Below are 72089 nucleotides of genomic sequence, written 5' to 3'. Positions count from 1 at the left end.
TTATTTTAAAAATTAATCGTATTCTTGAAGGAAAGATTTAATAGAGTGGCTAAAATTTATTATTTTTCTGATGGAGCAAACCAATATAAAAATAAAGATTTTCATTAATCTCTACAATTATGAAAATGATTTTGGGATAAAGGCTGAGTGACATTTTTTGAAACCGCACAAGTCCTGCGACTTGGGGGCCGTTACTAAACGGTTAGCAACTCGAGCAAGCTTGCAATGTCCATATGAACATCACATATTGACAACAATAGATTTATTTAACCATGCAAGAAATAATATCTATGGGGTAAAATATATTTGTGAGCAATCATGAATATATGAACATAGAAAGTCATCTTGAGAGCAGATTTTTGAGAGCAAAGAGAATTTCTGGAACACAAAGTTCCAAGCTTTCCCATAGACGAAAACAAAAGTCATGATTTATTTAAATTCCTTGGATGATTATAATATATGATATATTTTAATTATAAATTTTTGATTGTATTATATGTAATGCAATTTGAGGCAAATATAGTTATAAATATGTTTAGAATTATTTTGTCAAGTAACTTCGAGACAAAATTTAACTAAAGTGTTAAGCAAAGCTCATTATTCCAGCCACTTCTCAAAAATTTTGATAAAGATAAAAAAAGTAAGGACCTGTCATTTAGACATAATTTTTAAATTAACATTATTTCATAACTATTCATTAAATTAAAATATGATGATATTAATGTTAAATTTGTTCAATTTTAGCCATATAAAGAGTGATAACTCCTAAACCCATGTTCATCCCAGTCTAGGATTTTGAACAAATATAAATACAGTAAAAAAAATTTTAAAAACGAAAATACCTTTTTTTTATGGCCATTTTCGGTTTTACACATCCGGTTTACGTTATTAATAAAATGTCCATCATATTTATTTTTATGTAATTTTAAAGAACTTTTATTAAGCTACAAAATAAAATTTAAATTATTTTTTTAACATGATTATTTCTCGAGATATTTGAAAAAAATGAGGTGCATTTTGTAAAAAATGTATCATTTTTCCGCGCTATAAACGGTCATATCTTAGCGGGTAAACAGTGTTGGAAGGTAAAATTTCATTCTTTTCTTAGTTATAGCATATACTACCAGTATACAAAATTTAAGAAAAATTGAAAGGGGTCGGGTTGAAACCTTGGTTGATTTGATATGGAATTCACCATATATATTAATAGTTGATAATAAATTATTCTGATACATTTTCATTTTCATTTCATTTGGCGACGATTGATTTTTCAAGTCATTTTTGACGACGACGAATTATTTAAAATAAAAAGATTAAAATTATAACATACCTCTGAAGAAGATTGAAGAAAATACTCAATTTCATATTCCACAATTTGTCAAATAAAAAGTTAATATTCAGGATTACCTATATAATTTAGAACTCATTTTCAAAGTAAAAAATATTTTCGATGAAAATAAAAAAAAAGATTTTTTATTGGCCTATATAGGCACAGAAAATCTAGTTAAAATAAAAAATTATTATTTTCCAAATGATTTGATTAATATAAATTATTTAACTTTACTCGAGAATTTACAAAAAATTTTTAAGGATGTCTCAAGTATTTTTCTTCATAGGAAAAAATTTTATACATTAAAAAGAAATAACGAAAGTATAATTGACTTTTCAATTAAATTAAAAAGCATTTGCGCTTTATGTAATTTTAAATCGCCGGTTGATGAACTCTTAAGAGAAATTTTCATCTTAGGAGTAGGGTTACCTGAGATGGACAAAGAACTTCGGTCAAAATATGCCGAAGGAAATATTACTTTTGAAGATACTGTGCGTCTAGCTATCGCGCTGTCTTCATTGGAGAAGGAAACCCTGACAGAAGTTAATAAAATAATTAAACATAAGCCTATGAAAGGTTACAAAAATACTTATTTTAGGAATAATTATAACAACGTAAACAAATTCAATATAATAATAATAATTATAATGCTAACAAATTCAACCATAATTTTTACAAACCAAGTTTTAAACCTAATTTCAGTCAAAAAAAGTAATATGCTTTAGGTGCGGAAAAGCAAACCACACAGAGAAAGAGTGTAGAATGCTATACAAATTATTTTACCACGGGCACCTCTCGCCTGTCTTTTGCTAATAAAGCTACAATCGATGCGATGATTTGCTAATAAAGCTACAATCGATGCGATGATTAATGGGCTGCAGCTTCTGGCACGGCGTGTAGTGTGGTGATAGACGAGGTTACCTGGAGTCAACATTATCACCTGCTTATAAACTAGTAGGATATAACCATATCAAAATCGAAGTATTGGGTAAATGTTTAGTGGAAATCGAAGTAAAAAATATTTCAAAATTTTTACCTATTTGGGTAGTTAAGGGTGAGAATTCTCTCATTTTTGGAATGCCCTTTCTTAAAGAATTTGATATAAAACTTCCTGAAGAAGTTCGTATTAATATAAATATGAAAGATTCCAGTTTAAATACAATTGTTTCAAAATTTCCGCAAGTTTAAAAAAAAAATTAGGACAAATAAAATTATAGGAAGCCGTCATAAAGATACAACCAAATATAGTGCCAATTGCGTTTCCATCTAGAAGAATTCCATTTCCGTTGCGTCGAACCGTTGAAGCTGAGTTGGACAGACTTTTAAATGAAGGCGTTATCGAGAAGGTAGATCCAACAAAGACTCCAATTACTTGGGCTACGCCAACGATTAATATTTTAAAGAAATCCGGTGCCGTGCGGATATGCGGAGATTTTCGTTAAACAATCAAAAAATATTTAGCGATAGATAACGATTTACTACCAACTTTCGTCGACCTGACAAATAGGATCGCGGGTGGTAAAATATTTTCGACGATAGATTTAAGATATGCATTTTTACAATTCGGAGTTAGTCCAGAATGTAGAGACCTTTTAGTAATTTCGACTCATGTCGATATTACCGATATAAAAGAATTCCTTTTGGGTTGACTAGCTCTCCGATAATATTTCAACGTTTTATGCAAAACCTATTAAAGGGAATTCCTATAGTGTATTATTAGACGATGTAATTATTGCAGGCGAGAATAATTTTGATCATATGGTTAATCTAAAAGAAGTATTAAGAAGATTTGATAAGGCTGGACTGACAACGACGACTGATAAAATTAAAATTGGAGAAAAGTCAGTTACTTATTTAGGTCATGTTATTGATGAATTTGGAATTCACCCGACCGAAGATAAGATTAATGTAAAGAAGATGAAATATTTAATATAGTAAAAAAAATATTAGCAAAAGAAGATACAATAATTCCTTATTTAGCCGATATTCCTGTGGTGATTTCTTGTGACGCTTCCGAAGATGGTCTAGGAGGTGTTATTGAATACCGATTTCTTACTGGCCAGGAGAAACCGATTGCTTACGCATCGAGGATACTTTCGGCAGCTGAAAAGAATTACGCCACTATTGATCGGGAGGCTTCGGCGATCATGTTCGCCATCGAGAAGTTTCATCAGTATATTTATGGAAGACATTGGTTACTGATCATAAACCTTTAAAATATATCTTAGGTGATAAAAGAGACCTAAATAAAATAACAAATAACCGTTTAATACGGTGGGCTACGAAGCATTTAAATTACGACTATGAGATAATTCATAGGCCGCGTAATCAAAACACGATGCTCCGACGCTCTATCCCGTTTGGGGGTAAAGAGAGAAAAATGAATGAAGTTTAAAAAAAAATTGAAAATGAAATTAGAGAAGTAAGGATCAATTTAATTGAAGATTTATTTTTCACTCGAAGTAAAGTTATAAGTGAAACTATCAATGATATAAATCTAAAAGAGATCATTAAATTAATAAATAATCATTGGCATATTGATAATAAGAATAATTATTCGGAAAGTTTAAAAAAATTCATCTTAATTAAAGATAATATTCGAAGAAGGGCTATTATTTTATAATGATAGAATCATCATTCCTGATAACCTAAAAAAAAGAGGTTTTGAATGTTATCCATCAAGGACATCCGGGGATAGTGGGGATAAAATCCTTATGAAGATACTATGTCTTCTGGACAAATCTTGATCGAGATGTGGAAGAATTCGTCAAAAACTGCAAGAGTTGTCAGGAAGGAAGACCAGGAGCCAGAAAAGTACCATTATACAATTGGAATATTCCTACCCGACCTTGGGAAAGAATACACATTATTTGACAGGCCCCGTGTCTGGAAAGTACTGGTTAATTTGCGTAGACGCTTTCACCAAATAGGTTGAAGTTGCAATTTTAACACATATTAATTCGACGAGTGTAATAAATAATCTGCATAATTATTTCGCTAGATTTGGTTTACCTCGTTACATTGTCTCAGATAACGGTACTCAGTTTACTGGATCTGAATTCAAAACGTTTCTTTTTAAAAATAATATAAAACATTTTAGATCGGCCTTTTATAGCCCCAAGTCGAATGGTTTGGCTGAGCGCTATATACGTACGATAAAGACGCGTTTATGCTGGAAGGAGAAGTGGGACTCCGGACCAGTTAAATTTAGCGAATGTTTTAATTACACACTGAAATACTCCAAACGCAACTACCGGTAAATCCCCTGCCGAAATGATGTTTGGAAGGCCGCTCAGGACGACGTTAGATCAATGGAAATTATCTACGAGAGAAAGGACTGAAAACGCGTTATGGAAACAAAAAAATTATAATGACAGGAACGTTGAGCCCCGTGAATTTAAAGAAAAGCAAAAGGTTTGGGTAAAAAACGAAAGGACTGCGGGATGGCATGAAGGAACAGTGGTTCAACAGAAAAGTGCGATATTGTATGATGTTGAGCCTGAGGGTATTGTAAAAAACAAGCATGCCGACCAACTGAGGGAAGCTCACATACAAGCTAAAGAAACACCCATGACAATGACTGAGGATTTGGACATTGCAGAACATAATAGAAATACAACTCTAGAAAAAAGAGTTTCGAAACCCCCATTACGTTATTATGATGAATTCAATTTATAGTGGGGAGAACTGTAATGTATTTAAATAAATTGATTTTTTTTATATTGGATTAAAGCGACAATTTATTTACAATTTATAAAAATTGTAAAATATTTATATACATTAATAGTTAATAATAAATTATTCTGATACATTTTCATTTCACAAACCATGTTAAAATTTTTCTACCGTTAATTTTTCTAATAATAGGAAAACCTTGTGCAAAGATAAACAAATAATATTCTGTACCGATTAATAATTCAAAAACTACCCAATTATTCTCTTATATAAGGTAATTCTAATATATACTGTAATTTTTTTCCTATGACTATAAATAACATTTTTTATAAAATAATCATATTCTTAAATAAAATTCTTTATAAATTAAATCTCTATAAAATAATATTCTTTATAAAATAATTCTATAAAATACATTCATTATAAAATAATTCTCTATAAAATAATTCCCTATATAATACATTCTTTATAAAATAATTCTATAAAATACATTCATTATAAAATAATTCTCTATAAAATACATTCTCTATAAAATCATTCTCTGTAAAATCATTCTCTATAAAATCATTCTCTGTAAAATCATTCTCTATAAAATCATTCTCTGTAAAATCATTCTCTATAAAATCATTCTCTGTAAAATCATTCTCTGTAAAATTATTCTCTATAAAATTATTCTCTATAAACGACATTCTCTATAATTGTCATCTCTATAAGTGCATTCTCTTATATAAAACTTTCTCTATAAAATTTTCTCTATAAACGACATTCTCTATAATTGTTTTCTCTATAAGTGCATTCTCTATTTTTGTTTTCTCTATAAAAGTTTCTCTGTAAAATACATTCTCTGTAATGGTTTCTCTGTAATGATGTGGAGCCATTATATTTTACTCTTTTTTATTTCATTTATGATATTATTACATTTTATATAATATTTTATTTCATTTTCCTTTAATAATCTAAGGTTACATTATATTATTTTCTATATAAAATTTTAGCTTTATACAATATTATTTTAGGATATAGCTTGGATAAGAGATCCATAAAATATTATAACAATAGAGATCAAGTGATATAAAAAAGTTTGCAATATAACATTATGTGAATGAAAAAAGTAAGAATTAAAGTTAAGAAAAAATATTTTTAATTAAATTTATATTTGAATCCTGCCACTGTATCAGCCGGATGAAGCGTCTACAGATGCAAGAAAAGCATTGTTTTCCTTAAAAAATCTTAAATAGAATTGATCTAATCTTTATGTTATGTTATGTTAAAAAAATATATCTACGTTAAAATAAGATTAATACTATTTTTTATTAAGTTATTATTTTAACCTAAAAAAATTAATATTAATTTTACTGTCTTAAAAAATTATTGTTATTTTTACTAGGTTAAAAAAATGAATATTATTTTTACTTAGTGCTGTTAGTGAACGAAGTTTGTTTTTTTTGAAAAAAAATGATGAACGGCGTTCCTTTTATTTTTGACAAACTTTGAACGTGACCGCGTTCCTTTTTTTCCACGAACGCGTTCGAAATTAATGTTCGTTCAATTTTAAAAACACTTTTTATTATTTTATTTGAAAAATTTAATATTAATACAATTTTTTAAGAAAAAAGTCTTGTATATTATTTAATCAGCTTTTTTTCCTTTTTAACATTTCAATTTTATTAACAAGCCATTATTTTATTAATTTAATAGATTAACATAAACATGGATATTATTATTTCATCATCTGATTCTGAAAATTCAAAATCAGATAATTAAACATCACCATAGACCTAATATGATAAAACATCCTATATTGGAGGACATAATTCAATACTTACCAAATATAAAATGTGCCTAAAAAGTCTTATATCAGTTTCAAAATCTTCAGCTCCAATTTAAAACGACATTTGATTGTAATATTAATTATTTTATTTTATACAATATAACTAAGTAGCCAGTTAACAATTTATTTTAGATTGTTTTTATATATTATATACATAGAGGTTGATATCATTTAGAATTTATTTTTAATGTCATTTTTTAAAATTAAGATCTAAATACTATTATTTTAATTGTTGAACACAATTTAAATTATAAATTTTTATATTGTAGAAATAATTAACTTTTATATGATATATAAAAGTTATAAAAATGATTTCTTTATTTTATATTTTTATTTATAATATTAAAATGCTATAAATGACAAATGTAATATTTTTATAAAAATATTTAATATAAAGCGAGGAAGTAGAGGATGGATTGGAGGATGATAACTTATCTCAATTTATTGAAGCAAAGGACAAAGCAATAAATGTTTTTAATAAATTCCTCTCGTTAATTAAAAGAGTTGTTTATTAAGTATAATACCGCAATCCCCTCATCTACCCCTGTAGAGCGCGTTTTAAGTATAGCTAATACCGTATTAATTGCCAAGCGTTCATGTCTATCGGATAAAATTTTTAAAAACAATTGTTATTAATAATGAATAAGAATGTTTTTTTATAATAAACATATCTTTTTATTCACTTATATTGTATTTATAATTGTATTATAAAATAATACTAAATTATTTTTTAATATGGCTAATATATTGTGTTAAATAATATTATTTTTATTACGTAAAAAAATATACTTACAGGAACAATTTAAAATTGCTTATTTTTTTAAAATAAATGTAGAAAAAAAATCCGATATATTTTTGTTGTAATTTTTTTTATTACGTTAATAAAAAAAAAATTTTGCAGAGCCAAATATAAAATTGCTTATGTTTTTTACAATGAATTAAGCGTTGGGGAAAATAGAAATGCTTACTTTTTTATTAAATAAAAGAGAAAGAAAATATTTCCTTATATTTTCTTTTTTTTTTAAAGCAATAATTAATTTAAAATGTTTAATGTTGCAATTGTGTTGATAAAAATTTAATAAATATATCATTTAGCTAAAGAAAGTTTGATGTGGAGGAGAGAATGATTTGAAAAGGAAAACTAAAATCAATTTAACAAAACTTAAAAAAAATAATAAAAACTTGCATTCATAATTTTTTTAGCGATAATGAAAAATATAAGTAGCTCACTGGTTGTGGTGAATTCTTAATTCTCTGATTAAACTATTAACAAATATTTATTTTTGTATGGTTTGACAAAAAAAAAGTTTTTCAAATGCTTACCTAATAGGAAATTCATGCAGACCGATTCTAGTTTGACCCATTGTGGGGGGGGGGGCATAAAAATATTGGAAGGGCAATTAAGAGATTTTTCAATGCCATAGAACAAATATTCAAATTATTTTAATACAAAATTTAAATAAACAATTTTATCTAAAAAATAATAAAAATATATAATAATCAAATATATTTATATAATTATATGGAAGATAAGAATTAATCTAAAGCTGGAAGAATAAGTTGATTTAATGATTTTACAAATATAAAATTGTATTGACATAGTTTAATTGTGCTTGTATAATATTTGTTGGGGATTCAATATTCAATTATAAAATATAAGTAATTTAGAAAATATTTATAACTAATTACAATTGATATTATGATCAATGATTGAGCATAAAACTAACAAAAATTAAGCATTAACAATATAATTTTAGTTGAGATTTCAAATACTTTGAAAACATTTCCAAAATTAATAGTTTCGGTTATGAATTTTCCATGTCCTAATAAAATCAAGTTACCCTTTCTTATTAAGGGCGTCAAAAATTAAGCATTAACAATATAATTTTAGTTGAGATTTCAAATACTTTGAAAACATTTCCAAAATTAATAGTTTCGGTTATGTATTTTCCATGTCCTAATAAAATCAAGTTACCCTTTCTTATTAAGGGCGTCACTAGCCTTAATAATATCAGGGGCTCAAATATCCTTTTTCTAACATTATCCAAAATTATCTTACTCTTTCTTAGCTAACATTATCTTAAATTACCACTTTTAGTGAATATTCTTAAATTAGCTTTTTTATTAGTGGTATAAAACATTTTGTGGATTCTTCCAATTTTTCAGGGGGTTCAACTCAACTTTTATATCACTCCTCGAACTTTTATCTAATTTAATATTTCTCATTAATGGTGATAAATTTGACTCACAACTCCGTGAGGATGATCTAAATTGATACAAAATATTTAAATATTTGAAAATGCATTTTTGTATATGTAGAGAAATTTGACAAAATCCGATGTAACACAATCTTTATAATTTTACAAACTTTTAACTAGAGATGTAAATTTCCCGGGAAATTAGTTCAGGGGAAATTTCCCCGGGAAAATTGGGGAAAAAAGGGAAAGGAAAATTGAGGAAAAAAGGGAAAAAAGGAAAATTGGGGAAAAAAGGGAAAAAAAGGAAAATTGGGGGGGGGGGGGGGAAGGGAAAATTTGGGGAAATAACGGAAAATAGAAATAACCATAAAATACACTTTTAGCCTTTTTATTTTTTTATTAAATAACTTTATTAAATTTGGAGAACTAAGGGAAAATAAAATAACTAAACAATAAAGTCAAAAATATAATGTAAACATTTCATTTTTTTAAATAACTTTATTAATTACAATAAGCATACATTATAAATTACATTTAAAATTCACGGGATGCTAATGAAATAGCATCATCATATTTATGGGATGTAATTGAAATATCATCATTATAATTTGATATTGATAAATCGAAATCTGAACTCTTTTGATGATATCCCAAACATGATGTATTTGTGTGATCCTTTAAATGTATGTTATGCCTGATTGATATTAATTTCTCGACTCTTTCATTTTTTATTCTATTTCTCGTTTTTGAATGAATTTTTCCAAATGCTGACCAGATTCTTTCTGACTAGTCACTTAAACCCTTTCCACCATATGAGTGGTATAGTATGGATTGAGCTCTCCCATATGCCAGCTCTTATAGAAACCTTGTTTTGAAGGATATTCTGCTAAATTACTCATAATTTTTCCAATATCGCAATTAATTTGGCCTGAAATAATATTTATTAAATTTAAAGCTACTGTTAACACGCCATAATATCTAGGATTCTGAAGATTTGTTACATAATGATATTAATATGAATCTTAACATTTTTCAAATCATTTTCATTAAAGTTGATGAATTGAGTTTATCTTTTAATCACAAAATATTTATAGTACATTAGATAATACCGCTGTATCCGATTCTACAATTATAATTTTGTTATAAATAAATTCCAAAAAAGTCAGTATCCTTCTCTGTCCAATATAATACGCCTTCTTGTTTATATATAAATAAACTTGAAGTGGCAATTTCTTGCAAAACTTCCTTATTTTTCACTAAACTTTGCAACATTATAACAAAACTTCTCCATCTTGTCGGACTTGGATTTTTTAAGGAAGATTTATATCCTTTCAATAATTGTCTTTCTTTAAAAGTAACCAATAAAATACGATTAAATTTTTTTATACTTAATTATTTGTTTAGTTTTTTTGATGATCTTTTTAATAAAATATATTTGGCCTAAGGCTGCATTCAAAGTGGTGACGGATCCGTTTTTTACATCCATTCCGTTAAAGGTCAATCTCATTAAAAATGTTATATATGTTCAAAGTGCGTCCGTTCCGATATCTTCCGTCTTAAAAACAAATCCGGCAAATTTTGAAGTCATTACATCTTGACTTTTTTATCCGGCAAATTTTATAGAGCGTTATAACGTTACTATAATTTTTTAAAAATGAAAATCAATATATATATATATATCATTTTTAATGAGATTGACTTTTGACGGAACGGATGTAAAAAACGGATCCGTCTCCACTTTGAATGCAGCCTAAATCTTTAATGACCAGATTCAAGCCATGTTGGGCACATTAAAAGCATTCAATATAAATATATTTTCAGGCCTTTTTCATATTCATTGCAGCATCATTTACTAGTGAGATAAATTTTTTAATACCAATTTCTTCAATTACCATGATCAGCTCAGATGCGATATAATCACCAATGTTAGCACTAGATCCTGTATAAATGGATTTAAAGAAAATGGGTTCTGGAGTCATAATTATGAAATTTAAATTATAAATTAAAAATCATAATTTTTGAATTAAAATATTATATTTTATAAAATATAAATCATAATTTTTGCAATAAAATATTATATTTATATTAAGGGAAAATTTAGGATCCCTGAGAAATTTTCCCGGAATTTTCTCGTTATTTCCAGGGAAATTTCCCTACCTTTACATCTCTAGCTACTTTTAACAAATAAATTTTTAACAATCTCAATTCAATTACTAATCCCATTTTGGTAATATTGTTTGCCAATAAAGTTTTAATTTTTTATGGAAGAAAATTAAAATTGCTATCTTGATTTAAATTTTATTTAAATTTGTTAATTAGCTTATAAAAAAAATTGGAAAAATATTTTAGTCTTAGAATCCTCTTCTTTTATGTTTTCTGCAATTAATGTTTCTCAAGGACTCTTAATAGAAGAACTTTGTTCCAATTTTGATAGATTAATTTACCATTGTTTGTTTTAGATATTACAAGGAAGGCAAAAAATTGCTTGAGCTTTAATTAATTATTCAATCTATTCGTAATTATAATTAAAGAAAATCCTTTTCAATTAGTAACAGTCTTTTTGAGTGATGTATGTTAGCCTATTTGGTGATACCTGATATAAATCAGTTGTGATATATTTGCAATTAACTAAAAAAAATCTAATCTATTCATTTTGTTCTTCCAACTTATTTTCCTTGTTTTGACACCTTGATCATTTTACTTTCATCAACCAATTTAACTATATTTAAGTTCTCTCCTTGCTTATTACAATAGGAGATACGGTTGGCGGAGTTAGGTATGCATTTCAGCAGACATGAACAAATAGGTTTTCTTAAACCTATGGTGGTTTAAACAACAGTTATTTCTCTCCCATTATATCATTACTTAAAAAGAAATTTCTCAAAAAATATTTTCCATGAACCAAAAGATTGAGAAGCAAGTGCTAAAATTCTTTCAGAATAGACCTAAAATTGGGCAGATTTTATGTTTTGTCACTGATTCTATAAGTTGGTTTTATTTTAATCTGTAGGATTATCTAATAAAAGAATATTAAATAATTATAAATAGATTTTATTACTAATGTGATAAAAAAAATATAGAGCGCTAATCCATTTTTTAAATATTGGATATAATTTTGAACCAAAGCACCTAACTAACGACGTCTCTGATTGAAAATCAAACGATCCCTTTGCAATTCGATAGCAAAAATCAATATTTAATAAATATATAATTGTAAAAATGTGTAATATTTTTTATTCTAACATCTGCAATAATATTCATATCAATTTTTTCGTTAATTACTGGAAATATTTTATTTGACATCATATCGCCTCATCATGGCATGTGACAGATAATCATTTGTCTGTTTTTAAGAAAACTCCAATGCCTGGATCAAGTTAAGAAATGAGTAGCGATGTTGAAAAATGTTTTCAGGTACATTTTATTTTCTATTGGTAGATAACAAGTTAACCCAAGGAATGCGAAGATGACATATTAAATTATGTTCAAAAGAATTTTAATTTTTTAAAGTCAAAGATTGAAATGGTAAATTTGGAAAAATATAATGTTATGATGGATAACAAATTACATAACTTTATTGATATATCTAAAGATATTAACCCTCAATTTACCTCAACATCTTATTATTCAGTGCCAGAGATATCAAAGTAAATTTGAATTGTTTTATAACAAACTATTCCTATTATAAAGTTCTTAATTAAATTAAAGAATCAGAATTTTAAAAAATTATCATGTATATTTTTTTAGAATTTATAATGTAATATTTAGACAAACTGAATATAATTCATAAACTTTTTTTTTTGATTTTTTGTTAGCAGGGTTGGGCATTAACATGTACTGTATTTAAAATTTAAATACTTTTTATATTTATATAGATATTTTAGATAGTATTTATATTTTAGTAAAGTTTCATTATTTTTTATCATAAATTAAATTTTAAATGTAAATCCACAATTTATTTATTTAAATATTAAATTTATGACCCAAGTTAACAGCACAGTTAGTGAGGATTTGAGTTTTAAATGTGACATGTTTTACTATTATTGAACAATTTATTATATTTTTAACTGCTTTAATATATTTTGTACAGTTTTATCTTTTACAAAATCAATCTCAATACATCAATTAATCATATATAAATTACCTTTAAGGTTAATTGATTCTATTACATCTATTCTCTCCTTTTTGGGCTCTCAATTTGGAATGGTATAAATAATTTTCTTACCATTTATAATCAATGTCTTTGGCTATCGAGTTTTGTATAGGATCAAATACATTCATTCATGGTGTATTTTGCATCGTTTCTCCTTCTCTTCCTCCCTCTCTATTTTTTAATCATAATTGTCACCTATGTTTTAACTGATTAATATGTCTTCTCCATAAACCTTATTTGGTCTCAGCTAAAAACATTGGTCCTGTTCTTTTAACGATGATACCTGGAATCCAAATATCTTTTTAAAAGTCTTTTGCATATATTTTCTCATTTATATATAAAAAAAAACCTGGTAACTGGTGTATGTATAGATGAGGATAAATTGGTTTTATTAAATGTAAGGATCATATGGGTTGAAATTTAAGCATAATTGTACTTGGTGATTGTTTTTTGGTTATTTGTGGTGTATTTCGACAATTTAACAGAAAATCTTGTATTTTAAATCATTATGTTTTTTAAAGTTTGTACTAGCCGCTCTGCTTCTCCTTTAGTTCTAGGGAGGTATGGGCCACTATATACATTTCTAATTAATAATTGAGGATTGGAGGAGGATAACTTATCTCAATTTATTGAAGCAAAGGACAAAACAATAAATGTTTTTAATAAATTCTTCTCTTTAAAAGAGTTGTTTATTAAGTATAAAACTGCAATCCCCTCATCTGCATGTAGAGCGCGTTTTTAGTATAGCTAATGCCGTATTAACTGCCAAGCGTTCCTGTCTATTGGATGAAAATCTTGAAAAACAAGTGTTATTAAAAATTAATAAGAAAAATTTTTTGTAAATAAAAATATCTTTTTATTCACTATATTATATTGTTTTAACTATATTATCAAATAAAACTATATTATTTTTTAATATGGCTAATATATTGTCTTAAAAAATATACGACATTTATTTATATTAAATTAAATTTTTAAAAGAATTTATCATAAAATTTTGAACGAAACGCGTACACGTTCTTTTGAAAGTGAACGTGAACGCGTTAGATTTTTTTAGAAATGTTTACAGTACTAGGTAATATACATTTATCTAGAATATCGATCATTACATTATTATAACATTTTAAAATAATATCCGTTTTTGCTACTGGTATTTTAAACAATAAACGTCTTCTATATTCAAAATGGAGACTGCCGATCCTATGTCAGTTAAAAAATTAATATATATTTTATCTATCAATAATTTCACCTCAAATTTTTTCCGCAACTCCTCTGGAGAATCCCAATCCTTAAAACTTTCTCGCTCCTTTTCTGGGACATCTATCGTTCGAATATATTCTTTCTTACCACGATTCCTTCTGCATACTTTGTGTAAATGTCCTTTTATTCCACAATTATGACAAATTGCATTTAAATTTGGATTAAGATTTATGTGGTCTTATAATCCACAACAATAACAAATAATTTTTGATATTGGTTTATACTTGTCGTGCTGCCCCCTTGTCACTGTTTTTGCAATTTTATCTCCTTTCCTGCAGATAATTTTTTATACGAAATCATTTCCGTTATTTCCATTTAGGTAGCGATTTGAACAGCCCTTTCCCAAATCAAGTTTGGAGTGTTGATTAATTTCATTAATATTTTTTCATTCGTAATTCCCGACACTAATTTATCCCGCAATACTGTATTATACATCTCTTTAAAATCATACGTATTTGCTTTTATCTTTAATTTATTTATATATTCTGTAATCGTATCTCCTTTTTATTGTTCTGTTTTGGAAAAATATCCTCTAGCATAAAACTCGTTTTCTTCTGGTAATAATTTTTAAAATTTAATCATATCATCGTATGATATTTCATCTAATGTCTTCGGTAAACTCAAAGTAAATAATTTTGAATAAATTCCTAATCCAATATTTGTAATGAAAACTATTTTTTGTCTTCTATTTTGACATTTTAAAAATGAATTTCATCTTTGATAAATAAACTTCCATCTCGCACTCCTTTATATTAAATTTCTTTATTTGAAACTGCGCCAATGACATATTTGGCTATTATTGAACAATTTATTATATTTTTAACTGCTTTAATATATTTTGTACTTTAGTTTATATATCTTTTACAAAATCAATCTAAATGCATCAATTTCATACACATTTAACAATAAAGTTGAATACAATTAATTAGGACTGTGCCGATGCACATATTTTTCACCGATCCGATATTTTCCGATATTGCTTCAAAACCGATCCGATATTTTTACTGATTTTTAATCACCCCCGTTTGAACCAAATGTAATTAAGAAATCAATATTTTTTATGCAAAAAATCAAATTATGAATAATTTAATTTTTTTATTTCTACAATTAAGACTATAATAAAAAAATATATATTTAATAATATATCCATTTTATGTTGGAATTATAAAATTGTAATATTTAATATATAAAATTATAATATATTAGATTTTTTTAATAAATATGAGAGCCTCTAGATTTTCTGGGAATAAGTTTCTACGATATTAACTATCTATATCTCCTGCTGTACTGAAGGCAGACTCAGATGATTCCGCAGATAACGCATTTTGCAAAATTATCATTGTCTTTTGTAAAATATTTCCATAATTCAGATATCATATTTAAAAAAATTCTTTTATTTAAAGTATAAATAAAAAAATTAGCGTTATTTGAAAATATTTAAAATAAATAAAACTTTGGGTGTTCCTTTCTATTTTTATAAAAAAAACTTTTAAAATACTATAAATCTATTTTAAAAAAGAAATAAAATTTAAAAAAATTATTTAGAAAATATTATAATAATGTAAAATAAATATACATAACATAAAATAAAATAACAAAAAAAAGAAAAGTAAAAAGATCGGATCGGTTTCTTTACAGGTATTAGCCCGATCCGATATTTTCGGAAAACGCTAAATATCGGTACCGATCCGATATTTAATATCGGCACAGCCCTACAATTAATCATATTATCAATTGTCTTTAAGGTTAATGGATTCTATTACAAAATGTAATCAGGATTAGTCACGATGTATTTTTCTATTTAGATTGTATTTTGTGAAATCATCCTGTATTTTGATTTTTGAGTTATTTTATATTTATATAGTTTTATTTTTATTGATAAATATGATTTTTCAGCAAGATTTTTTCGTTTTTAATTTTAAAGAAATGTTTTTTAATTGTTATTTTTTTACAATTAGGAGCCCCCTATAAAAGGGCAGTGAATTGTAATGATAATAATTCTCTTTTTTTGTTTAAATCCTTATTCATAATAAAGCATTATAATTAATTTTGCATTGAAATTTGACTGGTATTCTTTCTCGATAAATTTTGTCTTCAAATAAGCGGTCACAACCAATATTATGTTTAGTCCCATATTTTTAAGATGAGTATTTACAAAAGTTAAGATGCTATAGAATTAGAAGAGACAATAGATTTCAGTACCAAAATGGTAATTATTATTTTAAGATTTTTTAAAAATAATTATCTAAATTTTTTGTGACAAAATTACGCAAATTTGCACATGCCTATTAAAATGACTTAAATTTAAAAAATATGAAAATAAAACAGATGCAGGCAGACATAAAAAATTGTTTAAATATTAAAAAAATTCTCTTACACAGATTTATTTTTAATAATATTTTATCGGACTTACTTCCAAGGTTAAGACCTGATACAAGAAAATATTTTTAATTTGTCCGACCTATCCAATCCGAGCTAGTAAATATTATTTTAGAAATAGATCCGAATTTGCGCCGAATTTTAAAAAGTTCTATATTTGAATTAATGCGGGAAAATTATAAGGAGTAATAAAAATTGGGAAAACAAATTAATTTAAAATTTTGTCAAAGTTTGAGATCCCGAATCCAAGAGAATGTAGGCTCGAGTCTGATATACTCGACCTCAAGTGTCGTGTGCAGTCGTGTGCAGGACTGTTAAAGATAAAGAGCATAAAATCAACTTTAGAAAGTATTTACACAGTTGGCCGCTATTACGCGCACAAAAAATGAGGCCTAAAAAAGAGTAATTGTAAATATTACTAGAAATAAAAATTGTCTATAGCAGGATAAATATAGCCTTATACCTATATAACCATTCAGTACCCTGGTAAAAAAAGGCGTAAGCACTGTTATTCATAATATTTAATTATCATAGATTTCCTAAGTTTATCATTATGTATAAAAAGTATTAGTTGATAATTAAACCAGGACATTTCATAAAGTTATCATTTATTTTACAAATTAAAATCTAAATTTAAAAAATCAATTTTTTCCCATATTAATTAAGGTTAAAAATGTAAACATCAGAAATGATTTATATTTTAAAACTAGTGAATTCAGAGCCTTTCTAAGCTTTTTTATGAGGCTTTTACTATATAAGGGCATATTTCTTTGTTTTTTTTGCCTTTTTTTGTGATAAAGGTGAACTTGATAAATTTTTCCAAAATTTCACTTTCTGGATTATTCTAGCCTACTTTATTTAAACAGTTCTACGCGGAACTCGAGATAATCTAATTCGAACACATTCATATGTATTGGGGATCTCGGATTTGGACAAAACTTTAAATTAATTTAATTTCAATTTTTTAAAATATTTTTATTAATCCCTTATAATTTTCCCGTATTAATTGAAATCGAACTTTTTCAAATTGGGAACGGACTTGGGCTTATTTCTAATATACTTGATTGGATCGGTTGGACAAATTATAATGTATTCATATATCTGACCTTGGAAATAGGTACTATAAAATCTTATCAAAAAATTAACCTAGACTAGGCTTAAAAATATTCTTTTATAGAATCTGAGCCCGGCAGATTTAATTTTTTTAAAATATATCAATTATGATTGCGAAAATCATATAATGGAAAGTTTTTGATCAAATTTCCAGTTTTCATTTGAAATAATTTCATGGATAATTAAATAATTTAATCATTCAAAATGAAAACCCGACATGGGCAAAAAAATTGAGCCGTAGTATTCTAAACTCAACATCATGTAAAATCACTACGATGTTGTCCTAAAACTAAAGTCACCTCAGACCAAAGGCCAAACAAGCATATAATTCTATTATATAATTTTGAAAATGTAAACATAATTTAGGAGCAGTATAAAAATATGGTTTGAATCGTATGTATATTATATTAATCATACCATACAACGCAATCATATCCAATATATATAAGTTTATTCGTAATTTTAATTACAGAATTGGTTATGTTATGACTTATTTTATAAACCCCTATTTAATTTTTTAGGTCAATTTTTTTTGCTGAAATTTTGATATTAGACCCAGTTCCCTAATGGCGAAATGAAATCGATAACTCAAAGTTGCATCTCTTTCTAATATCAAATTGGTATATCCAACCCAACACACAATGGGCTATTCTATCCTTAATTTATAATAAAAAAAATGGGTGTATTTTTTTAAATAAATTAAAATTATTTTAATCTAGTATATAACATTTTTTGGCAAATGGCATCGATATTGAGTTTGAAATTAATATAATGATTGTTGGATAAAATCTTCCTTAAATCCCGCCTTCAAAAATGATAAAATTATTTTATTTTTTTCACCTTGCTAATAAATTACTTTTTTTTGCATATATACCTTGAAAAATTATCCACATTTTTGTTTACATAATATTTTCATTTTTAATATATTACATCAAATTTTTATTATTTAGGACTCACGAAAGCTTAAAAGAAAAAGAATTCACTGAGAGGCCATCCCTATTGACGTAATGTTAACTACAACTACATAAATATAGATAAACGATATTTTTTAGGGAAATGTTAGAAGTAAACCACATAAAAACCATTTACAACATATTTGTTGCCATTCTAATCGTTTTTAGTTTAAATACAATCGTTTTCGACTTCATCGAGGGAGAAAAGTAATGATGCTATTGATAGAAGGCTTTGTTATAGTAACTTCAGCAGTGAGATATATTAAAGTTAATCTAATGGTCTATTGTATAAAATGGATCTTATATATTAAAGTTAGGGTTTGGAACTTTAACGAAAAACTATCGATTCTGAATATTTAAAAAAAAGTGATTTCGGTTCATTAAAACAAACTTTCTGTCAAAAAAAATTGAAAACATGTAAACACTAAATAAATCCTCATAAATGAATGTAACATTTTAAATAGAACAAAATGGGTTTTTGATTCCGGGTCCTATAAATTTTAAAAAAGGGTTCTAGGTTATGGTTCCAAACTGATTAAAATATGCACATTTTTAATTATTATATTCTCGTTTATTTTACCTGAGACCCGGAACGGCTTATTTTTCGTTCCCATGCCATCTCTATCTCGGCCAAAAAATGTCTCGTTCCCAATTTTCGGAACGTTCCTTTAAAAATAAATATAAAAATCAATTATTTCGAACAAGAATGCAGGGGCCCATATTACATAGTTCTATAAATAATTGTTCTCTATTATAGAATATATTTTAATCCTGGAAATTATCTTTCGACTGGGATCTGTGTAAATGGGTTAGACATCGCTATTGCTGCTAATGGAGTTAGGATTATTCAATTTTCTTCCTTTTCATTATGTTAAAATATATCTTTTTTTGAAACCATTCGAAGTCATATTTTTTTTAATAATTCTATCTAAATCGCTTTTATTTTATATTATTTTACATGCCATATTTTTACATTTAATATCTTCATTCATTTGTAATAATGTTTAAAAGTTATCTATGGGATAATTATTTTAAATTAAAGTAATTGCCTCATTTACTCGCCAAGTTAGAAGATTAGCCCATGATATTTAATAAGCTATTAAAAATTCACAAACTTCTACATTTTTTTTATAATTATATAACTCAAATTAATAACACCTAGAGGTAAATATTCTAAAGAAGAGATAACATTAAATAAATAAAATATAAAATTTTTTTAATTTTAATTTTTTTAAAACATTTATGAACCTTTTTACTAAGTAAAATAGGGCGCTATCGCTACCGCTATTTATCAAAAAAAGTAATCCACTATTATCATCTCTATTGCCACAAATAAAAAATATTGTTATAAAAATATGATTATAATTTTAAATATATATATATTCAAGGTCTGTATTGGGCGGGGTTTCGGGCCACCCAGGGCGGGCAAAAATTTTTTGAAAACAGGCAGGCGGACGGGTTAAAAAAATTTTAAACTACGGGCGGGTTAAGAAATTTAAACAATGTGCGGTCGGGTTAAAGAAATTTAAAATTTTTGTTCAGAAACAAACTAAAAAAAATCATAATTATTTAAATGATGAGTAACAATATTTATTTTTTTATTGTAACAATCGTTTTTTTAAGTTATTTTTATTTTGTAATTTTATAAAATAGGAACACCATGCGTGCTGGACTAGGAGGGAAAAGGGAGTTTTTCGAAGAAACACTTGTAGTTCCCCTTTAGGATTTCGAATTGGATTTTTTGTTTAAGAGATAGGGACTCGTTTTTAATCCCTGTCCTTAATGAAATTCTTCTACCCAATTGATTTAAGAACTTTAGGGATTGGGACCGGGGCTTCCCAATAAAAGTTAGGGGAATAAATTTTATTTTTTATAACATAAAAAAATATTTTTTAATTTAATTTAATTTTTATTTTAAAATTATATTATGAATAAAGAACATATATCTAAAAAAATAATAAATAATTTTTACAAGTTAAAAGATAATGAATCAGACAATAAACTCAAATCTTCAAGTGGAAACAATTTAAATCATTTTCGATAAAAATGACAAAAAGCTAGATTGGATTCGTTGCAATGATTGCGAATCTATCTATAAATATAATAACAAAAGTGGCATTTCCTTCTTCCTTCGGCATCAATGTTCATCTGTAAATTATGAAGATTTTATAGATAATAAAAAAATAACCGGATATTTTCAAAAAGACAATTCTCAATTAAACAAAACCATAAAATCTGGTTGTCAATTTGTAGAGGTGTAATGCTGATTTTTTTTTATTAGATGCTTAAAAAATTGAAATAATGGCCATAATTAAATTTTGTAAGCGGGCTGGGTTAAAATTTATTTATAAATAATGGGCGGGCGGGTAAAAATTTTTAGACTAATGGGCGGGCGGGTTAAATTTTTTTAAAATATTGGGTGGGCGGGGGTCCAAAAACCCGCCCAATGCAGACCTCTAATATATATATAATTTATTTATATTTTATTGCATTTCTATATTGTCATCCCCAAGTCAAGAGCTACTATCAGAAAGTATAAGCTTTGCCGTAATAAATAATCGTTCAACACTAGCACTTTAGTGTTGTTAGACGATTTGGGTCGATTTTTCAAAACGGCCCGATTAAGATTTTAATTAAAATAATATTATGTGAGCATCGAGATTAAGATGTCAAGCATTTCTATCGGCTATGAGCAAAATCTTTAAGCCTACATAATGTTTTCTTGGTTATAATCTTAATAGGGCTATTTTTTAGAATCAACCCGAATTGGGCTATTTAACAACACTACTGTGGTAATAGTATTAAATTAAAATATTTTTTATATAAGAAAGATCTTTAAAAATATTCATTTGAGTATTTTTAACCCTTCGACAAAAAAAGGGTCCAAATTTGGGTTCGGGTACATTAATAAAATCTAAATAGGGCCCGAGTTCAGGGTCCGGGTTCAAGGAAAATAAAAAAATGACTCAAAAAAAATTTTTTTTTCATTCATTTATTATTATTTCAATATATACACATTTAATTTATTTACAAATAAAAAAAAATGAAATAATTTATATTTTAAATGTTTTATTCTATCGCACAATCATAATATCTTCTAAAATACATCCTTGAGATTTACGCGTAAATTAGACAATATATATTTCAAAGATGAAAATTTACGTTCTACACTTGCCTAAGATAGTTATCTTTATAATACATAAATTATTGTACTTGTGTCGCCATGTACAACAATGACGATTCTAGACAAGATATATAATTCTGAATATATTGAAGAATTTTCTTCTCTGATTTTTAAAATATTTGTATCCTTATATATTCTCTTAACTTCTGAGAACTTTTCAAGATGCAATAGGCATTTTTTGATCCTCCTTTCTAACTGGTGATAATTTGTTTATTTCTCTATCTAAAAGTAAAATTTCAAGATCATCAATTTTGCTATCATTATCATTATTATCACTACAACTAGTAGGTATTGTCTTAGCCTCCAATATATTGTAAATAATGGAGTTTTGGGTATGCCATAAATCCTTAAGATGGTCTTTAGCTATTTGTTTTTGCTCAATACTCAATAAAACTTTATATCGAGGGTCTAAATATATAGAAGCATATACAACACTATTTTGCAAATATTATTGCTCTCGAATTTTTATATTTTCTAATATTCCGTATGAAAAAGGACTAGTAAATCTTTTTAAATCTAATCGGCATCTAATCCATATGCCATAAAAATCAGATAAACATAATTGTTCTGATTGTAATCTTAATGTTATTTTTAAAGGAACTAATACACTAGTAAGGTCCTTTATTTGGTGCCAATCATCTTCCGACAAAATGACTTCACATTCTCTTATAATAAAATCATTACAGAAATCTTTCAAACTTAATAATCGTTCTAGCATCATATAAATTGAGTACCAACGTGTTGTGCAATCTAATTTTGCCATTGACCTTTTCATTGATTTTAATATTCTTACAATTGTGGGAGTTCTTAGATATTTTGCAACATCCCTTGCTTTATCAATGATAGTTTTAAAGTGATTATTTTTTAGGCAATCATTTGTAGAGTAAATATTAATACCTACACTAGAAAATTATCTATGATATCAATCTTTAAATAAAATGGAAGTCCAGGAAGAAAATTTAAAGAAAAAAAGATAAAATAAATCATCAGGGACGAGGAACCCTCATTCTAAAAAAATGGGTTTGGGTTCAGTGAAAAATCTCTGAACCCAGTTCGAGTTCAGGGTTCGGAGACCAGAAAAATAATGACTTATTAAAATTAGTTAAAATCATTTTTTTAAAAAATTTATTTTAATTAATTTAAAAATTTTTACATGACCGATTCTTAAATATAAGAAAAATATTCCACGAAAAATGATCAAAAATTTTTTTTAAAAAATTAATTTTTTTTTGAATAAAAAACAATTGTTTTATATGAACTCTTTTATAAATAAAAATCGCTTAATTACATGTTTTTTTTATTATATTATTTTTATCATATAATTTAAAATAAATAAAATGAAAGTTTAAAATAAAAAAATAAATTTTTCAAAATTAAAAAAAAAACTTGAACCCTGAACCCTAAATTTTAAAAAAGGATTTTATTTCAGCGAAATATCGAGGGTCCGGGTTCTCGTCCCTGTAAATGATTCCACCAAAAAAACTGATTAAAATTTTAAAAAATTTATATTATTTTTTATTTTTGAAATTTTTTTATGACACCTAGATGTCTAGAACCCTTGGACCCTCCACTTTTTAAAAGGGTCCAGGTTCGAGTACATTCAAAATACGAGGGTTCAGGAGGGTTCGGGTTCACATCCCTGGTATCTTAGGATTTATAAAATGCGTCTAGAAGATTTTTTAATAGTAATATTTATTTTAAAAAAAGTTTTTGATCTGCCTAGGATATCCTGGGTTGTTATAGTATTATTTAACGTTACCAGCTTATCAAGTTGCACTTTATCCAGATAATAAAGACAATAATTTATAAAATATTATCATTAAATAGATGAGTCTGAATGATAAAATATGATGTTAATATTAATTATTTATTGTAATTTTTAATTTACAAATATAATTCAATAATATCTTATGGCCAGTTGAAACATATCATGTTTGGACTGGAGAAAATCAATCTTCACAGTAATTCATTTAGCTTAAGAAAAATATTATTTTTTTATCGAAATTAATATTGCAAATTTAGGAAAAGGAGGTTCCAATTATCATTTTCCAGCGAATATGCGATATGATCTGTAAAATTTTCTTCAATCAATTCGATTCTTAAATTTTGAATTATTTTGAAAACTAGATTTATAATGCATATTTTTAAATATAAATTCAATATGATCAAAAGAGCAAAAATGAGGAAATATGACAAAAATTGACACAAAATTAAAGAAAGACTTAAAAAATATATATTTAAAAATAACTAAAATTTAAAGAAAAAAATACAAAAAATATGATAAATAAAGATTAGAAGTCTAAAACGGGAAGGTTTTACCCCTCCCACGCTTGCCGAGTATTGACATTTTTTCGGGCGAAATGAGCAAAATGGGCTTATATTCATTAAATTAAAAATTATCTTTTTATTTTATAATATTATATATTTTATGAGTTTATATAAGAATATACTAATAAATAAAGGGCCTATCTATCAATCAAATAACTTTTAATGATCGAGTGGGCGGACTCAATAAAATTTTCAAAATAAAAGGACTGGCGGGTGAATTTTTTCAAACTACGGGAGACCTCTAATTAACGATTTTCTTTTGTTGACTTTTTTACTTTTTCGTTCAGACCTTTTCTTGAGTCTTTGTTTCTTTTACTTTATTGATCCGAACCTTTTCTTTTTTATTGGAATTTAATTTCATTTATTGATCGTACTTTTTTATTTTATGGGAAACCCTGTTATGTATCCCATTACTATTTTTATTTGTGTGTTGTGATGTTAGTTCAAATAAATTTGAAGGTGCGGCACTTTTTTAAAATTTAGGCCGGGCCAAAAATATTGACCTTTACAGGTTTCTGATTAAGCTTAATATTAATATTTTGAAATTTTTCAAGAAAACTCCCCCTAGAATAATAGTTTTACCTTAAGCACCGTTCTAATTCCCTACATTTTGCTACTAGTTTGAAATTACATTATACAATTTTTACATTTTATTAGATTTGTATGGGATTTTCAACTGATTACATATTCTCTGGGACAGTTTCCACATGTTATCGTTATTTGGTGTTGCTTGATGATATCCACCATTCTTATATTATTTCCTATATTTCGTTTTTGGGTTTTATGCCATATGATCTACATGGATAGAAATTCGTATACCCAAAATACACCTGATAAAGACTCTCATGACACTCAAAATACTTTACATTTGAATCAAGATAATAAATTCCAAAGGGATTATGATTACATAGGAGACTCCTCTGGGTTAAGAATGAGAAATATACACAATGATTTGGATCGCAATGGTAATAATAATAATAGTGCAAACAATAATAATGATTGGGTGCATTATCCAAATACTGATCCATCTACACCTTTGGGTAATAAAAAAAGATTCAATGATGAACGAATTTTTTTTGCGATAATTGAAAATAATGTGTAATAAAATGATGTAAATTAAAAGTCTGCAACGCCCGTCCGTTGCTTAAGATTTATAACTTGCTCACCCTTTCTTGCAAAGAAAAATTTAATCCGAAATTTTTAAATTTGAATCCCTTTTTTCAATTTAACTGAGTTTTGTGAAATCTTCGCTTGATTATTATACGGTTCTAACTTTTCGTTTAATTTTATCAAAATTTTACGAAAATAGCACAATTTTTTTAAAAAATATTTTTAAAAAGGTACAATTAAGTTTAATTAAAATAAATAATCAATATGTATAGTATATATAACTCGTCTACTAACCAAAAATTTATACATTCCAACAAATTTTTAAAGATATTTTACATTTTAAAAATACCTTTTTGTTCTTTACCATGCGTTAAAATTTTTATTACCAAATAAAATAAATAAAACTATTTTATATTTGTTATAAACTTAAAAAATGTTAATCAAAATTAGAAAATTGATTTTTAGATAAAGTTGATATAAATTATTCTATAAAGCTATAATAATTATAGATTTGTTCATTTTACTAAATCAATAATGACTTACGAATGAACAGTCGAAAACGCCACATTTTAATTATTCCAGGCTTTTAAAAGATTCCTATGACGTGGGAATTTTAGATTTCAATTCTTAAAACCCTAACAGACTCCATATCCCCTAATTTATTTTTAAAGAAACTATAATACATTATAATTTAGAAAGTAGTGGGGTCGACAACGATTCAAATTTTAGCAAAGATGCTTCAAAATCACTCGTAAAAGTATTCAGGACTCTTAAAAAGTGCAATTTCCGGAATTTAGTTTGCACGTTTTGGCTTTTTTTATATGTCACCTATCAAATTCTGTTTTTGGCTATACCAATATATTTTATTTTAATGATTTACGATCTACCTCCAGCCTCATCATTTCTTATTATGCTTGAACAAGTTAATTATTATATTTAAAAATTGCATGTTGGGGCATTTAAACTATATTGATGGGAGTTTTTAAGGGTTTTTGGTCCTTAAAATTTTTAAGAGGGTCCCGGGCTCAGAAATTTTTTTAAAGGTTTCATTACAGAACGTGAACCCAATAAATATGTGGGTTTGAGTTCAAAAAAACCTGGTTTCAGTCCGCAGACTTAGAAAAAAGTTATGAACCAATATTTTCATTCTTAATATTGATTAAATCGTCGCATGATGATTGGAGTGCTCTACTTGACATTTTAATAAGGTTGATTCTAGCTTTATAAATTGAGAGATATTTTTATTATTTCAACTTTATTGTTTATTTTTGTCAATACATTGATCCAGTTATTTTTTAAAATTTTTTATAATATTAATAAGAATTAGAAATGCTGAACCCCAAATTTTCTTTTATCAATTGGTTTTGTAGCTAAAAGATAATGATTTGGAACTTCTTGACATTTTAAATTAAAACGTAATTAGAGCACTAAAATAATCAAGCTACGATGTTATTCATTCATATTTTTGGGGGTGTCATTTTTTGACTGGCAAATGACATTCATAAATCGGGCTGTAAAGTTATATGAAATTAAACAATTATATTATTTTCGCTATCAATATTGATATTATGATATAAAGCTCCGTTTATTGATGAAAGTTCATTCCTTCGTGCACGAAAACATTGTCAAAGTTAAAACACTCGAAAAAGGTTTTTTGACATTTATTTTACTTAATTTATTATTTTTCTTAAAGACCTTAAGCTAAAGAAACGCCTTTTAACGTCTCAGGATATTGAGGAAACCACTCCTAATTTCTCAAAATACTTATATTTCCTATTCGCTCCTACATTAATATACAGAGACAATTATCCTAGGTTTTTTTAAATAAATGTTATTCAATAATATTATATTTCTTATTAAAATATGGACCCTGAATGCAAATTTTGTCTGATATTCTAATCATTTTTAATTGTGTTTATCTTATAGAACAAATATAATCAGATGGAACTACGTTGTATCGAATTTAGCACAAGTTCTGACTTGCCTTTTCTATACATATTACATATTTGTAAGATTCTGTATACCGGTTTTCAAACATTTTAATCAAGATCACTTGACTCCAAAAGTAAAATTGATTAAATTATTTAAATATCATGTCTGGTATTTTTATTCTTTAATTCCAATCATATCAAATATTGTTTTTTAATTGAGTGTCATATCTATTCCACCAGTATTTATTCGAAATACCAATATATTTTTTTATAACAAAATTTTTAATATTTTATTAATTTTGCTAGTCTAAATATTAATCTCAGTATTCTAGGGTTCAGTATAAATTTTCAATTCGAAATACCAATATATTTTTTTATAACAAAATTTTTAATATTTTATTAATTTTGCTAGTCTAAATATTAATCTCAGTATTCTAGGGTTCAGTATAAATTTTCAGTATATTATCTTTTTTCAATATTTATCTGTCAAGGGGAGACTGGGGCTAGTTGACCCGATTTTTGTAAAATCCGCTAAACTCTTGTTTTTTTAGAGCCTTGTAAACATTTTTAAGAATGTAATAATATTTTTGAAACTTAATTTTTTTAAGAGTTGAAATTTTGTTCAATACGCCTCAATAGTCAGGTTAGGCAAAGCTGAGGGTTTTCTAAACCATTAATTTTTTAGGATATAATGAATTGAAATAAATTTATTATTATATTGTTCAAAATATCATAATACTTTTAAATTGAAGCTCATTATATATAAAATTAAACATATTTTGGTTAATTTAATAAACATTTTGGAAATATAATAATAAGGATCTTAAGGAGAGATTATGCTTAGGATTAATACTAAATACCAATCATACACAGCCATGAAATTATCTTTCCACGATTTTAAAATATTTTTTCATATTAACTGCCATAATTAACATGTATGGGTTAGCAAGTCCCGCTAGCTCTAAATTGACTAATCATGATGAAAATAATATCTGGAGAAAATAAATACTCATAAAACTTTCTCAAATTATAAAAGAGAGTTAAAACTTTGCTATAAAATTTAATTTATAATAATTGATTATATAATTAAAAATTAAAATTCTGTCATGTAAAAATCTTTTGAATTTTACATCAAAATTTTATTTCTTAAATAAAAATTTTAATAGTTGGTTATTTCAAAACATTTTTTGTTTATAGATGCATACTAATAAAAGCTATATTAGGATAATATTTAACCCTTATAATCTATTTAATTTTAAAATGCGATTAATGGGTTGCCAAGTCCCCTATATATTTTTCAGTAGATTTATTGATTTTTATCAGTAAAAAAAAGAATTATTATTTAGCTTACATTACCAGTAATGTGTAATATGAAACTTGTCTTAAATTGGAAATAAATAAATTCTGACAGATACTTACTATAAATAACTTAATACCGTTGCGTCATTTTTCATAATTCGAACTTGCAACCTGAAGCAGTGCCATATTTAAAGTTTGCCAGCCTGGATAATGGCTATGAGTGGCGTAAACTATTTCTAATTTTGGACTTCACAGTGCTGGGGAATGCATAGTATTATGTTTACGCTTAGGATGTCAAATTGTTTTTCCTTACACTTGTGTTTTGGATAAAACGACAGTCAATTGAATGGCTACCATCCCTCCACTGTAAATTCAGTGGAGGAGAAGCATCCGGCATCAAACAATCAATACTATATTAGACAAGATTTTCAATATAGCAGGGCACCCACCTACATTTAACACGTAAGACTCAACGCAGCTGACTGTAAGTCAAGGCATTATTACATTCTCATTCAAGGAAGGAAGAAAATTAGCTGGGGATTATACATGTATTAATGTATGTGCCAGCAATTCCCTTCCGGAATGCATTATTTAAACGGAGATACGAAAATTTAATAAATACCCTCCTTTAACTAATATATTTTTTGCTTGGTAACGACCACTTTAAGGAATTTTGGCCCTGCACCTATAAAATTTTAAAATTCTTCGTACTTAGAATCTCATTAAAATCTAGAGATTTTAACAAGTGTTTTTATCTAAAACAACAAATCTAGTCTCTACTCACAGTTCAATGCCGCCATGACCTATATATTTTTTTAATGTTTATTTTTTAATTTTTTTTTAAAAATGTTCATTTTCAATATTCTTAATAATGTGCATGTTTTATATGTATTAAAAAATAGTTTTAAAATTATTTCCACTAGGGGTGTACCGATACCACTTTTTGGAGGCCGATCCAATCCGATATTCCCGATATTAAATTGATATCGACCGACTACCGATCCGATGCCATATCTAATTTTTTGTTCTGTAAAGATACCAATGGTTTTGATTTTTAATATAATTTAATTATGCCATAATTTATGTCATTTAAATATTATAATGATCAGTTATATTTTATATCCAATTCAATTGCAATTCTAAAATTATATAAAATATTTTTATTGTTAAATCACTTTTATATAACACAAATCTATATACATAATAATAATAAGTAATAAACAAATATATTATGTAATTTGAAATAAATATTTAAAATAATAATATATATTTTTTTTATCAATTATAATTTTTTTTTTAATTATATAGACTTATCTTAATTGTAGAAATAAAAATATTAAAATAAAATTAAATCCATAATTCGATTTTTGCATAATGGATTTTTAACTACATTTGGTTCATAGAGGGTTGGTAAAAATCAATATAAAAATCGCATCGGTTGTGAACCAACATTAAAAAATATCGGATCGGATCAATGAAGAATATGTGGATTGGCACTTGTTAAAAAATTTTAGAAATAGGAAGGAAAATTTTACAACGCCTTTTTTCTTATCTGTTCAGAAATTTATAGTTCAATGCATGGCTTATTGTAGTTCAATGTTTTTATTTATGCGTTAATCATTATTTTGGGTACCAAATTGAAAGTGTTGATCGATACCGACACCAAGTATTTATTCTTCCTTACCTGTAAATCAAATAAGATATGGATAAAATTTAGGTAAAAAGTATATATCAATTCAAATATATGATTGATATCGGTGAAAAAGAGTGGTTTGGTGTCCTAATTAATATGCCAATTTGTATAGTTAAGGAGATGTGCCTTTATTTACTACGTTTCAAAAGTAAGATCAGAAAAAGGTACTAAAAATTTCGAAAATACATTATTTTGATAATATATTTGTCATTTTTAATCATAGACCATGATTTTGTCCGTATTCGGTTCCATGTTACCCGGAACTATGGTGCTAATCATAGCGTTTTTTGGTGTCCTGCATTCCTGGTTAAATGCTTTTGCTGAAATGCTCAGATTTGCCGATAGAATGTTTTATAAGGTTTTCAATGAATTTAAATAAATTAAAAATATGCCAAAATGTTTTTAACATTAACCTTTATATAGTGACCTTTATGACAAATTGACTACTTTTGAATTTGGCGAAAAATAACTGCCATGCTGACTAATTATATAATTACTCCAATTCAGCATGTAGCAATTTATTGAAATTGACATTTATATAAAATAAATTTAAATATTTCGCTTTTCATGGAATTTGATATATTTTTTAAGGTTATTTAAAATTACTTGCAATTTGTTTGTTAATCTTATAGATCTATTTATTCTTCATTATATCAAGAATTTTTAATTTGTATTCTATCGAAATATATTTTTATAGGATTGGTGGAACTCTACATCGTTTACCCAATATTACAGAACGTGGAATGTTGTAGTTCATGATTGGCTCTATATTTACGTTTACAGGGATTTGAGAATGGTTAGATATTTTTATATAGAAATGAATATGAATTCTTTATTAATTCAATTCTACATGTGAAATTATAATTTTCCAATAAAACCTTCAAAGGCAATCTGGTAAGGTAAAAATATGGTCAGGTCAGGTATTGTGTCCTAGCGTGAAATACCTTTTTAACCAGTGTTTTCAAGATATCATTTAAATATATAATAAATTAGGTAAGTATAAAGATTGGTTTTGGTGGGCCATATTATTATTATAAATAAAAATTTATCTATGCTTAATTTAATTTGTTTAATGAACAAATTGAACAAGTATATAAAATTTAATTTGTTAATAATCGTTAAATATACTTATTTTTTTTTTTGAGAAACAAATTTAAATAAAAAAGAGCAAATAATTTTATAACAATAGAATAATTAGGATTTTTAATGATAAGTAAAAAAAATCAACTTTGGAAAGGGTAAAATATAAATTAACAAAAATAACATCGGTTTATGATATTTACTAGGCAGTGTTTAACTAATTGATATTTTACTTATTTTATTTTTCATTTGGTTAAATACTGCCTAATTTGGTTATAAATATTTGATAAATCGTAATTTTTGGAAAGCATCTGTGGTCTAGTCGATAAGAGAGTCGCTTGCCAATCCGATGGTTTTGGGTTCGAGCAAGGATCATATTTTTCTCTGAAGTCAACTTGGTGTTTCCGTCCTAGGGGCTATGATATATAATAGATCGGAGGAGGCGACCGCATGATTTCACAACTTAATATATAAAAAATGGATTTTATTGCATTCTAAAAAATATTTAGTCGTTGTTTAACAAATTAGGTTGTGTTTTAGAAAATTTCTATATGTTGTTTTGGCAGTATTTATCATTAACCAATAATAACTGGGGTATTAAAAATATGCAGAATTTAATAAAAAGAGATTTGGACATTTAAAATTGAGTGATTATGCCTAAACCAAATATGGGTTAAGGCCTTGAGCTAGGATTAGTAATATGAGATGGCTATGATTTTTTTGGGCAGTAAATTTAGGCAGTATTTATAAATTAAGCAGTAACAAATTAAAAAAAGTTGAGCCTGTATTTATTTAAAAATTGTTTAGTATTTTATACAAATATTTTTTTATTATAAGATACTAGTTATAAATTATTAATATCAGCTAAAGAAAGGTCCTCACAATATATAATTTTTATTAACTAAATACTCATCATTTTTCATTAATATTATATGAAAATTAACATCAATTATAAAAAAGTTAGTAAATACATAAAATATTAAATAGAAATGGATTATTTAATTGAAGTTTTTATTGCACATTGTGCTGTAAAATATATTAGGTGTATTAATAATTTTAATATTGTATGACTAGTTTTGGGGAAAAGGACTTAGCCGGCCATTGGCAATGTTAGCTGTCTTTCAAATATCAGCGCTGGCTCACGAATTGGTAATAGCGGTGGCCTTCAGATTTTTTTATCCGGTCTTACTCGTTATGTTTGGGATTATTGGATGTAAGCTTTTAATATCAAATATTTTGTTCATTAAAAACTAGACTCCATTTTTATATCATATTAGATAGTTTTAGAAAGTATTTTTTTGAGTTACATCTATATTTTATAAATGGATTGATTTAATCGAATCATAAGAAAAAAATTCAAAATATTTATTTTCTACTTTATTTTATTTTTATGCATTAGAGTTTATTGAACAATGAATTTTAAAATTTGATGATGTTTTATCTATTTTATTTATTTACAAAATTTGATATAAAAGTGAATAGCAAATATTTACCACCTCCTGATTTGTTTAGCATCATTTGTAATGTTCAATAGGCAAAAAAGAAACAATAGGGAGAAAATATTATATTAATATTTTTCGCGTCACTATCTGGGACTATTTATTAATGATGTTATTGCCAGACCGGCAGAACTTTAAAATATCACACCAAGAGTAGAAATAGTTCGCTCATATTTGTTATACTAATTTATAAAATGAAATTTCGCTTCAATTTTATTAAATATTTTATTTAATATTTATAACTATTGGAATATATTATAAAATAATGTAAAAATTAATTAATATTTAGCTGAGATATAGTCATCTAAATTTTATTTACTTAGAGAAAATATTTACACAAAATTAGATTAACCTTCGTTAATACAATTTAACACTTTTTATTTAATTACAAATAATTAAAGGTGACAATACACACTCTCTCAATATTAATTGGGCGGATATTTTATTCCCCCTAAACAAAATTTAATTGTCCATCTCTCAACTAAATACTACTTAGTTTTTTATATTTTAATAACTCATGCATTCCCTTATATTAATTGCCAATATTAAATAAATTTAATATCATCCCAACAAAATTTTACTTAAGAATTTATATAGCAGTTGAAAATGGTCTGAGCGCCACCTGCTTGTTAATAAGGCCCTAAGTCTGGGTACACGGGTCGAGCCATATTTTATATTTAAATATACCCGTGTCAGGCTTAAAAATGCCGGGCCATATATTTTAAAATCGAATATGTTAAATCGCCATTATTAGCTATAAAAATTAAAATTAAATGTAATAAATTTTTAAAATATCCGGGCTGGACCGTGCAAATGGCACTTTTGCAGATCTGATTTATATAGTAATTATACAAATATACCTGGAAATTTTGAATAGATATTTAAATTAAAATTAATATATCGAAGATTTCTTTTCATAAATACTAAAATTTCTGACTTATCCAAGGTCAACCTGCATTGATAGGCTGTCAATATCATCAGCTTCTCTAAAAACAGATTCTGATGTTACACTTGTGACAGGTTTTGCTATATTGATGAGCAAGTTTAGAAAGATTGGGACATCTATAGCAGTTCACAGCCCAATATTTTAAAGGAATTGATAATTATTATTTATAGGGTTCCTTAGATAATTTTCAATTTCAAGGGATACATGCAATTTTCTTGGTATTATTAATTAAACTAGACTCTTCATTTGCTTTACCAGTAGAGCATAAGATCCCCTCTGACAAATTTAATGCTACAAAGGAGATGTAGGATCGGTTGTTTTAATAAGATCTATTCCGAGTTTTTATTTCCTTTTTTTTTATAACTTTGGTTAAGAGTTTCTTTTTTTTTGTTTCCTTTTTTTTTCTTACAAATCCTTTTTTTTACTTGTTTTATCTTTAATTTTCTCCTTATACAAAATTATTACACCAAATACTAAATTCTGAAAACTAAATTTTTCTCTATTTCTATTTTAAAAAAACAATATTTTTACAAACCTTTTTAAAAACCAAAAAAAAATCTTTTTTTAAATATAATAATAAAATCCTAAATGATAATCCTATTTATTTTTTTAATGATATATATATTCCATTATTATAATAATAATTATCAGAGACCTGTTTAATTTTTAAAATATACCCAGGCCAGGCCGAATTTTTTTTTTTTAAAAACCTGGGCCGGGCCTGAAATTTTTTTTTTAAAAATACCTGGGTCTATGGGGCCGGGCCGTATTTTTTGAAAAAATTTATACAACATGAATTATTATATTCGTCCATTAGATATGATTATAATGATTATATATTATGATTAATATAATATTTGGTGAAAGTTAACACTAGCTAACACTCATAGTATCTATTACATAATATAATTATAGTTTTCCGCCATGGAATAAATACGCAAAGGATAATAGGTAATAAATACATTATTATATAATATATGTTATATTTTTTATTAATTAAAATATAAGTTTTATTTTTTTTATAAATACAATTAATATAGTATATTCTCAAAATTATTTACACAAATTTTTTATAGTATCAATTTGTAATATACTAAATGTCTGTTTAAAATAAAATAAAATATGTAGTAGTGTTGCTAAACGGCACGGCTAACTCAGTTTTTTATCCAGAAAAATATTATGCAAGCCTGAAAATTTTGCTCATAAAAGGAGCAAAGGTCTAGACATATAGTATCGAAATTTCGAGGCTTAGTTAATATTTTTTTGGCAAAATATTGAGTTAGCCATTTAAAAATCGGCTCAAAACGAGCCGTTTAACAACATTAGCTAATATGGCTTATTAAATGATAATACTCGCCGAAAAATATGATAAAATACCAAATAGATAAATTTTTTGTATATACCAGGTCGAATATTATATAAAAAAATTAATATTCGAACCGGGCCTAAAATTTTTAAACCCGGGCCGGGCCGTAAAATATTTTTGAAAAAAAAAATCCAGGCCGGGCACGAAATTTTTTAATCAGGGCCGTGCAAATGGTACCTCTGCAGGTCTCTGATAATTATTATTATTTTTTTACAATTACTAATTTAAAAATAAACAAATATATAAAAAAAAAATAACCAACCAAACCAATTATTTTATATAACAAAAAAAAACTAATACATCAATACTAACTGACTGCCTACAGCACCCTCAAACTAAATATGCCAGTTGAATTGGTTGCTGATATTGATGGGATTTCTTCCATGTCTATATTTTAATTTTCTATTATTAATAATAATATATAAATAAATTAAATTTTTTATGTAAACTGGATGAATTAATTCACAAGAGTTGATGTCAATGCATTGTCGAAATAAATTTTGTCTATAAAGTATTAATTGCATTGAAAAATGAGGATCTAAATTTGTTACTAAAATAAGTAATTTTTCCAATAAATATCAGAGCTCTACAGACCCGTCTCCTGTTTAATTTTTTTAAATATACCCGGGGGCCTGAAAATATAAAATAGGTTGGGCCGTGCCGAAAAACATATTTGAAAAATAAAATGGTGTCTCTATAGGTCTCCGATAAATATAGATATATTTTATACATTGCATTTTTTATAGTCTGTGCTCGTAATGATTAGCAAGTTCTTTTTTAAGTAATATAAATGGAATAACATACTAATTGATGCATTTTCTCAACTAATATCTTTTATAATGGCTGAATTAATAATAAAGCCAACTGAAAATTTTTTAAAATTAAGACGCCATTTTATCGGATCATATCGGAAAGTTAATAATACCGGCTGATAACTGAGACTTTATAAAAGATGAATAATCGTCCAATATCGTTACATCCCTAGATATTTTTTTAATTTTCTTTATTTAGAATGATATATTTCGGTATCATATTGTGGCCTGAGTTTTAGAATGAACTATTTACATCATTTTTTTAAATGGTTTAATAGAGATATTTAAATCAAGAAACAGGGCCGTAGCCAGGAATTTTCACTTAGGGGGGCCAAGTGCTTACTTATGGGGGGGGGGGCACTATTTTTTTTAAAATCAAACAAATAATTACGCATTCATAGAAATTTTTTCCTATTTTTATTAAAAATTTAATAACAAAATAATACTATAATATGAATATACAAAACAAAATAATACTTAATATGCATATACAAAACAAAATATTACTATAGTAGAATACGGCGATTTTTAAATTTTAATATAAATGAACTAAAAGATAAATTCTGCGTTATTCTTTTTTCATACGCTATTAATACTAAATTTTGTTTACGTTTATCCTTCAAAGACTCTCTACTGCTCGATAAAACTCTCTTTAATGTAGAGAACGAGGCCTCACAAGAAGCCGTTGATATTCCAATGATTATCGCTGCTGAGTAGCATTTATATAATTATTTAAATGCATGATTATATTTTTTTTTATACATAATATGTAAGATATTTTCAAAATTATGATTTTCTTTAGCTTCCGAAGCTAGCAATCCTTTTGCTATCTTCATTTCATGATGCAGTGTTTCCATATTTAAGTTTAACAGGGATTTTAATGTGGCCATTTTATCTGATAAAAAATAATCAGGGTCAAGGGGGAACAATGTATTAAAAGATGAAAAAAGATTAAAATCATCTTCTGTAAATCGGTCTAAAAAACGATCCACAAAGTTATCTATAATTTCATAATATATCCTTTTTAAAGAACTCCAATTGGAGTCTTTTTCACAATCGAATTCTAGTTTGCTATCAACTAAAAAATCTTGGAAATTTTTAGGCGTTTTACGTACCCGTGATGATTTTTGGGGAGTGAGATTAAATTTTGATAAAAGTTTTTCAGCCTTAATCATAATCAAAGCAAAAGAATTATCACTTCTTTTATTTTTTAATATATTGATAGTAGAATCAATACAATTTTTAGCATCCACTAGATTAGTACCTACTGATTGTAAATACTTATTTAGTGGATCTATTGTAATTAATATCTCATAAATTATGATGGCTAATATAATGTAATTTATATTAATACATTGAGATAAAAGACCAGAGGCTTCGACTGAATCATGAATTGAAACCTCTGAATTAAGAGTTCTACTTCACCAATAGCCTCAAAATTCTCATAAATAATGCAAGATGTTTCCAAATGACCAGTCCACCTCTGGTCTAAAAGTCTCTTAAGGGTGTGGCCTGTATATTTACAGGATACGTTAAAACGCCTGAAAAAATTATACAATGCATTTGATAAATTAAAAAAATTATAAATAATAACAATATTATTATACCAATTTTGAACCACAAGATGCAACTTGTGGTTGAGCAATGTATAAAAGGAACATTTTTATTAATTTTTTTTTGAAGAAGTGTTTGCACTCCTCCATTTCGGCCAGACATAACGTTTGCACCATCATATGATGGCTTATTATATTAGCTGAATTAATATTTAGATCATTAAGTTGCTTTAAAATGCAATCTGTAAGGCTTTCAGCAGAAAGACACTCTAAATTAATGATTCCTATTAAATTTTCTTGGATTTCTCCAGAAAAAATATAGCGAATTATTATGCTCAGGTTTTCACAACCTGAAGCATCTTTTGTCTCATCAGCCTTAAGACAAAAAAAAGGCATCTCGCTTTTATCATATTTGTCTGAAATATGTTCAAGCACCATATCTGCCATAATGGATATTACTTCGTTTTAAATCTGTGGTGATGTATATTGGGAATTTTGGGGTATAAATTTCAATTTTATTTTTCAGGGTCTTTTTGGATGGTGTAGGAAAACATTGCTATAAATAGCCCAGAAGAATAAATTATGTTTTCATCTTTTGCAGCATCCGTAATATTTGTTGAACCAGTCCCACGGAAAGGTAGCTCTTGTATGCTAAGAAATAGCATCAAATCAAATATTGATTTAATATAATATTGATTACGATTAATTTGATCACCTCCCAACATTTTAGTTATTTCTGTACCTTTGTTTATATTTTGATTTTTATCATGCCATATTGTAATTGAATTTAAATGAGCTTTCGAGCTCTCGTGTTTTAGCAGTCCCTTCTTGGCAGCTAACGCATTTTTCCAATTTCTGAATCCCGTTTGTCCAAATTCATCACTTGGATTACACAAGTATTTCCTACATGGAAAACAAAAGGCAGCGTCAGCTTCTACACTATACTCCAACCAGTCTCGGCCTCTATACCATGATTTTTGAAATGATCTTTGCCTTCCATGGATATCTTTTTTCGCGTAATTGTTTAATTTGATTTGATTTGGTTTATTCTGGCCAAGGTCACCTGGGATTTGAATTGAACCATTAGAGGACTTTTTTGACTCTAAAAATATTATAATTAATAAATTGTAATGAGGGAAAGGGTCATAAATAATAATGGTCATCAGGATGGGCGAAGGAAAGGCATGCTGAAAATGAACAAACACAAAATTTATCTTGTATTTAAGATACAAGTATTTGCTATACTGTAGTGCCCAACCCTGATGAAGATTATCAGTAAAGTTGATCAGTAAAATCATAGATATTCAGTATTCAAAACTAGAAAAAGGTCATAAACATTATATCTTTAAAGATTAACAAAAAAATATAATATTTTTATATTTATAAATTAATTACTAGTTGCCTCTTGACAATGAGAGACTGAGCTGCTAGATGAAGATGATTGAGTCTCTTCTTCATCTTTATTTGTTTTAAAATCAAAATGTAATAATGAAACACCATAATCTCCTACTCCTATTGATATTGTCAATAATATATAAATAGAAAAATTTGGGTTAAATTTTAAACTATTTACCATCTTCCTCCTCCTGAGTGTAGTGAGGATCATTTTCTAGATTATTAGCTTCATTCATATCTTAATATGAGTGAATATATTTATTTTAATAATTAAAATTATTATACAAAAATGATAATATTAATAATAAATGTCTGTCTCTTATCTTATATATAATAAATATATATGAAATAATAATATATAGGTTAGGTATTGCTATATATCAATATCATACAAGTCATGAAATAATAATATAAATTTATACTAACTATGAGAAGAATCAGTTTCTGAAATTTCTGATGTAGTATTACTAGTAGTTTGTAGAGGTGATGTTGCTTAACATTTGTTTAACTTTAACTTAAAATAAGAGTTAATAACTGATTGTTTCTTCATAATTTTAAAATAAACGCTGTAAAATAAAATAACTGGTTATATATTATAATATAAATGTGATACCTAAATAGAATGTTATACACGACATAAAAAAATGAAAAAAAAAATGAATGAATGATAATTTAATATTGGGTAAAAATAAAAATAAAACAGGATAGAAAAAAATTTACAAACTAGACATGTTTGTAGAATAAATATTCAAAATTTATTTTAAAAATATAAAAATAATCAATTCAAAAAAAAATTTTCAAATTGGGGGGGGGCCAGAAAATTTTTTGGGGGCTAAAGATTTTTCTTGGGGGCCAAAAATTTATTTTTTGGGAGGGGGGGCCCACTACGGCCCTGTCAAGAAATAATACATAAATTTAAATTAAAATTTTTTATGAAAATGTGTTTAACCCTACACGTCTAAAGCAGATTTACTTATCCTAAGCAATACTGTACAATTGTTCCATTTTTTTTGTTGGACATTTGATTGCTTACGAAAAGAAATACGCTTTGGGCGTATATCTCAATTTATTGATCAAATAATAGTGATAGTTTAAAGAATTATTTTGTACCACGTCAAAACTTAGTATGTAACTGTTTTATTCTTTTTTTATTTTTAGGAGACATTCAATATAAAAAAAATATGATTTTCTTCTGACCTATTGTGATTTGGGTGAAAAGGTTCACATAATTAAAGCGTGACCTAAATTTTAGCATCCTTGCTCTTATAATTTTGAAGATATATATGATTAAATTATAAAAATGACCTATTTATGCTTAACGATTATTATCATTTAAAGATTTACTAAAAACTACCTAATTATTAGGGGTATACCGATATCACTTTTTGGTAGCCGATTCGATCAGATATTCCCAATATTAAAATGATATCGGGCCTATTACCGATCCGATCTCATTTTTTCGATTCGGCCGACCCCCTTCGATTTTTTTAAAATTTGGTAAGCAAAGAAAGGTCGATGTAACTAAGAAATAGCCAAAATTTTAGCCTCCTAACATTTATATTTTTGAAGATATTAGGGTTCAAAGTGTCAAAAATGACGTATTTTTACCATTATCTGCCTTCATTCAATTAAGCATATCTTAAAAACTACATAATTGTAAATAACAAATTTAATATCAAAATTACGTACAAAGATTCTACTTTTAGATAAAAAAAATTTTTTATTTTTTTTCCCAATTTCCGGTCATTTTATTTAATATATAAGGACTAAAAACGATTTTTTGGAAATAATACGACCTTCAATTTTTTTAAAAAATTTAGTAGACATTATTAAACTCTTCCTTTATATTTATAAAAAAAAATTGGTCTGGGACGCGGCCATCTTCATTCTCAAAATCGATAAAAATGTTTAGAAAAGTGTATAAATATTTTCCCGAAAGGGGGCGTCTTTGTATAAAATTATATATTAATCAGTTTTTAATGGTTTTTCTTGGACTATTTGATATAATTTAAAGGATTATTCATCTTGTAAGTGAAAATAACAATAAATGGGGCTTTCATTCAATTATAGAAATTGTCTATCGATAAAAGAAATTCAATTTATTACTTTATTATAAAATTTTTTGCCCATATAACATATACTTAATGAATATTAATAAAATATATTCAACCAAGTTTATAGTTCTTGAATATATGAATCAGAATCTTGTTCATTTCATAGACGCCAAAAATAATATCAAAATTTTCTCTACTCAATTTTTTAAAATAATTTGATATTTTTAAAATATATGAAATTATATACAAAATAAAAGTATTATCATAAAATTACCCAAAACAATATAAATATTGGATCGGATTTTCTAAAATCGGCATAGTCTTTATAAATTAGAATAACAATAAATAAGTGTTTCAATCAGTAAAATAAATAAAAATTTTAAAATTGATTAACCCTTTCGCCCCCAGCGAGATCATTTGTCAATAAAATTTTTAATCAATTAATTTTTATATTTAAAGAAACTAATGGTTGGTACTTAGAGATATTAATTTATAAAACAATATTTATTATTTCATATTTTATCATTAACCTGTCAAAATCATTATTTTATTATGTCAAAATGATTATTTTATTATATCAAAGTACAAGTATTTTTTGTTTATGGGAAATATTTCAAGCGCGAAAGGGTTTTATTCATTCAATAACACATACTCACTATATTAATTCATTTTTTAATAAATTTCTTGGTATTTTGATTTCTATCAACACCTAACCCCAAGCCTAGAAAAACTATAGACGAATATACAGTTAAAATTGTACAAGAATTTTATTGTATGGACGAAATAAGCAGAATCATACCAGGCAAGAAAGATTGCGTTTCGATTTTGACCAAAGACGGAAAAAAGAATACCATACATAAGAGATTAATTTTAGATAATTTGAAAAAAATTTATATATTTTTTAAAGAATTGAGGCCTGATGTTAAAATTGGTTTTTCGAAATTCGCAAGCATTCGCCCAAAAATTGTATACTCGTTGAAGGTAGTGGTACACATGTATGTGATTGCAGCTACCACCAAAATTTAAATTAATGATCATTGGATCAAATTTAACCAATGATATGTTGCCCTTTAAAACATACAAACATATTTTACACTTAATAATTTGTAATTCGCCTCAACCATCCATTTATATGGGCAAATGTGATAATTGTCCAGGGTCAACACATTTACGCGATCAAATAGAAATATTGTTTCGTTCTAAGGACATCGAATTTATAACATATAAACAATGGCTATCCATAGATAGAACCACCCTTGAAACAATAACCAAACCAGTAGGTGAATTTATTAATGCCTTTTTAAAATAAATGGAATCTTTATCATTTTTTTATTTCAACGCAACAATCGTTGTATCAAAACAATCTAAAATTGAACTTAGACGAAGACCAATATTTAATTTTGTGATTTTTAAGAAAACTATAGCTTTATACTTTAGGATGAAGTACAAAATTATCATTGGAATAGGGCTCAATCCACTGTTCACCCTTTTGTTATATATTATAAAGATAATTTTGCCAATATTTGTTGCCTAAATTATGTAATGATATCCGAATCTTTGCAACACAATACAATAGCAGTACATAATTTTAAAAAAACATTGCTAAATTTTTTAATTAATAAAATTTTTTATTTTTCGGTGGATCCGCTGCACAGTACAAAAACGTAAAAATTTTATTAATATTTGCCATCATGAGATGGATTTCGGGGTACAGGCGAAATGGCATTTTTCTGCTACAGCACACGGGAAAAGTGTTTGTGATGGGATTGGTGGCACTGTTAAAAGATTAGCCGCTAGAGCTAGTTTACAAGGCCTTACTCAAAGTACACATCATATGAATTGTACGAGTTAGCTAAAGAAAATATTAATGTCATATATTTTGAATAGATGACCAAAATAAATTATGATTACGAAGATCTATTACTCAGGGAAAGATTTTCAAAAACTAGATCTATACCTGGAACACACAAAATACACCTTGATTCCAACAGATCTACATAATTTAAAAGTAAAATATATTCCAATTTAATAGAAAGTACTTTGGAATAGTTATCATATAATGATGAAAGTATAATTATTGAAGAAATATCATGATACCTAACTTATTTTTATGATTCTAATTGGTGGTTAGCTTTGTTTTAGTGAAAAATCAAAAGCAGGAAGAAATATATATATAAAGTTTCTACACCCATCCGGACCTTCAAATTCCTTTACATTTCCAAGATAGACGACACTCTTTGCTAGCCCAAATGTCATATCTTAACATTAGTTTCACTGTTAAATGCTACTGGCCGTAGTTATACTATACATTGTCGTCACAAGAAAGTAAATGCGCTACCGAAAAATTAGAATCTTTTAAAAGTGAGTTTAAATTTAAATTATATCAATTTTTTTAATATTTAGGGCGCCATATATGAAATGCATAAGATTCTGATTCATATATTCAAGAACTCGAAACTTAATTGAACATATTTTATAAATATTTATTAAATATATGTTATATGGGCAAAAATTTTTATAATAAATTATAAATAAAGTAATAAATTGAATTTCTTTTATCGATAGACAATTTCTATAATTGAATGAAAGCCCCATTTATTGTTATTTTCACTTACAAGATGAATAATCCTTTTAATTATATCAAATAGTTTAAGAAAAACCATTAAAAACTTATTAATATATAATTTTATACAAAGACGCCCCCTTTCGGGAAAATATTTATACACTTTCCTAAACATTTTTATCCATTTTGAGAATGAAGATGACCGCGTCCCAGACCAATTTTTTTTTATAAATATAAAGGAAGAGTTTAATAATGTCTACTAAATTTTTTAAAAAAATTGAAGGTCGTATTATTTCCAAAAAATCGTTTTTAGTCTTTATATATTAAATAAAATGACCGGAAATTGGAAAAAAAAATAAAAATTTTTATTTATCTAAAAGTAGAATCTTTGTACGTAATTTTGATATTAAATTTGTTATTTACAATTATGTAGTTTTTAAGATATGCTTAATTGAATGAAGGCAGATAATGGTAAAAATACGTCATTTTTGCCACTTTGAACCCTAATATCTTCAAAAATATAAATGTTAGGAGGCTAAAATTTTGGCTATTTCTTAGTTACATTGACCTTTCTTTGCTTACCAAATTTTAAAAAAATCGAAGGGGGTCGGCCGAAAATCTCATTTTTTTTGCTCATTTGACGTGGAATGACCCAATATACTTTTTATTAGTATAACATCTATAATTTAACTATGCCATAACTTATGTCATTTAAGTATATTATAATGATCAGTTATATTTTATATCCAATTCAATTGCAATTCTAAAAGTATATAAAATATTTTTATTGTTAAATCACTTTTATATAACATTAATCTATATACATAATAAGTAATAAACAAATATATTATGAAATTTGAAATAAATATTTTAAATAATATTTAACATTTATATATGGAAGATTTCTTTTTAGAAATACCAAAATTTCCAATTTATCACAGGTCAGCCTGCGGCGATGGTAACTATCAATATCACCAGCTTCACTAAAAACAGATTCTGAAGAGATTATCGCACACTTTTATAAACAGAATTCGCAAAAAATAACAATATGGCAGAATGTTTATTAATTAATTATTATAAAAATATACATAAAAATGGATTTCGATTTTATTTATAAAAATGAATGATTTTAGATATGAATTTTTTAAAAAAATTTATAACATTTTATTTTTGTTGAAGACGCCATTTTATATCGGATTGGAAAATTTTATAATGTTGACCGATGACCAATATTTTAAAATGTGTGAAATATCGGCCCGATCCGATAAAAAATATCGGTACATCCTTACTAATTATAATTGATTCTAGTATCAAAATATATTATATTTATACTATTTTTTTTAATGCTATGGCCCATTTAACCCCATTTCTTAATTTTAAAATCCTTGTAAAAAATACCAAGTTTCTCCTATTTTTAGACAGATATTACTAAAACCAAACTATATCTGTATAAAAATCGGAATGATAATTTTCACTTTCATGGGTAATCTGTAAAACACTAAAAATCATTGAATTTTTTTAGTATAATACAAAATTAATTGTCTTGTATTAATGTTCTTATATGATATTCTTATTATACGAAAAAATCTTAAGCACACATTTATTTATACAATATTTTAATTTTTATTGATGGGTCATTTCCATGACAAATCAACCACGATTCGGCCGACCCCCTTCGAATTTTTTAAAATTTGGTAAGCAAAGAAATGTTAGTGTAGTTAAGAAATAGCCAAAATTTTAGCCTCGTAACATTTATATTTTAGGAGATATTAGGGTTCAAAGTGGCAAAAATGACGTATTTTTACCAGGGTTGGCAAGTCTGTCAATTGACCAGTCAAATTCAGTCAATTGACCGGAGGAGTATTTGACCTGTCAAATACGGTCAAATACTCTAAAAAATTTAAAGGAAAAATAAATTAAAAATATGTTTAAAAAAGGGAAAAAAGATGTAAATACATGTGATCACAATGTTTGCTTATTTTTCGGGTTCACAATATCAAGAGGAGAACTCACTAGTAGTGTAATTAATGAAGTATGTGATATAATTCAAGAATTAGCTATTTTACAAGGTAGTGATGACCAAAATATTTTAAGTGATATAATTAATTTCAGAAGCAAAAACAGCATGTTTAATATAGCAAAATATGTGGAAAGTATTAATTTCCAGAAACAATCAATTCCGACCTCAAGTTAATAGATTAAACTTTGTCTACCCTGCCCATTAAGAGACTAACAATTCCTAGTTCTACTTCTTCTTTAGAAAGAAATAGGTCGATTTGGGTTAATATTCTTATGAAAATAGAAATCGATTTAAGATCTAAGATATCAGGAAAATTGTTTAAAAAATATTAAAGAAAATGATAATATTGAATATGAATCAAAACAAGACTCTGATACAGATAGCTACACGTTAGTTATTGAATGAATTTAAAAAATTAATATTATAGATTCATTTTACTATTATATTCAAAATAAAGTTAATATTAACTTTAAAAAAATATATTTGAATTTGACCACATTTGACCATATTTGGCCGGTCAAATATCGGTCAATTGACCGAAACGTATTTGACCGGTCAAATGCACAACCCTGATTTTTACCATTATCTGCCTTCATTCAATTAAGCATATCTTAAAAACTACGTAATTGTAAATAACAAATTTAATATCAAAATTACATACAAATATTTTACTTTCAGATAAAAAAAATTTTTTTTATTTTTTTCCAATTTCATGTCATTTTATTTAATATGCAAGGACTAAAAACGATTTTTAGGAAATAATATGACCTTCAATTTTTTTAAAAAATTTAGTAAACATTATTAAACTCTTCTTTTATATTTATAAAAAAAAATTAATCTGGGACGGCTATCTTCATTTTCAAAATCAATAAAAATGTTTAGAAAAGTGTATAAATATTTTCCCGAAAGGGGGCATCTTTGTATAAAATTATTTATTAATCAGTTTTTAATAGTTTTTCTTGAACTATTTGATATAATTTAAAGGATTATTCATCTTTTATGTGAAAATAACAATAAATGGGGCTTTCATTCAATTATAGAAATTGTCTATCGATAAAAGAAATTCAATTTATTACTTTGTTTATAATTTATTATAAAAATTTTTGCCCATATAACATATATTTAATGAATATTTATAAAATATATTCAACCAAGTTTATAGTTTTTGAATATATGAATCAGAATCTTGTGCATTTCATATATGGCCCTCTAAATATTAAAAATAATTGATATAATATAAATTTAAAAATCTAATATACAACTCACTTTTAAAAGATTTTAATTTTTTGGTAGCGTATTTACTTTTTTGTGACGACAATGTATAACTACGGCCAGTAACGGTGAAACTAATGTTAAGATTTGACATTTTGGAAAGTAAAGAGTGTCGTCTATACTTGGAAATGTAAAGGAATTAGAAGGTCCGGATGGGTGTAAAAACTTTATATATATTTCTTCCTACTTCTGATTTTTCCCTAAAACAAAGGCTAACCACCAATTAGAATCGTAAATACACGTATGTATCCTGATATTTCTCCAAAAATTATACTTTAATCATTATATGATAAATATTCTATAGTGCTTTCTATATAATTGAAATACATTTTACTTTTAAATTAATGTAGACCTGTTGGATTCTCTGTGTAAATTTTCAGTGTTATAGGTCAAGTTTTTGAAAATCTTTCCCTGAGTAATAGTTCTTCGGAATCATAATTTTTTTGGGTCATATATTCAAAATATATGCCATAAATATTTTCTTTAACTCGTACAATTCATATGATGTGTTTATTTGCTTTGAGTAAGGCCTTTGTAAACTAGCTCTAGAGGCTAATCTTTTAATAGTGCCACCAATCCCATCACAAACACTTTTCCCGTGTGCTGTAGCAGAAAAATGTCAATCCGCCTGTACCCCGAAATCCATCTCATCATGGTAAATATGTAAATTTTTTACGATTTTTATACTGTGCAGCGGATCCATCCGGAAAAATAAAAATTTTTATTTGACATGCAAATTTTATTAATTAAAAAATTTACCAATGTTTTTTGGAAATAATGTACTGCTATTGTATTGTGTTGCAATGATTCGGATATCATTACATAATTAAGCAACAAATATTGGCTATCTTTATAATAAATAACAAAAGGGTAGGTAAACAGAAGATTGAGCCCTATTCCAATGATAATTGTACTTCATCCTGAAGTATAATGTTATAGTTTTCTGAAAAATCACATAAAATTAAATATTGGCCTTCGTATAAGTTCAACATTAGATTGTTTCAGTACAAAGATTGTTGCGTTGAAATAAAAGAATGGGTAATAAAGATTCCATTTTTTCAAAAAAGGTATTGATAAATTTATCTACTGGCTCAGTTATTGGTTCAAGAGTGGTTCTATCTACGGATAGCCAATATTTGTATGTTATAAATTAGATGTCCTTAGAACGAAACAATATTTCTATTTGATCGCGTAAATGTGTTGACCCTTGTCAATTATCACATTTGCCCATAAATTTATTTTATTGATTGAAACACTCATTTATTGTTATTCTTATTTACAAGTAAGGGTATGCCGATTTTAGAAAATCCGATCCAATATTTATATTGATTTGGGTTATTTTATGATGATAATACTTTTATTTTGTATATAATAATTTCATAATAAGAATAAATATTTTTAATATTTTACAAATATCAAATTATTATAAAAATTGAGTAGCGAAAATTTTGATATTATTTTTGGCGTCATATATGAAATGCACAAGATTTCATATATTCAAGAACTCGAAACTTTGTTGGACATATTTTATTAATATTCATTAAATATATGTTATATGGGCAAAAAATTTTATAACAAATTATAAATACAGTAATAAATTGAATTTCTTTTATCGATAGACAATTTCTATCTTTAAATTATATCAAATAGTTCAAAAAAAACCATTAAAAACTGATTAATATATAATTTTATACAAATACGCCCCCTTTCGGGAAAATATTTATACACCTTTCTAAACATTTTTATCGATTTTGAGAATGAAGATGGAGCGTCCCAGACCAATTTTTTTTATCAATATAAAGGAAGAGTTTAATAATAAATTTTTACAAAAAATTGAAGTTATTATTTCCAAAAAATCTTTTCTAGCTTGCATATTAAATAAAATGACCGAAAATTGGAAAAAAAATAAAAAATATGTTTTTATCTGAAAGTAGAATCTTGATATTAAATTTGTTATTTACAATTATGTAGTTTTTAAGATATGCTTAATTGAATGAAGGCAGATAATAGTAAAAATACGTCATTTTTGCCACTTTGAACCCTAATATCTTCAAAAAATTCTACAAGGCTAAAATTTTTGCTATTTCTAAACTACATTAACCTTTCTTTGATTACCAAATTTTAAAAAAATCGAAGGTGGGCGACCGAAAATCTCATATTTTTTGCTCATTTGACATGGAATGACCCTGATAAGAAAATATTTTAAAACAGTAATTTACATTTATTATTTCATATTACCCAGAAATAAATTATATTTTATAAATTTTTCAGTTACCATTATCTAGCAATATATACTTTTGTAGTTTTTCTTTCTCAAGGATGAAGGATTCTAAAACAATCTATGAACCAGCGAAAAGTACAGACCCTGAGCATAAACCGTAGCATCGCCCACACCAGATTTATCAAACGCTTCTAATACCGTGGAGGTCAACACTATCATGACTGAATCTCCTGCTGCCACAAAATTCAAGAATTTCATGAATATCAATATGGCGTCGGCAGACTCGATGGCATAAACTTGTAAAGCTTATATTAGGGATGGAAATTGATGAACGCATTTCTCGTGGCTGCTACGGTCATGGTTCAGCCTTGGTCAGAAATCTCATCTGGCGACGACTTTGGGATGCAGGATTATAGTGGCCCTAGTCTTAGTCTTGTGATTGCAATATTTAGAGTTGGAAGTCGTAAAAAATTGAAGTCGGCGAGACTGTAGATTAGCGAACCAGTGAACATCATCAAGGTGATAGTGACCGAGCCGTACCTCAGATAGCGTTAAAAATTGAATATATGATGGGGTACATCTAGCCTGTAGCCAGTGTAGCGATGTTAAAGCCTGCGCTGAGGGAAAACCTTATTGACGGGTTCGGAGATTGTTATAGAATCTTTGAGGAAGAAATCCTTAAATTTAGTGTTGTTAAAAGGGATTTGAGCCGATAAAAACGGCTAACTAAAATATTTTATCCAAAAAATATTACGCAAGCCTGAAGATTTTGTTCATAGATGGTACAAAGATTTGGACTAAAGATCTGCAAAGTTTGCGGGTCGGATTCGGGCCTAATTCTATTTAAAATAATCGAATTCGGGCCGGGCCGGGTCTAATATTTTTAAAAAAATTCGGACCGGGTCAGACCTTGGAAATATTTTTTAAATAAATATATCTAAATTTATCAATTTTATATTGAATTTTTTTATGTAAAATAAAAATATTTGATTTTATTTATTGAAACTAAACGTCATATAACATATGTCTTTTATTTTGAGTAATTATAAAAATTAATTTCTATATTTAAATAAATTCGGGTTCGGGCCGGGCCGGCAAAACTTTTTTAAAAAAAATTTAGGGCCGGGCCGGGCTTGAAAAATTAGACCCGATGCAGATCACTAATTTGGACATCTATTCGCGAAATCTCGAGTGGGGGCAATATTTTTCTGACTAAAATATGGAGTTAGGCCATTTCCAGACAGAACGTTTTTTCAAAGCGGTTTAATTTTACCAGCTTTCCAAAAAAACTAACGAATTAATTTTTTTTATATAATATGATATTTTAAAAAAAAAACAATTCGGATCCCGATTTTTTAATCGTAAATAGAAAACAAACTGGTTTGATTTTCATAACGATTAAATGGCCTCTTCAAATGTGTCTCCGGATTGTTATTTTAAAAAATTATATTATATTAAAAAAAATTAATTCGTTGGTGTTTTATTTAGAAAGTTGGTAACATTACCCAAAACCGCTTTGAAAAAACGTTCTGTCTGGAAATGGCCTTAGGCCTTTATAAGAATCGGCTCAAATCGAGACATTTAACAACAGTAAGTAGATTAAAAATTTATGAAACATTATAGTATTTTGATTTGAAAGATTCTATTGTATAAATATGTGTTCAAAAATATATAAAAACATATTAAATAATATTGGAACAATTAATTGCTCACATTCTATACTAAATAAAAGAAATTTCTTGTTTTTTTAATGTTTTTATCAATTTTTCCAATAACTTGACATTACAATTTTTTTTATACAGACTTTGCTAAAATTTTTATAAAATTCGGGGAAACTCATTATATTTTACAAAGATTTTAAACTTTAAAATGGAGTTAAATGTACCGCCATATTAAGGAAAATAAAATTATTTTTTAATAATAGAATATATACACTTTATAATATTAAAATCATTATTTTTAATTAGGTAGCTTTTCGCCGGATTGGATGACAATATATATATGTAAAAATAAGTCATTTTCCATACTTCGCCCTTAATGTCCCAAAAAATTTAAATGTTACGATGCTAAAATTTGGACCATGTTCCACTTACATGATATACCTTAGGTTTATATACAAAATTTCACCCAAATTCCAAGGAATCACTCGAATCTTGATCGATATGACATGGAACGACTCTTATATAAATATAAGTTAAACATTAATCAAATAAACCGCGCAAAAATACCGATTTATAGGCCTGAATCGTCCTGACTTCGAGATGTCACAGATTTTAGTATTTAATTATTTAATGCCCAAATCCTCTCACAATGGTAAAATTTCTATATTTTTGGACGTATGCAATTTCAATTTATTATATTAAAACCTCGACGGATAAAAAAATTTGGCTAAATTTAAACCTGGCTTGTAATTTTTAAATTTTTAAGTCCGGTTCGGACTCTTGATAAATAATTATTTAAAAATTTCTTCATAAAATCCTCAATTAACAACTTTGCACTTTGTCTATAATTGATGTATTTTTTATGTACATAAAGTTATAGTATCCATCAAAATTTGGTCTTATCTCAATTTTTTATTGCCAGATAGTTCACCCTAACATTCAATGACTATATATATATTATAAGAACTAATTATATAAATCAGAAAATTAATTTGTTTATTAAAATCTTATAATTTAAACTTTTTTTATTTTAAACTCTAAAATTAATTATCCCAAATTGAAATTAGGATACCATTCTAATAAAGATTATATTAAAGGATTTACACCTTATTATGATGGGATTATTTTTCTTTTATTTAGAATTCACAAATTAACGCATAAATTATTATTGATATATGTCAAATTAAGAAAGTTATTTAGACTGAATATGCCCATAAAACATAATGTTTCGGTAACAAATGTTGTAGTTGAGAATTAAGGAGAATACAAATAAATGGTATAAATAAATTAACTACTAACACTTTATTAATTAATATAAATTGTAATTACATAATCATAACTAAAATAAAAAAAATTAAAAGATTAAAAATTAAATTCGCAAAATAATAATAATTTACAAGTAAAATATCCTCGATTATATATACTTTTCTATCCTATTCATTTACGTAGTCTTTACTCAAATAATATAATAATTCGTTTCGTTTTTCTGTTTAACAGTCGATTTGAATATTACTTCTTTTTTCTCGATTTTAATTCAAAGTATATTTACATATTACAACAATATATAAATTATATAATAGTTGCGGCGATGTTCATTTCAAATAAGCGAAGTTTTCGAGCATCAAACATATTACTTTGGGTTATGATGTTTATGGGCAACGGGCTTTTAATGACCCTATATAGCATGGAATGGTATGCCAGAAGGAATTGTAGAAAACATTTAGTAATTCACATAATATATTAATATTTAGATCAAATCTTATAAATTTCTTATATAAGGTTTCCCCCGGATTTTTTCAGAATATTATATACTAACCACTTAAATAGTTTGACAAAAAAATTCTTGCAAGTCAAAGATTTGATAATTGAAACACATATTTTAGGAAGATTATTTCAATTTAACATTTATAACATATATAAAGAATCCTCCTTATTTTAACGTAAAAATTACTATACATCTCTTACCATATTCGTATCCAGGATTCTTATATTGGGGGGGGGGCACCATTAGACGATTCTGCCATATATTTTATTGGAGGATTTTAGGTCCACGTATTGTAGGCCTTGGCTATATTATATTTTTATAAAAATGATTTTGGGTTTTCACTTATTTTTTTTATAATTATTCTAAAAATTTTGAATTATAGTTGTGATTTTAAAAAGTTATTAACTTATACCAACTTTTCTTTCAATTCTTCTTTTTAGTGAAGTGAAATATTCTATACTTTTTTTTGGGGGGGGGGGGATATGGGGGTCGGGGTTGTGTAGGGGAAATTTTTTTATTCGCTTTTAAAATGTTATTTACCAGAACAGGCAAATTTGCTATAAGGGAACCCTTCATTGATTACGCTCATGTCTCCTACCAACATGGTCGAAGACCCTGTAAATAAAATATAAAGAATTTAAAAATATACACTAATTTATTTCCAATCAATATATTTCATATTATATTAGAACATCATATCACATGTTTATAATAAAGTTGGACGACATGAATCCTTATAAATATGACATAATATAAAGGAATGTTCAATTTTTATATACAGTGTTTTATTTTTATATCTTGTTTATATTAGGCTATAGCGCGTTGAGCCCTTTTCTTTGAAAACGATTTATGATTCATCGTTGATATTGTATCTATACACCCCAGTTCATTCCCAAATCTATTAAAAATTATCTAAATTTTTTGGCATCTATATTACTAGAATTGACTGCACTTATAGCCATCATCAGGGTTGGACAGAAAGTTACAAATAATGTTACGTTATTGGTAGCGTTACGTTACATAATTTAATTCTATTTATTTAAAAATGTAAAGAAGAACTCTGTAACCTCTATATTTTTTAGCAACCTAACGTTTGTTTTTTCTTATTTTTAAAATTCATTTATTTTACACCCAAAATGATAAAAATTTAGAACATGAATTCATTATATTTTCTAGAAAACAAAATTATTTATAGATTGACAAAATTTTTCCGAAGGAGATGAATTTAATATCATAAACTGTAATATTATTTATGAAAAAAAAATATATGTCAAAATATTTAACATAGACTTATTATAAGCTATCCAATCATTCCTAGACACAATTTCTCTTCCATTTTATAAAATATTCGGGGATTATTATCCTCCGATAAAAAAACAAGATTATGGCAACTCAATATCTCTAGAGATAAGATCTTCTGTGCTTATTTCTAAGTTCAGTCTCCGAGATGCAGCAACCTCTAAAAATGATTTTTCCCAAAGTTGGAATTGGACTCTACAAAGAATTCAAATGATGTCTAGATCAAAGTAATTTTATATCTTCAGGATCCATCATTTGAAATTATTCTGCATAATTACACAATAATCAAAGTTATTTTTCAAATTTACCATCCTCCGCTCTCGTCGTTCGTTTACTAGAAAAATATGGTCTATTTGAAAAATTTGTTATTTTGTCAAATGCTAAAATTATAATATTTCATTTTATATTAATTTCTAGGGATGTACCGATATTTTATATCGGATCGGGCCGATATTTCACTAATTTTAAAATATCGGCTATCGGCCAATATTATAAAATTTTCCGATCCTATCAGATATAAAATGGCGTTTTTAACAAAAATAAAATATTATAAAATTTTTTAAAAAAAGTTATATCTAAAAAATCGAAATCCCATTTTTATGTTTATTTTTTTAATAATAATAAAAATTAATTAAACATTTTGCCATATTGTTATTTTTTTGCGCATTCTGTTTATAAAAGTGTGCGAATCTGTTTTTAGTGAAGCTGGTGATATTGACAGTTACCATCGCCGCAGGCTGACCTCTTGGTGTTTTTAAATAGAAATCTTCGATATATTTATGTTAAATATTAATTTCAAATTTCATAATATATTTGTTTATTATGTATATAGATTAATTTTATTACTTATTATATAAAAGTATACCCCCATTTGCGGGCCATTTTATATACTTTTAGAATTGCAATTGAATTGAATATAAACTATAACTGATAATTATAATATATTTAAATGACATAAGTTAGGGTATAGTTAAATTATAGATGTTATACTAATAAAAAGTATATTAAAAATTAAAACCATTGGTTTCTTTACAGAATATAAAATTAGATATGATATCGAATCGGTATCGGCCGATATCAATTTAATATCGGATCTGATCGGCTTCCAAAAAGTGGTATCGGTACACCCCCATTAATTTCGATAAAAAATATAAATAAACTAGTGTATGTTTATAGTTTATACTGCCTTTTATTATTTAATGACTTGCAGCAAAATAAAGGATTAAAAAAATTTTAATTTAACGAAAAGCTTTTGTAACCATTACATGTTCTTAATAACAGTAACGTATAACCCTTAACTTTTTTTTGAAGTAATGAAAATAATTTAACCGTTATATTTTTCCTTGAGTAAATGTAAATTTAAAAACATTATACAATGGTTAATTGTGTTCCCAAAAAGGAATCATAATTATATCTAAAAAATTTTATTTGAATTTTTTGTCTAATATAAAAAAAATCCTCAGATTTTAAAAAAATAAGTTGTTTAAATTTATAGATATATTTTTTTAACAGGAAATTAATCTTAGCAAGGAATGATGGATACACAAGTGTAATAGATTGAAGATTACCCATTATTCCAAGGGACTGTTGTCAGACCACAGTCAATTAAAAGGGTTATATAAAGTTTTTCATAAAACGGCGAACTTTGTATTGCATAATTAATTAATTTTTAAATTAAAATATAAATATAAATCTTTAAATTTTTCTGTTTTATACAATTTTTATTCAATATTAATTAATTTTATATTTTTATAAATCTATATTTTATATAAATATTAAATTAAAGTAATATTTTCACAACATTTATTTAAAAACTTTGACCTGAAAGCAAAAAAAAATTTTTGTCTAACTATTTTATTTTGGGTAGTATAGTATATTATGGTAAGTTTATTTGGGATAATTAATTATCTCAAATCATATTGCAAGGATTCGGAGTTTCGTTTTACTACGTTTTATAAGGAATTTGTAAAAAATCGAGATGAGTTGGAATAATATGTGTATTTCTTTTCAAAGATATGAATCATAACGAATATCAGTTCAGGTTTGGCTGATAAAAGAACAATATACGTTCAGTTTATATTTTCAAAAACCGGTTTGAACTTAAAATTATGTATAAGTTTATTTGTTATGGATATAAAATTAGGTATATTTGTATGTACTGAGACTTTATACCAATTTTTCGATCCGACCCGCAGGAAGAAAGGCATGTTTCAAACCCAACCCATACATAAAATTAATTCCATGCTCAACCTAATCCGACCCATACATCATTATATGAAAAAAATTTGCCATAACTTTTTTTTAGTATGTTATAAGAAATAATTCAAAATAAAAGGAAATAAAATAATATACAATCAAACCATGATACATAAAAAAGATTCCAATCCAAACTCACCCGAAAAATAAAATTTTCCCACCCCTTCTATCCAGAAAATATTGCCAATTTCGGTTCAGGTATTGCAGACCTCTAGTTGTATTTGCTATAATAATAAAATAACGTTAGTTGTTTTGTAGGAATTTTATTTAGTGATGAAATTTTTAAAAATTTATATGCTAATTAATTATAATATATAATTAAATTATTTTCCAAAATATTATTAAGCCATATAATTCAAATATATCTAAGATTCTCTCCAGTCAAATTATATCTACAATGAGAACAAATTAATTTTATAGTTGAGAACATTTCTATATTTTAATTTGGGTAGTTGACATCATCAAATACTATAAAAATAATATCTAAAAATGGTAACTAATACTTATCAATCAAATTGATTAATAATAATCTTTAAAACAGTTAGGATATTAAAAGGTTCAAACCGATTTACAGACCTTATAGGTGTTCAGTTCAGGTTCGGATAACAAAATTTTGAAGGGTTCAGCTTTGGATCCATGCTTAAATGCCAGGAGTCAAAATTTGTAGAATTAAGATATAAGATATCTTATGGGATGTAATTATTAAACTTAATAACTATTTTTCTCCCTATAGTTTTGTCTACCAATTAACATTTTTTATTATAAATTTTTAACCCTTTTAGGGCGCAAAAAACTGACGATGAATTTTAGAGAAAATTAATTATTATTACAATTTAATAGATGTGTCAGATTTTATGTCAGTTTATTTTGGGCCCGTTTTTTTGAAGTACCGGGCTGAGTCCTCTACCGGATCTTATATAAAAATTTTACAATCGCCTATTGCTGTCTAACCAGGACTGTAGTCGAGGGGGCACGCGTTGTCCTTGCCAATTGCTAATATAATAAAAATTTAGAATGCCCTTTCCAAAAATTTGATTCTTTTAATCCTAATATTTTACCAAAAAATATTATAAACATTGTTTATTTTATTTTTATGATGGATTTTTTGTCAAAAGTTTACTAATTGTAACCCTGTTTCCCTCAAACTCTATATTAGAGTAATATCTAGTAGCGTACCCTCGCCGCTAATAATAGTTTCAGCACTGTCTATAACCCCGATTATGAGATTAAAAATCCTGGAGAATATTTGCGGGAAATATATAAACTTGGTTAAGATTCATAGAACCGATCGGGCATCAATCTTTAGATCCGGTACTGGATCCAATATCCATCACATCTTTGGAATTTAATTTCTGATAGTTATTCAGATATGCATTACACTTTATTTAGGAATCAAAATTTGCCGATTTTTTCGTGCCTCGTTCATGGTATTGTCAACGTCAAACATGAAGATTCATATTAAATTATTTTTTCCCATAAATGAAATGTTAATATAAATTATTTAAATCAATGTAATTCAATGCAATATTTTATATAGACCGTCTATTATTAGATATTTTATTGTTTATAAAGTAAAGTATTAAATTTTTTAAAATATTAAATTTAATTATAAAATTATATTTGTTATAATATTTCATCCGTCAAATTTTATATTGAATTATAATTTATTTAAAAGAAAAATAATAAACATAAACATTTAAATTATCCTGATTCGAAGGAGGAGAGGGGGGTAATTTGTATTAATATTTATTTGCTTATTACAGGCTTTGAATAATATTAAATATAAAATGGACTAAAATCATGGTAACTTTAATAAAGCACTCAGTTTAATAAAGACTCTTAAAAGATCACTATTTTTATTGGCAAAAATTTATGTTTTGGGCAGATTTATAAAAAATTGGGAGGTAAAAAAAATAAAAATTGTTCAATTCTCATTTGAAATATGTTCAGTATTTTATTCAAAATTTTTTCGTGTTTATTTAACTATTATTGGATTTGGTTTTTGTGCATATTTTTTTTTATTTTACTTTTTATATTTATTTATTTTTAAGAATAGGTTTTTATTGCTGTTTTTTTCATAAAATTTAAAAAAAATTTTGATGTATTTTGTTAAACATGTTTTTTTTCATCTATTTATGTTCCAAAACATTTTTTAAAATGTTTTTTCGGCTTTTGACATCTAATGAATCCTAACCCAATATCAAATTTGTACTAGCCGTTGACTGCATTCAGGCCTTAGCCTCTATCTAGTTTCGCTGAAATTAAGAAAAATATTTATAATTATTAATTAATATTATAAAATAACCTAAAAATCTGTTTCTAATCGAAAGCCCAATCAAACAATGTCATTGGGGGAGGGGGAGGGGGAGGGGTTTACAAGGAGTCAAAATCATATGCAAACATATCAAAAATACTTTATCAGATGTTCTAACCCAAACCAATTGTTTCGGAATCAATGGTGGTTGTTAAATCCAAACAATTACCCTGGAGAACCTGCTATCTAATTCTATTCATCTAGCTTTAAATAACTAACGTTATTGACACATTGAATTGCCAGACATTAATTGAAAGCTTTATAGATAAATAACCAGTTTATGCATACAATTATATGGCGTCAACTAACTCCACTTTAAAAAAAAGGATCAGGAGCTCCGGCAGGGCGATCCTTTAAGTCTACCCCTATTCTGCTTAGCTATAAATAAAATGATTTATGATATTAAAAATAGTGACCGTGACCTCTACCTCAATATCTGCCATTTAGGTTATACTACTTCCCACTGACTAAAGATGAAATTATCATTCTAGGGTCTCTAATACCTAGGCGTCTGGACCAGGTATGCGAGCCCGGCAAAATTTTTTGGGTTTGGTTCTGGGTTCAGCTCGAGTTTAAGAATTTAATTGATAAAAAAAATTTCTATATTTAAATCATAATTAAAAAACTAGACATAAATTTTGTATAAATTTTTTATTTATTTATAGACAAATATAGTTATAAGAACAAAGCATAGTCATGTATCAATTTTAAAATTTTATTTAGACATATTTGAGAATATCTTCCAAGAGTTATTCACTCATCCGCAATCTATGTGGTGAAAGAATAAATTTCAAATGTGAAAATGATATTTCAACACTAACCTATATTAAATTTATTTATGTGAAAATATAATAAATTAACTTGGGTTGCAGGAACAGCTTATAAGATTTTGGATAAAATATATAAATCAGGGTGCTCCGGCTTAGCACACTCTCAAAAATGCAAAATATCTTCTTATCTAATCTTTTAAAATCGCTATCGGTAATTATAATTCCAATACTTTTCTCTGCAATCGTTGGCCCTCTTTTAAGTATTTTTTCCTGACTTTCTTTTAGTTGTATCTCTAGATCATCTTAACTTCATCGGAACTAATATGATCAGTTAAATTCGGTTGTTATGCTTTTAATCCGACTCCATAAATTGTCAAGATGCCTTTTCGCACAAATCTTATCATCACTAAGTAGGACCTGTAATATTGGATTTATATTTAAATAAATGGCAATTCCATAAAATAACCATTTTAATATAAATCCAAAATAATTAATTACTAAGTTTCAGCTCCCTATCAACAGTCTAGGTCATCACCCTCTTCACTGCCATTTCTCTAAAGGTGGCCACCAAGCAATAAATTTAATTATTGCTAGAACTCTCCATTCATCTAATATTCCATCAACTTTGGAACCTGTAGGTCTTAATCTCGGAGACAATATCAAACCTGACGGAATGACTCTTATCCCATGGAGCAGAGGAATCCCGCTAGCCTGGGATTATACATGCGTTGATCGCTTTGCTCCATCCTTCTGCTCTAATTCCTTAGTTAGAGCGGAAATTAGAAAGATCAATAAATACATTACCATTCCCAATATTACTCAAACCCCGATTGTTTCGGACACACAATCGGTGTTTTTGGACCTAGAGTATTGGATTTTTCAAGGCACTTGGCCAAAAGATGCGCTTAATTTCGGGTGACCCTCAGGAAGGTTTTTACCTAAGCCAACGAATCTCAATGGAAATTTGCAGGTCGCACAGTAATCCATGGTGCCATAACCTAGATGCACTTCCTCATGTTCCTTTTCTTTTAAAAAAAATACATTATAGTATTTTATTACCCTTTTTTAAATATTTTTATATTGCTTATACCTTTTATTGTAATTGTATACGTTTTTAAATCGAAATTTTATTCAAATTATAAATATGTATATTTGAAACATTTTAATATAAAAAAAAGAAACCTTTAACCTTGTATCTTGGGTCCATGTATATGGCAACTAAGAGAATTTTATTCTTTATGAACCTTTCTTCCTGTTCGACAAGAATATACTAATTGAGTGTTGAATTTTTTTCTAGTTCAATGCAGTATCTTAACCATTCTGTCAGTGTTAACTGTTCAGATTGGAATCGTTTGATTGCGATTTTTAGTGGTTTTAAAATTTCAACAATCATTATTATCTCTTTCCAATCTTCAGTCAATAATACATCAGATTGCTCTGAAAAGAAATCTTCGATATTGGGTTGGAATAAAATCAGCCTTTCTAACATCATGGGTTAAATGCCATCGGTTGCAATCTAACACAGCCTTAGTGAGTTTCATATTTTTCAATAACTTTTGATAAGTGGGATTAGAGAACTGCAAAGTAATTTTTTCGCAACCCGAGCCCGAATTTAAAAAATTTTTTTGTCCGAGCCCGACCCGAGCCCGAGCACACATTTTTTAGTCCAACCCGACCCGAGCCCGACCCGAATAAAATTTTGCAATTTAAGTTTTAATATTATAATAACCAAAAAAAATTTTATGTGTATTTATTCAGTTCAGCCACCTTAAATAAAAGTTTATTTGACGGCCATAATCTATTCAAGATATATATTAAGTTGCATTTTATTAAATTTGTAAAAAATATTATAAAACGATTAATATACAAGCGAATTTAAAAATTATAACGATTATATAATACAATAAATCATTTATGCGAATATAGATATGATATAAAAGTTAATAAATATATAAAAAATATAATGAACATATTATATTATATTGACCTCATCAATATCATTATCAAAATTATCACAAAGTGAATAATTATATAATTATGATATATAAATAAAGAGGCGTCCAGTTTATCTGGCTTTAAACGAGTCCTTCTCTCCTCAAAGGCCCTACCAGTGCTGAAAACGCCCTTTCACTGCTAGCCGACGAAGCAGGGATAGCCAGGAATTTAAGAGCTAAAATACTTAAATTTGGAAACTCATAATGGTTTGTTTTCCACCATTTTAAAATATTATCGTCATCAATACATAATTTCGGATCTAGGTTTTTTAGCTCGTCAACTTCGGCGCTAGCATCAGAATACGCATTGTCAGCCTCCCATAGAGAGAAGTTCAAAAACGTATCTACCACCTCTGTAGTTTCTTAAGAAAAAAATATTCATTATTAATATTAAGATATATATTTACTTTATTATTTTTTAATAAATAATTTTATTATTAATTTAATAAACCTTTATTTACTACTCTATCGGTTGAGCACGAGTTAGATGGTGAGTTGTTTAAAGACTTTTGCTCAATCACATCTCTGTTGATTTTCTCTGCATTAATCAACGTGTTGATATGTTGACACAAATCTTTATAATGTTCCCGGGATAACATTTTCATATCCCGAAATTTTGGGCACAAAAACGTCGAAATTTGGTGGAATAAATCTATTTAAAATTTATCCACCAATATTTCACGGCATCTTAATGAAAGCTGGTTTAGCTGATAGTTAAGCTAGGATTATCTAAAAAAAACTCAATATTTTATGATAACATAAAAGAACTTTGTGAATAGTAGGTTTTAAATCACTCAAGTTCATCACTCGCAATTTTAAAAGGCGTCAGAAACTTGATCAGATCCCTCATCATTTCAAAATCAATATTTTCAAGTCTAATCGACTCTCCTCTGGAATTGAGGATTTCCAATATGTCATTAAATTGATTAAAGATCGATTCAACCTACTATTCCACCTAGTCTCAAAACACATGTGGAGAGTTTTATCGAGGCGATTAACTAATCTAAAATGTAATGATATATTTTAATAAAAAGTTAATTTAACATACCCACTCTGTTTCATATACGTTACTAGACTTTTACAGTCATTAAAACATTGATTTATCTCCGAACAAGATTCAATATTTTTGTTATCAAAAGTATTTCTCAATACTGTATTTAATAGATGAGAAGCACAATTTAAACGCTTATGATTTTCAAAAGCTTTAATCATATTAGCTCCTTGGTCGGTAATAATTGGAATTTCCGATAAATAGGCCCTGCTGTATCCTGATACAAAGAATACATGGATTTTTATAAATATTTTTAATGAAATCAATACCTAACAAGGTGAAATTTCTAATAATTTCCTTTTTGATATTTTCCCCTGTCTTTTTTTCCTCTTCAAATTTGCATGTAAACAATACAATTTTATTTAGTTTCCAGGAATCATTTATAAAATGAATTGTTAGAGTTACATATGATATTTTTTTATAATCATCAGTCCAAAGGTCTATGGTGTCTATAAAAAATTATTAATAATTTAACCATATTTTCATAAATTTGTTACCAGCACATCAACTCTTTTTCATATAGGAAATAATTTATTGCGGATACCATCAGCTGTATCTACTAAATTTCTAGAAATTGTCGTAGGATTTGGAATGATGCTTTTAAAATCAATATTTCCATATATTGAACCAATTTTGGCAAAATATTGGCAACAATCAACAAAGCCTTCCCCATGAATTGTATCAAATAATCTCAAATCACGTCCACAAAACATAGTAAGCACCTTTGTGCACTCTTTTTTCAATTTTGTACAACTTTTGAGTTTTTTCGGATCAGTACCAAAAAGACTATCAATTGTTAATTGTGTCTTTTTACTCTCTGCTGTTGTACTTGTATTTGTTTATACACATTTATGTCTTTTAAGTTGATTTGTGCCTAAAATAATTTAATAAGATCATATTTTATGTATAAATATCTAACCTGTTGTTATTGAATTATATACATAAATAAATTTGCATATAATACAAATGACATAATTAAGATTTTCTTTATTTTCATCATATATAAATGTAAATTTATTTCATACATCGGATTTTCCATTAAGATTCTCCCTTACTTCATACTCTTTTGTCTTAATCTTTTCACCAATTCTTTTTAATTTTGCATCCATTGAGATAATTTTTTTAATATGGCTGTGTCTAAAATCTAAAAAAAATATTTAAAATGACTTTAATCAATTAGATTGAAATAAACAGAGTTGGACAGTACTGCGAATACTTGTATCTAAGATACATGATACAAGATCCCTTTATATCTTGTACTCAGTATATATTGACATTTTTAATAAGATACTAATATCTGTATCTAAGATCCTTAATTCTGAAAAGAATCTTGTATCTTTTTCATTTTCTTGACAAAAGATACAGATACAAATTCTTTTTAATATTCATGTTTTAAATTTTACATATCACAGTATACATCTTATTTTCTTTGAGAATCTTGTATTAATTTCCTAATTTTTTTTCTAAAATTAGCTGGAAAATTTACAACTCATATTAAGGTAGATAGATAAAAAAATAATAATACCAAAACGAAATAAGTAAAGATTATATTTTATATATAAATGTAACTTAGAATATCATTACCAATTTTATATAATATTTTTTAATTTCTAGGATGATTAACATTTATGGTAGTGAAATTTAAATTATAGAAATAAGTTCCCCTGAATCAAATCCCAATCTTAAATTTTATATGGAAATTTTTTAAAACAAATGTTAAAAAAGACAATGTATAGGCTAGATAAATAATAAATAATTAATAAAACTTATCTTTAGTACATAAAATATGTCTTATCTTGTAATTCACGGGAAACACACAATTTAGTGATAAAATAGTTTGGTATCCGGTTGTTAGGTTTATAAAATAATAATTAATAATGACATGACATGTTAATATGATTGACATTTTAATCCTAAAATGTGATAAATATTAAATAATATGATTTTATAATTAATATTATAAATAATACTGACTATTAAAGATATTAATATTATTATTTATTTTCTGGTCGGGTTTTCTGGTCGGACAGCTTTTACAACCCGACCCGAGCCCGATCCCGAGAAATTTTTTTTTGATATCCGACCCGAGACTCGGGTAGGGCTATGGACAGCCTGTGCAGTTCTCTAAGTGGGATATCTTATTTTTAAATTTTAACTCTAGCTTTTGCAAGTGTATCCACAATGGGTGATAATTTTATTGCATCTTGATGTGCAAGCTGAATTGTATGAGCTGCACAAGTACGCTATAAATCGGATAGGGTGAAATAGTTGATAAAAAAGAATTGTATATCATCGATATCATATTTGTATACATTCACATCTATATTTTCGTCATCTGCTGATTCACTCCTTATGCCATAATCAATTTCAGGCTGCAAGAGCTTTATAGCTTTGATAAAATTTGCACCATTGTCAGAAGTAGTTGTGTATATTTGTTCAATATTAATTTTAAATTTTTGTAAAGCTTTTAGTGTATTCTATTTTAATTTTCTCCTATACTTATTTCTCAGCTTTACTATTTCAAGAGTTCTCAAAATTATAATCGAAAATATTCGCAACAAGAAGTGACCTGTCTAGTCGTTGAACTGCATCAACTTTTAGACTTCTTAGTTTTCCTTCTACCTCTCTTGATATTTTGTCTCTAATAGATTGGGCTGTTCTATTAATAGTTCGGGATAAATTCTCTTTGTTAATAACTAAATTGATCCCAGATAAAAGTGGATTTATGATTCTTCGAAATCCCAATCTTCAAGAATTTATAGAGGCCGTTCATTTACAGTAACAAGTTCTATGATAGAACCCATCAAATCATTAGATGTTAAATTTATATTTATAGATTTTTTGGAAAAAAGGTTATATTAATTTTGAGTTTTTTTGCAAATAATACTTCCTAATATTTTGTTTTTTCATTCAAATAATTTAGATATCCATTGTTGTGATTTCTTTCCAGATGTCATTTTAAATTTGACAAATGATTACCAGACATTTTTAATATGCAATATGAGCATACTCATTTACTTTCTATTGTATCAAGAGTAAAATGCTTCTCAAATATGATTTTATCATTGATCTTCAATCTATATAATAAAATTGAAATGAGTAACATTTAATAAACTTTCAAATAAAAGAGTTAAAGAGAATAAATTTTAATATCAATGATTTCATAATTAAAAAACAATATATAAATTTAATTTCATATATAATATTATGGACTTCATTAATGTATGGTAAAAATTAATCTGAACAAAAAAGAAACGATTAGCATATATAAATTATAAAATGATTTTAATTAGTTTACAAAAACGAGAATTCTTTAAATTAACAATCTCCAATAAAATAATTTTTACTTTGACTTGTTCACTTTCATTTTCCTCTAATTAATAATCTTTGAGAACAATTTAAAAATTAAAAATAAATGGCGTAAATGAATTTAATTGTTTAAAATTTATTAACACTTTAATAGGAATCTTTGAGAATAAATTTTAAAAATGGCCTAAATGAATTAAGTTGTTTAACATTTATTAACACTTCACTAATTGGAAATTTGAAATATTATAAAATCTCAATTAAATTATTAATATTTGTATTTATAATTATACAAATATCTAAATATATGATTTTAAACAATACACTAAATCCGGTTGAACTCTGGTTCAGAAAAATTCCTGGGTTCGGTTCGGGGTTTTGAAGGTTCGGGTTCAGATTTCTTTTCTTTCAAAACCCGGGTTTTTGTCTCCAGGTTAGGTTCGAATTCCTGGTCAGGACAACCAAATTTTTATAAATATCTACAATTTTACTTTCGGTCATTTGGGGCCTTTTTATACTTCAATTATCCTAAATTATGAGACTGAAATTAAATCTGTACTAGGGAATATCATTTATCTTACATATTTCCAGAACATCTGGCTGCAAATAACTCTTCCAATTAAGTCGGGAGGACTAGGCCTAATTCATGTTGATTATTGATAATTTAATTAAAACTATAAATATAGTTTTAAGATTTTATAATTTATCATGTTATATAATAGAATTTTGATTATGTTTTACTTACAACATAGTCCTTTTAAGGTGATTTAGAGCAAGTATCGTTCAGATTCAACATTCTGAAAAATGTAGATTTCTATTTAATCAAGAAAATTATTCATGGTGATATTTTGGAGTTTAAGTTATGACGGAAAAGTTCCTTCTATGGTACAATTATTGTTCAAACTGCATGTAAGAGGCGAAAACAAGATTTTCTAAATTATAAATAGTATTCCTACTTGTATAGTTTTGAAGTTAATAATTTTCCATCAACATCAAATTTTTTTGTATTTAATCATATTCCCTTCACAAATTATAATATTAATATCAAAACTCTTCTATTAATAACATAAACTATAATTCAGAGCAAATAACATGACCAAAGTATTCATTTTAGTAAAATCAAATATGCGGAGGTCAAATTTAGACCATGAATTAGTTCAACACTACCCATATCAATTGTGTCATTCATATCGTTCTCTTGAAATAACTGAGAACTCATTTTCAAATTATCAGGCCCATCAAGTGTTCATTCTTAATGTTGTGTTATCCATTTGGACTACGAATAACTGAAGGGTTAGATTATCCAACTTGCAAAAGGATTGTGCCTCAATCATGTCAGGCTTTGACGATTATCTTCAGCAATGACATCCAGCTCCTCACCAACCTTCGTCGGTCCTAAGTGTTGGATAGAACCTACCACGAATTGTTTGTAACTTATTCTTAGATTGAACTAATTTCTTTTAATAAATGACGATTTTCGGTAAGAGGCAATTATAGCCGAACCATATAATTGTCAAAGGTATGGTATTCACATTGATTCCAAACTAAGCACCGCTTCACTGCCTGTTCAGCAAGTACAAATATATAGGTGATGACAGCCAACTTACCATCAAAATTTGAACCCGATTCATCACTTGATTATAGATTGCGACTCACTGATTCACCTATACCATGAGATAATGGTAAGTAAATTTATTAAATTTTCGCTCTCACATCAATCATGATCTAGGATAGCTGAAGAGAAGTAATATTAAAGATACGCATTTTTATTAGCAAATATTAGTACCAATTGCGTTTCAGCATCTGTTCAATCGGAAAGGATGCTAATATTATTTTTAAACTAATTATTTCTAAAACCTTATTAAAACAAGAAATTATTCGAAATCCTTTGCTATAATTTTAAATTATTTAAAGATTCGTGATCATCAGCCTCAAGAGATGACTGATTATTTCCTTTTTTAAAAAAAATTAACATTTGGAAAATAAAATAATTTTCGCCAAAATATTTAAATGATTTTTAAATTGTTGATTTAAATTAATCTCCCAAAGCAATCAATTATCATGTCCAATTTTTGTTAAAAATACCCTAATAATTTTTCATATAAAGATCCTCTCAAATTATTATTCTTTATTAACCTTCTTTTTTTCAAAATTTTATAAAAATTATTATATAAACTCTATATGGTATACATTAAACAAAAATGCTCTAAGGTACTATGTGACATATTTAATAATTTAAATATTGTAATTATTTTTAAAAAAAACGAATTACCAAATTCGAATGTATTCATTTATAAAAGGTAAAAATAATTTTAAGTAATTTATCAGGAATATTTATTATTATCTTTATTGTTAATTAATATAAAGTCATACCTAAATTGTGATGGCATTTTAAAATTTGATTCAATAGAAAATTTTTATAATTTTAAATAGGAAAACGGATTTAGACTTAAAAAGGAATAAATAAAATTTATCTTCATAGTTAATTTTTAATTTGTGTAACCCGGTGAAATGATTAAAGAATTTTATGCACCTTCTGATATTCTAATAGATCATTATATATGTCAATATTTTTACTCTGTTCCATAATCATTTTTGGCCATACCACCATAAGTAATAATTTCTTAACCAATTTCAAACGTTTCTATGACAATAACATCTGCACTAATAATGAAACAATTTTCAATGAAAAATACCAGTATAAAGAGCCACGGATTTTGAGGAAAAGAGAGTCCAAATTTGATTTAAACATTAATTCATCGAGCAGTACGAATAGACATTCAAATACAAATTCCTACACTTATCTCGGATGCTATTTGGATGATTACCCTAAGCGAGACGTAGCATCAAAAAGAATATTTTCTCCAAATTTAACAAATACTCTTTGTGCTGCCAAATGTGGGAGGCAAGGCTACCCTTATAGCGCCACTCAATGGAGCACAGAATGCTTTTGTGGTCATTCATATGGTGCATTTGGAACCCATTTTCAACCTAGACGGTACTCAACTTTGATGGCAAATCATAGTGGTAAAAAACCTATAATATCTCATATTTCGGCATGCAGAATGCCTTGTCCCGGAAATCAAGATGAATACTGTGGAGGCAATAATGCAAATAGCGTATATTATACAAACTTAGAGACGAAATACGATTATTTAGGATGTTACATCGATCTTCCAAATATATCTCCCGACTTTTCCAAGATGGGAACTCTTGAAAGACCGTATTCAATGAGTGTCACCATGTGTTCATTTCATTGCTCAGCAAAAGGATTCCCATATTTTGCTCTAAATTCTGGAGTATATTGTTATTGTGGTTTTAATTATGGTCATTACAGTAAATTTTTGAACAATCATGATGACGCTTGCTCGTACGTGTGTCCTGGAAACGCATCCCAATTCTGCGGTGGCTTCGATAATTCTAGCAACGCTGTATATTCAACTGATCTTTTATTATCTAATTCTTCATATTCGATATATAATTTTGGTGATCATTGGATTTCAATTTTAGTTAAATTAGGGGCTGGATCTTACGGTAGCATGGAGCGAAAATTGATTGAAAGAAACAGAATTTTAAATATATCATTATTTAACAACTCTCATACCACCTATATAATAACATTCAAAATGTATTATTTAAAATCAACTCTAATAAAATCTCCTCACATTAAAAGTAAAGATATTGTTAGAGGAAATTTCAAGACATTTACATATAACTTCAGAAATGATACCTATAATTTAAATTTAACAGCTTTACAACATGCCACGAGATATAAGATATTGTTAGTTGCGTCTTGGGGAAATGACATTAAACAAAGGTTTATAGGTGTTTCTCGCATCATTAAAACTTGTAATCAAGGATCTCAACCAAATTTTGAAATATTCAATTTTACTACCGGGATTAAGGGTGAATTATTTAGCTCTTTGAATATATCTTTCAATGTTGGAAAAAATGTAACATTCAATCGACAACAAAAATATGTCTTGTATTATCGATTTCTTAATCACGCCTTCTGTCCACCTGTCGATATAAACGATATTATACTGAATACTGCAAGCGCTGATATTCTGGGTAAATCTATGATAATAAATAATCAAAGTTATGCCATCATCCATAATCTTATACCCTCAGCATTGTATTTTATCAAAGTATTTTATAAAGGGGATAATTGCGGTGTTCATAAACAAGTAGTGACAAGTTGTTCTCACCCTACTAAATATCCTTCTAACATATCCATAGACCTAAGAACTATAGCTTATGACAATTTTATTATCACTTGGGATAAACCTAAATGCCAGGATTTATTCAGCCAAAAATTTTCTTACCGAGTTTTGATTAATCAAAATAACTCCGAAAAATATATAGTCTATGAATGCTCAAATTGTTCTATGATAAGAATATCAAAATTACACCCTAACAATATGTATATTGTTAGGGCTCAATATTACAATAAAAAGGGTAATGGTCCATTTAGCCCCATTATACTTATTACACTTCCGCCTAAAATATATAATCGGATAGGGTTAACATTCATATTAACAATTCTTTTAATGATTCTAACAACATTGATCTTAATTATCATCATTTATCGCAAATACAAATTTATAAAGGCATGTTTAGGGAAATGCTCAAATAGAAAATATTTCCATAATAACTATATAAATACATTGGTACAAATTAAATCAAATCCATCAAATGATTATGTAAAATCATCTAGAAATAAAGTGTCAGAGGTGTATGAAAAGGTACAAAAATTATATTGCGATATTCCATGGCAAGCAATACAAATATCAGATACTGTTTTAGGCGAAGGACAATTTAGTCAAGTTAGAAAGGCTACAGTTCTCATCAAGGATAATTGGATATCAGTCGCTCTAAAAATTATTGACAAAGAATTAGTAGAAAGAGATTCTTTTTTAAGTGAATTAGAAGTAATGGGAAAAATTGGGTTTCACATGAATATTGTCAACTTAATAGGAGCTTGTATCCATGAAGGAATATATTTTGTGGCGTTAGAGTATTTGGAGATGGGTAGTTTAAGAGAATATTTGCGTAAGAATCGATACTTGAATAAACAAACAGGTAGCTTAAAGTTGCATAATGTTAATAATCTTCAGCTAATCCAATTCGCTTTAGATGTCGCCAATGGGATGTCGCATTTATCATTGCACCATATAATTCACAGAGATTTGGCTGCTAGAAATATTTTAGTGTCTTCCCACTTAGTATGCAAAGTAGGCGATTTTGGTTTGTCCAAAGAAGAAAATATTTATATTAAACATTCTCCTGATCATCTACCTTGGAGGTGGATGTCTATAGAATCCTTAAAAAATGATATTTACACAACAAAATCTGATGTGTGGTCATTCGGTATTTTATTGTGGGAAATCATAACTTTAGGTGGCACCCCCTATTGGCCAATGGACATTCAAAATCATAACCAACTATTGGAAATTTTGGAAAATAGTTATAGAATGCCACAACCAAAGTATTGCAATAATGAAATATACTTGTTGATGAAAAAATGCTGGAATCGTGATCCAGCTATCCGACCATCATTCTTAAAAATTGTTCACTTAATCAAAAACATCATATTTAACTATCATTCCTATTCTAAAATTAAAGATGTTGTATATCCAAACAAAGAAAATCATGGGACTAAAAATAAATCATTTAACAATGGCATTAATAGCGATCTTGGTCTAATGCCAAAATTTATTACCCTTAACGCAAACTATAATGATGAAGAGATAGACATAAAGATGGCAAATAGACAAAAAATAAAATCTTTGAAACAAAAGCATTTTGTCTCAGATTCTGAAAATTCGTCAATCGAAATTGATTACCAAAATACTAGCAAAGGTCTACTAAATCTATATAGGAAGCAATGTAAATTTAATCTTTGAGAACCCTTTTAGATTTAACAGATATTCTAATTGTTTTTCTTTTTTTAGCGACAATAAATATTACATTATTTTATTTTAAGGATGCAAATATAACTTTTTCAAATAACAGTTTCTAATGGAAAATGTAATTATAAATTTTTTATATCAATGTTCAAAAAGTATTAATATATATCAATTCCTAAATTTTTTAATGATTTTAATAATTAAAAAAATATGTCAATTTATAAAGTGTATCGGATAAAACATTTTAATTTGTTAAAAATAATTCAAAATACAAGTTTAATTACTATATAATGTTTTAAAGAAAATAATTTGGTAATTTTTTTCCAGTTTTATAATATCGGGAATTTTTCGAACATGATTATAGTTTGAGGTTGAGGTTCAGGGATATTAAAAGTAAAAGCAACGGCGTTCCTGCTCTTCATCATTTTGAAACAAATTTAAAAATGGCTTGGCACGAAAGAGGTCTGCAAATGTTAAAATTTCCAAGTCTGATCCGACCCTTTTGGAATCTAATTTTTGACCGGCCCATCTAAATTTGTACCTGGT

General features: G+C 26.7%; 1 protein-coding gene across 8 annotated transcripts; it reads left to right on the top strand.

The window, feature by feature from the left end:
• The first annotated feature begins 12307 nt into the window (after positions 1-12307).
• LOC135927206 (sterol O-acyltransferase 1-like) lies at positions 12308-57903 on the top strand. 8 transcript variants are annotated; one of them, XM_065463155.1, is made up of 15 exons: positions 12308-12448; positions 12491-12681; positions 18890-18943; positions 18992-19099; positions 25062-25444; positions 26210-26436; positions 27094-27163; positions 27208-27328; positions 27441-27579; positions 30661-30795; positions 31135-31233; positions 32592-32730; positions 34878-34913; positions 52460-52602; positions 57589-57903. In XM_065463155.1, exons 1-15 carry the CDS (start codon positions 12419-12421, stop codon positions 57646-57648), a joined length of 1935 nt encoding a protein of 644 aa, XP_065319227.1. In that variant the 5' UTR covers positions 12308-12418; the 3' UTR covers positions 57649-57903. The 8 variants fall into 8 exon arrangements, with proteins under 8 accessions (XP_065319227.1, XP_065319228.1, XP_065319230.1 ...); XM_065463156.1 differs by lacking the exon at positions 57589-57903 and adding an exon at positions 53188-53297; XM_065463158.1 differs by lacking the exons at positions 52460-52602; positions 57589-57903 and adding an exon at positions 36766-36872.
• Positions 57904-72089: the final 14186 nt, after the last annotated feature.

The sequence above is a fragment of the Gordionus sp. m RMFG-2023 genome, chromosome 3, assembly GCF_954871325.1.
Source record: "Gordionus sp. m RMFG-2023 chromosome 3, tfGorSpeb1-WG-v2, whole genome shotgun sequence".
Taxonomy (NCBI): domain Eukaryota; kingdom Metazoa; phylum Nematomorpha; class Gordioida; order Chordodea; family Parachordodidae; genus Gordionus; species Gordionus sp. m RMFG-2023.
Note: the sequence above shows the minus strand (reverse complement) of the source record. Positions and strands in the feature narration are given on the sequence as shown.

Bases quoted from the DNA above. Each gene is read 5' to 3' on its own strand.
- LOC135927206 (XM_065463155.1), top strand. From the start codon at position 12,419: ATGAGTAGCGATGTTGAAAAATGTTTTCAG. The intron at 26,437-27,093 runs GTTAATTATTAT...TATGATATAAAG, and splicing joins TTCTTATTATGCTTGAACAA to CTCCGTTTATTGATGAAAGT. The intron at 52,603-57,588 runs GTAATTCACATA...CACTTTATTTAG, and splicing joins GGAATTGTAGAAAACATTTA to GAATCAAAATTTGCCGATTT.